General features: G+C 32.8%; 1 pseudogene; it reads left to right on the top strand.

Moving 5' to 3' along the window:
* Positions 1-41914: 41914 nt before the first annotated feature.
* LOC120166458 lies at positions 41915-45337 on the top strand (annotated as a pseudogene).
* Positions 45338-72089: the final 26752 nt, after the last annotated feature.

Raw genomic sequence — 72089 nt, forward strand, 5'->3', positions numbered from 1 at the left:
CTTTATAGTCAAGAGGATACAAGTATGATATCGATCATTTATCTACTATGTCAAAATTGCTTACAGACTGAGGGAAGTAAGGTTGCTAACAAATATTCCCTTTAGGAACAATAAAGATAACTTACTTAACAAGGATCTTATCGGGCAAAGTCGAAGTTTACAGGGTATTGGTGTAACTTCCTTCGCTGCATCAAGAGTCGGCGAGCTCATTAACATGACAAATAGAGATTAAAAAATTCACTAAGATTAATGAACGTAATTGAAAATCAAAACAAATTGAAAATTTTCAAGAAAGCAATTGGCATATTCAAGTTTCGAGACAGATTAGAAGACTTACTCCCTACCACTAAAATCAGAATTATCAAATAAAGAGGTTGATGTCAAATATAATAATAAAAATTTTGTTAGAGTTTGACCTGAGTTCAAAGTAGCACAAATTAATTAATATATAAATATTAGGAAAGTAAGAAACCCAATTTGGTTAAAAGTAGAAAACTTTATTAGAGTAGATTTCTACTTTATTTAGTTTTCCTTTGTAATCATGTATCTATCCATATAAATAGATACTAAGGGTTACGGTTAGAAATCAAGTTCTTTTCTTTCACCAAAATCTTCTTATATTTTCTTCCTTCATATTAGTAAAATTCTTCTCATCTGCCCTTGGTTTTTCCCTATTGGGTTTTCCATGTAAATCTGGTGTTTTTTGTTTTTTTCGTTCGTGTTTATTTGTTTGCTAATAATCATCATTCTGATAATATAACAAATTGGAATCAAAGCTTCGGGTTCAAGATTATGGAAACAATGAAATATGATATTCCGTTGTTGGATCGAAACACCAGGTTGTCACTATGGCAGGTGAAGATTCGAGATGTTCTTGCACAGTTAGATCTCAATGATGCAATAGAAGGATTTGATGAGAAGATGGTAACACAATGGACGAATGAGGAAAAGCATAAAGATGGTGTTGTGCATGATATTTGCTCGTGCTGAAACATTTGTGAGCAAAGTTGGCACTTATGATAACCTTGTCGATGTGAAGACTAAACCCAAACCTATAAAAAGTTTAAACTTGATCGGTGTCCGTTATTGAAGATTACTCCTTTATGGGGTGTTGTGGAAGAGGTGGAGAATTTGTTCGTTGAAGTAAAGAATTGTTTTTTTTGTTAAGTTTTGGTGTCACATCGAATTTGGGTGTTTTGTTTCGAAACCTTTGCACTTTCAGAATTTGTGTCAAAGTGAGAATTTGTTAGAGTTTGACTCGAATTCAAAGTGACACAAATTAATTAATATATAAATATTGGGAAAGTAGGAAACCCATTTTGGTTAAAAGTAGAAAACTTTATTAAAGTAGATTTATATTTTATTTAGTTTTCCTTTGTAATCAAGTATATATCCCTATAAATAGATACTATGGGTCAGGGTTAGAAATCAAGTTCTTTTCTTTCACCAAAATCTTCTTGTATTTTCTTCCTTCATATTAGTAAAATTCTTCTCATCTACCCGTGGTTTTTCTCTTTTGGGTTTTTCTCGTAAATCTTGGTTTAATTTTATTTTCTTTTCGATCGTGTTTATTTGTCTGTCGATAATCATCGTTTCGATATTATAACACAATTCACTTAGTGTCCGAGTGTTTTTAAGAATAACGAATACTCACTTAAGGCCTAAGCAATCTTTAATAATTATCGTATCTAACACAAAGTATTAAAATGATAAGGTATGGTTCAGATATTTATTAACTAACGAGTGGTTAAAGTGATTATTTACCATAAAAAAAGTTTTAAGGTTTCAACAATGAAAATTGTGATTGTGGTTCTCCAGTTATTGTGCACTAGAACACTTTCGTTCAAACATAATGTTGTAAACTTAAAAGATAATCGTAGATTTACCTAAACACGTTGTTAAGCTTAGAATTTGAGTTCTAGAGAAGAGATTAATACATAGATCAACATCGGAGTATCGTGATTTTCAGAAGGCACTTTGAGAAAAAAAATTAAATTTTTGTAGGCTTTATAATTAAAATATATAACTTATATATCGTTTGAGAAATTGACTTTTCAAAAAATATATATATATATAACAGTGAGCTACAAAGTTTGAAAGTTTGAATTTGACTATGATATCACTAAATGTAACACCTTAGACCCAACTTAGATATTACGGTCAAATTCGAGATGTCACAAAGTTTAAAAACAAAGTCTTTTTTCATAAAAAAAAGAAAGAAAGTATAAAGTCCAAAACTGATACATGCACCAGAACCCATAATGATGACAAAGTCCTCATTTGAAATAATGTTTCTACTCGAACCTATTAGAAGAACAAAGACCCGAAGATTCAAAGCACCTCTATTGGATTCGAGGTCGAATCCTTTTGAAGAGAGGGAGGATGATACATGCATCAAAAGGATCACATCAAAGAAAGATTGACAAGCACTTCCAATTGATCCACACAAACAAACATTGGAAAAGAAGAATAATAGAGCAGCATACTAGTGACTATTTTTTTAATGGAATCTTTATCTTATTCGGTCAACCTGTTTTTTGGAGATATGACCGGCTGTCTCTTAGCTTTCCAACGGTTTTTTAACCGCATCAATATGATATTGGGAACTCAAGATATGCCTACTTTACTGAATATAGGGCATGTAGAAATTCATATACGGGATTTTATAAATATTACGAATTTTTAATATTTTTATTGATTATTTGTAATATAATTTAATACATGATTATGTATTATATTTTATGATTAGATTTAGTATTTTATTAGAAATTAAGATTTAGATAAAAAATTCTTCTTAATTTATTATTATTTTATTAGAAATTAAGATAAAATCGAAACATTATCTTTATTCATTAGTCATGTTACAACAATAACTCATTTTCCTATATAAAGGATGCTTCTCCCACCATTGTAATCGATCAAGTTTTATTCTTTTCAATACAACGTGAGTACGTTTATTTCTTTGAGGCTTCTTTTCTTTTAAGTTCTTGAGAGTTCTTGAGAGGGAGATCTTCACACTCCTGTTTGCCTTTTCATTACGGCTAGGAGGGTTGGTTAGAGCTGATTATCTAGTTTGGCTAATCAATTGCGATTAGGAGGGTTCATAAGACAATTATCCATCTATTATTCCACCAATTCATCCTCACCATCACAAAACCTTACCGTCCACCTTAATAAGGGAGATCTTCTTAATTTATTTATTATCATATTTTATCTTTAATTATTTACCTTTTGTTTATCTTGTTCTAACCTCATTTCTTGCCTTGAATCTTGCACCTAAAAAAAACCCTAAAGAACCCTAGTTGTTGCCACCACCTTCCCCCATTCATCCCCTTCATTTCTTCATCGAGTATAGAGCTTTCTAGTTTGATTTTTCAACGAGAGCCACATTCATCAATCCGATACCACATCCATATCAATTGGTAACATATTTGAGCTGATTCTTGGGAAGAATCAAGCAATCTTGCTTATTCTTAAACACAAAACCGCCAAGGTACCCCAATAGAGCTAGTTCACAAAGATTCATCATTTTCAGGTTCTTTTTTGTTTAATTTTAATTTAGATCCAAATATTTCTTGTTAATTTGTTGTTTTTAATCAAAAATAAAATATAAAAAGCAGAAAAATAAAAAACCCAAAAGAATCACAAAAATTCAAAAACTATAAATGGAAAAATTTAGGGTTGATTTTCTCCATATCTCATATTCATCCTAGGAAAAATATTTGGTTCAAAATCCATCCCAATCGGAGTTCATTTGACTCTTCAAATACATCGCACAAGTTTCATCAGCAGATTGAGTCCAGAATCTTGTCGAATTTATTGAGAAATTTTCAGAGGGAATTTCATGCTGAAAAATTCTAGATTGAAACTACATCTACTTAGGATCATTAACAAAAAATCAGAATTTTTGGATGTCAATAAAACCTTCAAAGAAAGTGATCAAGAAAAATAGATTGTTTGAGAACTCACTGTTCAATAGAGTCTACCAGATACTACTGAAGGTATTTGGTTTTGAAAATTTACAGGTGGTTTCTACACACATAGAACGACATTCAATAAATTTTCTAGAATTTTTGGACACCATCAAACCCCCCAAAAGATTTTCTCAATTTGACCCAACGTTTTCTATGTTTATAGTTTGGCTCTTTTTTTCTTTGACTCTTAGCGCTTTAGGTTCTTTTGCTTTACATTTTTATTGTTTTTTAATCTATCTAACACATTATGTTCCTTGTGTTAGTAGGACCAAAAGAGTTTTCATATTCCTTCACTCCTTGCATTCTCGTTCCCTTGGAGTCTAACCTTTGTTTGACCTCTTAGAACTTTAAGATTTCCTATCCATTTTTGTTAGTGATCAAACTCCAATATGAATCTCGAAAGGATTTTGGAAAAGTGGTGTTCTCGCCTCACGTTGTGTTGCTTTCCTTGGAGAGACTTGTGAGGTTTCTCTTTTTCTTTTGATTTTTCACTTTAAATGTTTCATTGAGTGTTGTGATTTTTTAGGGTGTTCTAGCAAAATATCCATAATCAAGTATTCCAAAATTCTATGGCTTGGAAGACCCACACGCCTACTATGAATGGGAAACCAAAATGGAGTTCATATTCCAAGACTACAAGTGTTCCGAAGAAGAAAAAATATCTATAGCTATGTGTGGATTCAATAGTATGGGACTATTTTGGAGCGTACAAGTTATATGCGGAGAACATCCACCCAATTCCTAGGATGAACTCAAATCTAAGATGACAAAATAGTTTATTCCAAGTTACTACACCCAGGAAAACCAAAAAAAAAAACTTTAAACACTATGACAAGATAATAGATATGTGGAGGATTATTATGAAGAGATTGAGTCCTTAGTGTGACGAGCAGGGATTTGTGACAAAAATCACCATTGTTACCTATTTTTGAAAGGTCTCAATCCAGACATCCGAGATGAACTTGATAAACAGTACTATGTATATCTTCAGGATGTACTATAAAATGCAATCACAGTCGAATGTCACCTTCTAAGAAAACTTCGTTTCAAAGAACAATATCAAGTACATCAGTTTCTTACACTTCTTCTACTCTTTCATCAAAATAAAAAAAAAAATTAATGTCCCAAACCTAAAGAGAATGTTGCCATAGATAATGACTTGGATAGTGACAATGATGAATATGATGCTAGCAGCATTGTAATAGAATATATTAATCTTCAGTCACTTAGCCGTACACCATTGGAATCAAAAGATGCATTTGAAATTCATGTGATGGAATTTTATAAGGTGGGTGGGGAAACACAAAAAGAAAAAGATGATGTAAAAACCAAGAACATGACCCATGGGAAGTGAGTGAACCTAATTGTGAGAAGAACATAATGACTCAAAATCTATGTGTGAGAACAAAAGAATTGTGAGAGAACCCTTTTCAAATGCCTTGCATCCTTGTTCGCTTTAGGGAATTAATTGTTTTGATTTCTAACATTAACAAGGGTTTGACTAGTTTGTTTTCATCTATTTTATAGAATTTTTTAGAAGTGTTAAGTGATCCACCTAATATATTACCACCGAAAAAAAACAACACCAAACCAATCTAATTCAAGGTTTTATCATACTTCGTCAAACATACAATCTCAAAGAAATTGAAAGTTAAATTCGTTACAAAAGGCTACATCCAGGAAAGCCTTAGTCGTGACGCCATCTTAATGAAGAAACATGATTTATATAACTCCACATTTTATGTACAGGGAATCCATGTAGATGATGAAAAGGTGAAAGCAACACGAGACTGGCTCACATCATCTTTCATTACCGAGAGTTGTCAAATGGTGTTAGGTGACCCTCCTGATGCATTACCACCTAAAAGCCCTAATCATGGTGCCTTATTAGTGAAGAATCATGATTTACAAGATTCCAAAGATTCATGGATGAATCCTTTTGATGAGAGAGGGAATGATACATGCATCATAGCCCATAATAATGACAAAGCATTCGTCTTTGGAATAATGTTTCTACTAGAACCTATCATTCTGTATATTTTCCCAATTATTCTTTATTTGCTCCATGTACGTTAAATAACAAAGTAATATACATGTATTGCACCAAAGTGCCAAAATGGTCCTTTATCTTTTATAATTATCATGAGCGACACCTTATATCCCGTTAATACATTGTTATGTGTTTTCATTTGTGGCATCATTTCATGCCAATTATGCATTGTTATACATTTTTATTTATGGTATCCTTTCATGTCAACTATGCATTGTTCCTCGTCTAACCTGCATTAGTGGCACCTTTCTGCCAAAAGTGCACCGTTAGACATCTAACTTTCATTAATGGAACCTTTCTACCAAAAATACAAAGCTAGGCATTTAGTCTTTTATCCCAAAGGAATTTAACCTTTCATCTAACTGGCATTATTGGCATTGTTCTGCCAAATGCACAGCTAGGCATTTAGTCTTTTATCCCAAAGGCATCTAACTGGCATTATTGGTACCTTCCTGCCAAATGCACAACTAGACATTTAGTCTTTTATCCCAAAGGTATTTAACCTTTCATCTAACTGACATTATTGGCACCTTTCTGCCAAATGCACAACTAGGCATTTAGACTTTTATCCCAAAGGCATTTAGCCTTTCATCTAACTGGCATTATTGGCACTTTTCTTCCAAATACACAGCTAGGCATTTAGTCTTTTATCCCAAAGGCATTTAACCTTTCAAACTGGCATTATTGGGACCTTTCTGCCAAATGCATAGCTAGGCATTTAGTCTTTTATCCCAAAGGCATTTAACCTTTAATCTAACTAGCATTATTGGCACCTTTCTGCCAAATGCACAGCTAGGCATTTAGTCTATTATCCCAAAGGCATTTAACCTTTCATCTAACTGGCATTATTGGTACATTTCTGCCAAATGCACAGCTAGGCATTTAGTATTTTATTTTAAAACAGTTTTTACTCTAATAATTATTCATAATATCAATTAACTCTTTCAATTCATTATAAGCTCTATAGGTTGCAGATGTAGTACCAATACGGTAATTCACAACTTATTATGAATTACGTGGGTTTGCACAAACAGTGCCAATACAGAAATTCATAAACTTATTATGAATTTCTTAAGTTGCACACACAGTGCCAACATGGTAATTATAATACATACATTAAACAACATGAATCTATGACTATCATAACATATACACACATAATAAATGCACTCACCTGGCCTGCCTCGATATTATATCAAAAAATGCAAATCCAACTACTCATCAACTTTATCTTTTCATTTTTGGTTTGCTTGACTCGGGAGCTTGATTACGATCTACACAAGCATCCGTTAAAGACACATACCATAACCAATGTTAATATATTCCCTAACATTTATACTTTAACAATACTCATAAGTACTATTATTTAATTTTTTTATAACAATTTCAGCCTATCCTATAATTCTTGTCTCAATAGTATCGGTACCCTTACCATGGTATCGATACTTCTATACTATTGGATCGATACTCCCTATCAATATCGATACCATTTCTACATTTTGGATCTATGGTATCGATACATTTCTTCTAGTACCAATACTTCTATACTATGGTATCGATACTCCCTTTCAGTATCGATACCATTCATCTGATTTCCCCAAATTTAAACCTATAGTATCAGTACTGTAAGAACAATATCGATACCCTTACCCAAATTTTTCATTTTTCAGCTCGATTCTTACCCAAATTTGGTCGAATTTCCTTATGTTTACCCCCCAACAATACTATTAAACTCTTCTTTACTTATTCCAACTAACTTCTCTTCATTTAGCTCCTTATAACATCTAAAATCTCCCAAGAACATCTTAAACCAAGAATCATACCACTTTTTATAACATGTTTTTAACCATACCTAAAGCTTCTAATCTCTTATTTACTTCTTTGACATGTCAAATATACTGATAAGCATCAGTAAAAACTCATATTCCAACATATCATTCAAAAACCCATTTTCTTTAATCTCAAATAATTCATCCATCTCTTAGTTTTAATCTTATTTAACCCTTCCTTAAGCCTCTATAATACTCAATGTTTCAAAAACCAACCAAAACAAAAGGAAAAGCTAGACAAATGAAATCTTACCTTTGGCCATGGAGGAGAGCTCTTTCACGGGAAAGAAGAAAAGAAGAAAACTTAGTGTTTTTCACTTCCCCCTTTTTCCTATACTTTAATACCCTAATAAAAATGAATTTTAAATTTATTTCCCCTTTAAAGACCAAAATGCCCTCTTTATTCATCCATTATTATCAACTGATCTTAAACACTATTTGCAATCATTCCTTTTTTATCATTTATTCAAATAAATCCTCAAATTTTAAATCTTTCAAATAAAGTCACTGACATGGTATTTGGGGTATTACAGATTTCATATTTATTATGATTTGGTTCTAACAAGTGATATCAGAGCCTCGTCATGTTGAATCATTGAGAATTTATTGATTTATTTATTTTTGGGTTGATTCGTATAACCCATTGTGTTTCTTAAACTATTGTTACATGTGCCCAAGTGCCTTTTGGTTATATGAAAAATTAATGAACGATTAGGGATAAAGGTTTTGAAATTTCTATTGATATTTTAGATTTCTTTATATGCTTGGATTCAGTGTTAATAGCTTTTAGATGGGAAAGGGTTTAATTTCCTTATTATTCTCTCATGATTTTCACCTTCTTGGAAGCATAGATTTGTCGCGTTACTATTGTTTGTTTGATTATTATGTTTATTTCTGCATTATTTCTATGAATGTTTATGATGCGACAACTTTGAAACATTCAATTTTCTGATTGTGAGAATATGATTTTAAGGAATTTCATTGAATATGGTGTTGCTATATTATTACTATAATCTAGGTAATAATAATAAAGAAAAGGGCTATAAAAGTTTGTTTATGCGTAAATGTTCTTCAATTTCCTATTGCGAGTGTGCCATAACTTTAGACATTTGGTTATATATACTGAAATTTATGAATGTTTACTATCTTTATGGATAGTATTGTATACACACTTCTGTATGTTTAAAATTAAATGTGTGTATGTGTTTTATGAATTTATGTCTTCCTGATGTTATACGTTTATAGTTGAATTTAGTATTTTTTTTAGAAGTAAATTTTGATACAGTTATGTGCCGTTTGTTTTCAATTTTATTGGAAATAAATCTAAGGTTATTAAATTTAAAGAGTATGAACTTATGTTTTGTTCGATTTATGAATATGGAGAATAACATGATGAATGTTACACGTTGGTAATTTGTGACATTATTAAGTGCTTGTTTTTTGTCTGTGATATATATATATATATATATATATCAGTTTAATAGTTGCATAGTTTTTCAAGAAATTTTTTATTTTGAGAAAGAATCGAAGATTTAGATTTTCAATTTCTTATAACGTCATTTAAACAACTTTATTATATGTTACTTCGGAAACCATGACGTGATTAGAAAATTCAGTTTTAGTTTTTTACTATTATGAATTATATAATACATATTTGATATTGATATATTTGATTCAGTTTGCTTAAAGATTTAATTCACTAGTGTGTACTTTGACCTTGACTTTTGGTTAAATATTGATTTTTTTAGTTTGATTTTTCTTTGGTAATTTAATTTAGCTATAAGTAAATGAATGCTTAAGGATTATTTTGGAAACAATCAAAGACTTGAGTTTTCGTGTTTTGATAGCAATATTTATGCAACCTTATTTTGGGTTATTTCGGATATTGTAGTGCAATCAAAAAATTCAGTTTTGACCTTTGATTGTTATATAAATATTGAATTTGGATATTTGACTTTATTTTGAGATAACTTAATTGAAACAATAAGTCATCAAAGTGACCTCAAATATGGAAAATATTTTAGTTTTAAAATATGAAAGTTATATACATATAACTTAATATATGTTAGTATTGATCAGACTAAAGTAAGATTAATAGTTGACATAATTACATGTACAACTTTGGTAATAAGCATGTGATAATTATTTGGTTTAATAGTAAGTAATAAATTGACCCCCAAAGGAGAGTTTTAATTGACATGTTCTTATTATCAGTGTTTGGTTACCGCATCAGATATCACTTAAGGTGAATTATTTATCTATAGATGAAATATTAATGGAGTATATGATATCTTGAGATTAGATTTAAAATTATTCAAATTTAATACTATTTTGGTTATCTTTTACTTAAAATATAAAATTAAGAGAATTTGATTGATTGATAATATTTATATGGTTTTATTTAATGCAACATATGTATATATTCAATTTGGTTTGATCAAAAATATTAGTTTTTATTTTTTGTTATTAGAATATATATATATTGAGACAAATGAACTCATATTTTGGCTATGTCTAATATTTTGGTAGATTAGTTGAAACAAAATGCCGCCAAAGTGACCTCTTTTGTCTAGACTGATTTATTTCAAATATCAAGATGATTATGTGTTTCTTGTAATTCATGATTTTATTAATTAGCCCAAAGGAAAGTTAATAGTTGGCCGAATTTCAAGGACACGTTTGGTAATAATATGTGACAATTATAAGGTATTTTATGTGAGCATTACACTAGTCCGAAGATTAGTCTTTTGTTCGACATAGCTTATTGTCAATGTTCGAATACTACAACAAGAGTACCGTTTACTATTAATATTATTGTCCAAAGACATGATATTGATGTAGTGTTTGGTATCTTGTGATAGGAATTAGCCACTATTTTTTTAATTTATTTGTTTACTTAAGAATATCAATGCGTGCTTAAAGTTTATTTATGTTTTGTTCTATATTCAACTAATTATTTATTTATTGCTATCACAATATCTGCTAATATACATTTTATACACATGCATAGAAAAATAAATCTAAAGGAACAAAAAAAATGCACTTACATAAGGTTTTGGTTGTATGAACGTAGACTTTGCACTAAGGAAAGAAGAATTTTCACCTCTCATGGGGGATAACATCCATAATTGGTATAACAAATTTTGAGAAGTGAAATTTGTTCAAATTTTTTGAGTCTAGTGGTCATGAAGTAACAAAAAAAATTAAGCCTTTAGGGGCACATATCTGAAAAGATTAGTCAAGCCAATGGTTTCCTTGACAAAATTGAGAAATGTTTTTCTAAAAATAATAAGGTTTACATGAAATCACTTTTGACTTCTTTGATGTCTATAAAGTATAAGGATCAAGGAAATGTGAGGGAGTACATTATGGATTTGTTTCATATTTCTTCAAGACTTAAGCACTTAAGATCGAGTTTTTTTGAAGAATTGCTTTTTCTTGTGATTTCAGTATCGTTTCCTATAGAGTTTAATCAACTGAAAAGGAGAAATGAACTCTAAATGAGCTCATTTTTCATTGTGTGCAAAAGGAATAAAGTTTGAAACATAATAAGTTTGAAAGTACTCAATTGAAAAGTGTATGTAAAGATAAGGACAAAAAAATAGAATGTAGCTGTTAAGGGTCCAACTCAAAAGAGACAACAATATGTTACAATGGGTTGTTCTCTTTTTGAGATAAGTTACGATGTATGAGGAGAAATTAAATTTTAAAATAGTAAACAACTCATTTGGTTACTCTGAGCGATTCAGGGGTATAAGTTTTATGATCTCATAATAATGAATATTTTTAAGATGAGATATATACCATTATTTTTTAGGATGTTGAGTTTGGAGGGAGAAAAATGTTTAAGGAATTACTTTTGAAGGGGGAATTGAATTATAACTCAATTCCTATTATCAGTTTTGATGATATCCATGTGTTCATACATGTTGTTAATCAAGAAATGAATCTAGAACCTCAATAAGACAATATTGAGCAACTCTCCATTTAAAAATAGAAATTGTTACAGAAGAACAAGTGTCATTTTGAAGATCCACGAGATGAGAGTAACGTTATTCTAGATTATTATGTTTCTACAAGAAATAAGGATGGCAGTAGAATGATGAAAGATTATCTAATCAACTTTCGCCATGTCATAAAAGTTATGTCTCTAAAAATGGATTAATATCATGTAAGAAGAGTATATGTTTTATACAATATAATAAAGTTTACTTGTCTCATTACCTGAAGGTGCAGAGATGATTGATTGCAAATGGATATTTAAATCCAAGATGGATGCAAAAAGTGATGTTGACAGATATAAAGCATATCTTGTATCTAAAGGATATACTCACAAAGAATGTACTAATTTTGTAGAGACTTTCTATTTGGTTTCATTGAAAGACTCTTTCAGGATAATCATGATACTTGTTACTCATATTTGGTCTTGAGTTACATAAGTTGGATTTAAAATTGTGTTTCTCAATGGTAACATTGATGAGATGGTTTATATGGTGCAATTAGAAAATTGTGTCTAATGATACAAAATTAATGATATGCAAATTAAGGAAATCCATTTATGAATTTAAGTATGACTCTCGTTAATTGAATAAAAAATTTCATCTAGTGATTATCTCGGTTGGTTATGAGATAAATATGGTTAACTATTGTATATATACTACAAGTTCAGTGGGAGTAAACAAAGTGATACCTCTTATTGCTAAAGGAAACAATTTTGGTCTTGATTGGTGCCCTAATAATGATATTAAAACTAAGGAAATGCAAAAACGTTCCTTATACTTCATAAATAAATGATGAGATTAATGTATACTTAGGTTTGTACGCATTCAGTCGTAGCGTATAATTTTGGGATATTAAGCATATAATTAAGCAATTTGGGTATGGATTGTTGAATAGCAGCCAAATTGATTCATATGATACATTTAAGTACAAAAATATTACTTGCTCACATATCAGAGGTCTAGCAAGTAAGAGATTATCAGGTTTATGGACTCTAATTTATTGGAATATGGATGCAAAATTTTGTCACATGAACTGCTAATTAGGAATTGATAAGAAAGACCACTTGAGATATTTTGTGACAATAAAGTTGTAGTCCTTTATTCCATATACAACAGAAACACCTTAAAGTTTAAGCACATTGACATTATGTTTCTGATTGTTAAAGAAAATACATAGTGATTATGTGTTTATAGAGCATATTGGTACAAACTTATTATTGCGTGCTTATTAAGGAATTGTCATCCTATGTCTTTCATGAGCAAACTACTTGTATGGGTGTAATATAATTTAAGGATATTTAGTTTTAGAGAGAGTTTGTAAATTAAATGCTCGTTGGTTATAAACACAATTTCAGTTACTTCAGTTTAAGGGTATTTATTTTAAGGTTATTTTTTTGCAGAAATAAAGTTTGTTTTGGTTTATCCACACTCTGGTTTTGATAAAATTTGATCTCACTAAAGAGGACCATTTGGAAATAGACATGTATGTTCACATTAAATGTAATTTCCATGCTACACTCCATGATTGATCTATGTCATTTGACTGTGTTTGTATACGTGATCGTTGATGGGGTCTAGTCATGTTAAAATGGCAAAGGCTGCTTTGATCCTATATGGATATAGTTGATGGACGAGATTGTTGTAGAATTCCTATTACATGATAGCAAATTTTTAGCTCATAAGGTGATATATTTATCTAGAATCATATGTTGCCCAAGTGGGAGATTGTTGGATTAATCCTTAATTATGGGCACATATTTTAATGTATATTGTTATCATAAAATATGACATAAATTAAGTGACAAATTATGTTATAAAGTCATAAGGTATTAGAAGTGTCATGGAAATAAAAGAGTAGATATTATTTTGTATTTATAATTTGATAAGGGGCAAAGTTATAAATACATACAATAACTGATTCTTAAATCAACTATATAAAGGGGTTAAGATCCCCAAGAAATAGATAATCTTGTATTACTCTTATCCTTGTCAAAGAATTTATACTTAAAAGAATTTTATCTTCTTCGAAGATCACAACCAAAGATATGTTGTAAGATTTCAAACTATCGATTACTTCAAGTATGCTTCCACAAATCTAGTTTATTTTATTCTTTATGGTTTAGCATGATTAGATCCTAGTTTAATTTCATATTTATTATGATTTGATTCTAGTATACTAATAATAGGAACAATAATAGTAAACATAATTTTTAATATATAAAGTAATAGTACTTATACTAGTAATGTTAAAATAATAATAACTCTAATGGTATTGTTAATAATGCCATTAATAATAAAATAAATAAGTCATAAAATATTCCTATATTGAATCCTTGAAAATTTATATCAATATATATATGCAATCAAAAAGTGAATTAAAGTTATAAAAAATAATAAAAAGATATAAAAAACATTACATTTACTTGAAGGAGGTTATTAAAATGTTAAAACTATTGAACCATGAGCTTTTGAAACAGTTGGAACAACTTTATACAGATATATAATTTAAATTTAAAATAGTGGGATCCCGAGCGGAATTGGCAAATAATCCAGACGGGTAGATTATTTAGCCCAATAGGGCAACAAGAAATTTATTTTAAGATCTATGGAAAATACTACAGTGTCCATGGGATATATTTTTTAATGGGTCGTGTCACGTGGGTCCCACATCCTGAATTTATTTAATATATCCTAAGGGACTCGTCATACGCGCATGACGAGTTCCAATAAAAAAAATTTTAAAAAAATTTTAAAAGCATTGTAAAAAATATTATTTTATTACTGAAGAAACTCGTCACGCCGGTGTGAAGAGTTCTAATGGGTATAATTTTGAATTTATTGATCGTTGGATTGACCGTTGTTGGAAGTACAATTTTTTTAAATTCAATGGAACTCGTCACGTCGGTATGACGAGTTACAACAGCTAAAAATTTAACATACATAACACACTCCTTTCATATCTTACACACACAACACACTCATTTCATCTTCAATGTCATACACAACAAACTTCTTTCTTCTAACCAAATACATTTCAAACAATGAGTAACAAATTCTTCACAATTGTCCATTATAATGGTGAAATTCTACAAACTTATGTTGGTGTTGTGTTTAAGTCACACAAGCCCGTCAATATGATGTTCCCTGTAGATGTATCTCATTGTCAAATAAAGCATAAAATTGAGAGAAAAACTTTGGGCTTCTGTTTCATGTTTAAGTTATCGGTACATGATCTCCTCAAATCAAATTACATATGGAAAAGTCCAGTTTGATGATGATGACGATGTTGCTGTTATGGTTGGACTTCATCAATCACCAAATAATAATATAGTGGAGATGTACATCAAAACCACGAATACAACTTATATTCTGACCTCATTAGTACCAGCTCGAATAATAAATGAAGCATGCTCCTCTAAACCACTTTCAAGTGATGGTGATGATAACTTTGTTGGATGGTTTGGTGAAAGTCTTGCTGAATTTAGCAAAGATGATGAAGATATTGTTCTGTTGAGAGACGATGACGACACACCATTAGTTGACGAGTATGATGTTTTTTTGGCTACTTTAGAAGGACAATGTATGGATGTTGAGGTTGATGTATGGGAGACAGCTATTTCAAGATGTTAAGGATTACAGAATGCTCTAAATGTTTGAGCAAAAAATACCCTCAACCTGAAATGTCTCACCATGATTTGCCTTAGTATCATCATACAGTTGCAAAGCATTACATTAACTACGATGCTATGCAGAATCTTGAAATATATGATATGTTAGAGTTATGTGCTACCCACTGGGGTTCTTCAGAGGAGCGGTTATATGAGTTGGCCATTGTGTCTCAGTTTGAAACAAAAAAAGAGACATAACTAGCAATCAAGGGGTACTGCATCAAAGATCATCTTCAATTCTATGTGGTGGAGTCGGATCAAAAGACTTATTTCGTATGGTGTATACACCATGATGTTGGTTATAAATGGAGGGTAAGAGTACTATACCTATAACGGAAGATATTGTGGGAAGTCACAAGGTTCAGTACATAGCACGCATGTACAATGACCTCATTGACACAAGACCACCGATATTTAGATTCGGATGTCATATGCTCTTATGTGAAGCTGTTGGTGGAAAAAAATCCAAGAGTGCTCGTTTCTGTGTTAGTGGTATTCATTTGTAATACATTTGGTTATATTTCGACTTATTACAAGACATGGATGGCTAAACAGAAAGTAATGACCTTGTTGTATAGTGATTGGGATTAGTCTACCACATCTGCTGCAAGCAATGAAAATTTTTTATCCCTGGAACCATTGTTAGGTACTATACTCATCATATAATTTGGGCTCCAGATTTAAAGAAGAGAATGCAAAAGAATCAAGCATTACGACATCAATGTTTGTCCATAATTTTTCCAGACTTCATTCTGATTTCGTTGTCCAAGCACTAGTTCGACCACATGAGGGAGGTAATTCTACAACATACACTGGTAATTTGAATAGAAGATGGTGTGACTGTGGTCGATTTCAAGCTTTTAGGTTCCCATGCACTCACACTGTTATTCATGTATGCACATCAATGTTGACCCATACTTATATGTTGATGACTGTTATAGCTTGCACACTATGCGCAACATTTACAGTTGTGAGTTCAAGTACCTCCCAAATGAAGCAAATTGGCCTACATGCACAATTTCTGAGGAATGGTTGTCAAATCCTCATTTGCGTAGGAAGTTACGGGGTCGACCTAAATCTAGATGAATTCATACCAATATGGATGATCCACAAAGAGAGCCAAGTCTACCCAAACTTTGAGGCCATTGCAAAGTTGAAGGTCATAACAGAAAACCTTGTCCACATCTTCCAAAATATCGAGCTGGACTCTAAAATATGCGTTACAAAATATATGTACTGTAACTATGTTTTTTTAACTTGTATTAAGTTGAACCATGTTTTGTAACATTTTGATATAACAAATTAAGGAAAAATGTTTTTGGAACTATAAATTTCGATACTGTAACATATGCTGGACTTTCTGTATGGTTAAAAACCTTGTCCACATCTTCCAAAATATCAAAATTAAGGAAAAATGTTTTTGGAACCAAAATATCGAGCTGGACTCTAAAATATGCGTTACAAAACATCTTCCAAAGTCTTCAAAAGTTTTCAAAAATAATTCAAAATTTAAAGTGAATTTTAGAACAAAACTTATTTTCACGTATGAAATATCGATATTATTCTTACAGTATTGATACTATATGAATAGTATTGATATTGTTCATGTGGTTCCAATGCCCTAAGTAAGAGAAGTATCAATAATATGTAGGTAGTATCGATACTATTAGCTTGCTCAAATTCTAGAATGCGGAATAGGTACTGATACCCAAAGGGGTATGATACTACTTTACATAGTAGTATTGATATCATGGTCACAATATCGATATTGTCAGGCACAACGGCTAGTAACAGCTAGTTTTAATTAAAAATAATAAAGGAAGTACCGATACCCATAAAAGGAGTATCAATACTCCATGTACTTTTTTAAATTACACTAAATATGAATGAAATTTTATTTTAATTAAAAGTTATTTTTTAATTAAAGATTTTTCATTTTTATTTAAATATTTTATTTGTTTATATATTTTTCAAAGTTCTTTTAATTAAAACTAAAATTATTGACAAATTTTAAACATTTTAACGATGAAAAAGAATAAATAAATTTATTACTTATCAATGATTTTTTATACAATTAAATATTGAGTACAAAAACTTAAATAAACAAATTTATTACTTATATTTGCGCAATTCTGATCGATGTCGAAGAGTGGCCAAATAGTAATGATGTGGTGCTCATCAATTTTGTCGTGGTCATCCACCTTCGTCATTTTCGTCTTCTTACGATTCCGGTGTACTGAACATTACTCCACCTCTTTGATTTACATCTTCGGGTGAAAAGGATGGAGTATTCAAGGTATTTGGCACAATCATTGATGGCATCGCCTCAAATTGAGATTATTCGTATTGAATAAGATGATCCCATGGACCTCTTTCTTTCGGTTCTAAGGAAAATTGTTGTGAAGGTGGAACTTCATCCCACACACTTCCTTCCCACGCCACTCGACTCCCTTTCGATGGTTGATATGCACCATATCCACCATAACTTTCTTGTGATGGATAATAATTGGCAAAAGCATAAGATGAAGATGTTGATGAAGATGATGATTTTTTCCATATTTTGCCTTCATTATTTCCCACTCGGACCGCTCCTCTGGCGTTGTCAAGTATGGTTTCCCATTTGCTTCATAATTTTTGAGGTAGGGAGAAACATTGAAATAAAAATCTTTGGGTTGTACCTTGGAATGGTTAGGCAATCGTAAATGTTTATTTTTCTATTGTTGTATGAATATAGCATGCTTCCTCGGCCAATCTTCGATATGCTTCCTATGCGTATCTATTTTATTTAAATCGTCCATGTTAAATATGGACATTTCTATCAGTTAGTGAAACCTAAATAGTCGCAAAACTTTATCGGCGGCATGGATCTCAACAATTGCAAAATGGAACAATGGTGTTACAGCACACCATGTCTCCGATCCTTCAAAGAACATTGGCAGTAGACACCGTTGGATATCCAACTCACAATAAGACATCTTATTAAACAATTAATATTACAATTTCAAAATTAATGCAAAAAATATTAAAATTTATCACATGTCTACCGGCGATATCAATCCTCATTCGAATATCAACTTTGGTTGCACCCGACAACTTTGTATCGATTATTCGATGTCGCCATCTAAAAATTACATTATTTGTTTTCATTTTCAAAATATTTAAATAAATATTATAAAATATCAAAATTTTAAATATAGGAATTTACCTTGCGGCGAGAGGAAATTCCATAGGAGCGGATGTAATAGACGTTATAAACAGGAGACAATATCACGCCCATGATTGGAGCAAACTAAACAACCTGCAACATCCATTTTTTCCTCTAGCCACTATGGTTGCATTGCAGAGTTCACAATACAAAAAAGCCAAAATTGCAGAACTCCAACTATATTAGCGACATAAAGTGAAATCCTCCATTACAGGAAAATATTGGGTGTGCACCAAATTGACCGATTTATCAGGTAACAAGATCCCTCCGATCAACGTCATAAGTATGCTCGAGTTGCATATATCACCTCTTGCTCCTTTGATTGTTCATCTACTCTAAATTCTCTTTCTAACCACGACATCAGTATCTGTAACCCATCAATGACATCGGTTGGAGCCTTCTTTCCCAATAAATTTGAAATAATAACATTTCACGAATAAGTGTTGCGAAGCACCAATGGCATACCATTAATTGGAATGCCAAGTTGATACGTGACATCTTCCAATGTTTTCATTACTTCACCACAAGGAAAATGAAACGTATGCATTTCGGGGCTCCAATGCTCAATCAACGCTGATATCAGTGCCGACATCACCTTAAACCTGCCATGAAATATTTCTTCATATAATCTGGATTGTGAAAGATATATGACCATCCGCTCATGTGGCTCTTCATTAGTCATTCTTCAAGACGAATGGCTCGTTCTTGAGAGATTAGAATTAAGTTTCCTAGTGACTCCTATCATTCATTCCTATAGTAGCTTGTTGTGTGAGGATTATCAAGTCATTTCATTATATCCATTTTGTATCTTTTGTTTTACTTTTATATTCTCACTTTATTTGACTGTACACAATTTTTTGTCACGAAATTTACATCCATTTTTCCTTGACATCACCATTTGTTGCCACGTCATACCATCATTCCATCCCCACCAATATTTATTTCCTTGACATCTCTCATTAGTGCATACCATTACTAACTATACTTAGATATATTAGTGTTTTACTTTGGTTAAACTCTGTAATTTTGACCAATCCATATGGAGACGATACTCACTCATCACTTTATTATTTGAGCGATTGTATTTACTTTCACATTATTTGCGTATAATTATAGTACCCACAACACACAAAAATTCCTTCAACAAAATCATACAAGTTAGGTATTTCATTCTTTATGTTCTAAATATTTACATGTTTTAAAATGTATTTGCTTTTCTTATAACAGAGGTGGAGAATGTGGTGGACAATCAAGTGTTGAATGAAGAGGATGACATTACAGATGATGATGTTGATGATGATCAAAACAATTATATGGTGTTTACAACACCGTTGGCAAGAAAACCTGTCATTTTTTATGTCAATGGAGTCCTTACCAACTTTTCAAAAAATCCTAGAGGTATTCAAAATGTTTAATTTCTATACATTATTTAACCTATAAAAGTACTATTTTAATGTAATTTTGTTCATGTTGTAGATGTTATAATGAGACCAATTGTATATGAATTTATTCATTTTCTGTTTAGAGAACTTTGTTGTTGCCATTTGGTCTTCGAAGTTGAGGTAAACACTGTTAAGATATTGAATTATTATAGATAAATGGATAATTTACAATTAGATGTTTTTCGTGGTAATTTTTAACAATTTTAGTAACATTGATTGTGCACTTGACAAACTACCTTTATTGTCTGACCAATTTATATTCATTTGGGTAATTGCATGTTTTTTGTGTTGCTTAATTTTATTTATTTATGTTACTTACAAATTTATGTTTGACTATTTCTATAAACATTATCAAGGAAGGTGAAAAAAAAGATGAAGTAACCTACTGTAAAGATCTACAAGATGTTTGGAATGATTTTCCTAAATACCACCCGGGAAATACAGTGTTGATGAATGATTTTCTCTGTAGAAAAAAATGTTTTAAAATCCAGTAAGTTATATGTTTGGCATATGTTCTTTTTGTTAAGATATATGTTGATACATTTGTCCATTCTTAATTTATGTATTTATATAGCAATACAGTTACATATGTTCGCATCCATTTGACAGTTCATCTTTGAACAACAATGCTTTAGGTATGACAGAAATTTATGCCCACTTATGCGAAAAAGGTTTATTACATTATTGAACATGTTTGGTTTGCTAATTTCAATTATTTATATATGTCATCAGAAAAAGGCGGAAACACCAGGCAATATTTGGAAAATTTGGCGTAGGTGCCTAATGTTCCAGACTTTGTCAAAAATAATCATTTTTCTTCGGTTTAATTTCTTTGTGGGAGGACAATTAGAACATGCTTAATTTATTTATTGATGACATGATTGTTATGTATAACATTGTTTTGTATGTTTGGTTTAGTTATATAGTGTGTATATTTTTTTATCTATACGCATAATGCATTGTTTTAAATTTTAATGTACTCAAACATATCAAACAATAAAATGTATATCAAACATTTTAATATAAAAAGTTCATGATTATATTACTCCTTTTCCTCTATACCAAACATTTTAATAAAATTTAGTAGTTCAATGTCTTTTTCAAACGAAATTTTGAAAGATTTCGCCTCAAAATTCACAATCGCTGAGATTCTTTCCATTGACAATGTCTTTTTTTGTGGCCTCACAATACAATTCAATTTTATTATTTCTCTCCACAATACAACATGTGACTCACACAGTAAAGATTACATTTTAATGGGGCACTGTAAAGATTCCATTATAAGATGTGACTTTCTTGAGTTTTCTTTCATTCCTGTGACTTAACTCACCTTTGAATTTTATTACATGTGACTCGTTTCCTTCTTTTTGGTTAATAATACATGTTACTTGAAAAGTAGGAAACAATCATGCACCTCGACCTGCATACATATACATATTTAACAATCGAACTAAAGTATTATTTCTGTTCATAAAAGTATCAGTATTTTAAATTTAAGGATTGTTGAAAAATCGATACTAATTCATAAATTATTAATACTTTTTCAACAGTAAGTTATATCCAAATATTGTCCTGAAAAGGTATCCATACCTATATTGTATGTATCGATAACTATATTTACAACTTAACCTATTAAAATAAAATAGGCTCTACCTATTACGTTAAATACCTATCGATTTGTTTAATGGTATAATATTAATGTAAACGGTAAAATATTTACAACTTAGCCCGTTAAAATAAAATAGGTGATACATATTACGTTAAACTACCTATCGATTTGTTTAAAGGTTAATAATAATGTAAATGGTAAAATAAAATAGGCGCTACCTATTACGTTAAACTCCCTACCGATTTGTTTAAAGGTAATATTATTGTAAACGATCATATATTTACAACTTAACCGGTTAAAATAAAATAGGAACTACCTATTACGTTAAACTACCTATTGATTTGTTTAAAGATATATTTTTTATTCAAACACATAATGCATTATTTTCAATTTTAATGTACTCAAACATGTCTCAATACTAACCAGTGTGGGCTTTAGACGAACTTATGTCTTTGAATGAAGATGGTTCTTTGATTTCCAAATTAAAGTTAAAATCGATGTTGTTGGATCGTGTAAAAGAGCTGAAAGGGTGAGATAAGAAATGTTTGATGAGATTTGCGCAGGTTGAAAAAGAAGAGATTAAAGATTTTAAAATAAGGGATGATGGATGTTTATATTACCGTGGAAGGCTTTGAATTGCCGATGATGATGATCTGAGGAGGGACATTCTTTGTGAAGCCCATTATAGCCCTTTAGCTATGCACCCAGGTGGGAATAAGATGTATCAAGACTTGAAGAGCCGTTATTGGTGGTCTGGCATGAAAAGAGCTGTAATAGAGTTTGTTGCTAAATGTTTTACTTGTCAGCAAGTGAAAGCTGAACATCAAGTGTCATCCGGGTTACTGCAGCCTATATCCATTTCTAAGTGGAAGTAGGAGCGGGTCACAATGAATTTTGTTTCGGGTTTACCGTTGTCACCAGTTAAAAATGACTGGATATGGATAACAGTGGACAGATTGACCAAGACAGCTCATTTTATTCTGGTTCGAGTAGACTACTCAATGAATAAGTTTGTGGACTTGCATATAAAAGAAATTGTGAGACTGCATGGAGTACCGATATCGATAGTGTCTGATCGAGACCCAAGGTTTACATTTAGATTCTAGAAGTCTTTACATGAGTCATTGGGTACTTAATTAAACTTCAGTACAACTTTTCAACCTCAAATAGATGGACAATCAGAACGAACTATTGAGATATTGGAAGATATGTTAAGGGCATGTGTGATTGAATTTAAAGGATCATGGGATAAGTATTTTTCGTTAGGAGAATTCGCGTATAATAATAGTTATCAATCAAGTATTAAGATGGCCTTGTATGAAGCTTTTTATGGGAGAAAATGTATAACACCATTAAATTGGTTTGAACTGAAAGATCGAGACCTAGTCGAGCCGGATTTGATGAAAGATATGGAGGATAAAGTGAAAATCATCCAAAGCAATCTAAAGATTGCCTCAAATTGCCAAAAGTCCTATGCAAATTTGAAAAGAAAAGAAATAGAATATCAAGTGGGAGACAAAGTATTTTTGAAAGTATGCGATATTGGGCGATAAGGAAAGCTGAGTCCGAGATTTATTGGACCATATGAGATATTGAAAAAGGTTGGACCCGTGGCTTATCAGTTAGCATTGCCTCCGGATATGGACAAGATCCATAATGTTTTTCACGTATCCTTGCTTAGAAGATACAGATCAGACCCATCTCATGTTATCACGCTTGAGGAAATAGAGATCCGAACATATTTATCTTATGAGGAGGAACCAGTGGGGATCTTAGCTAAAGAAACCAAGGAATTACGTAACAAGAGGAGTCTGTTGGTTAAAGTGCTTTGGCGGAATCATAAGGTTGAAGAGGCTACCTGGGAAAGCGATGAGGATATGAAAAAGTAGTTTCCACATCTCTTTGATTCAGGTACTTCTTTAAATTCGAGGATGAATTTTATTAAGGGTGAATTGTAATGCCCCAAATATTGAATTAAGGACTTTATAAAAAGGATTTAAAAATAGGAGGATTTATTTGATTTAATGATAAAAGATGAGAATGATTAGGATTAATGGTTTAGACTAAATTGTGACAATGGATTATTAAGAGGGCATTTTAGTCCTTTAAATGAAAGAGAAATTAAAATGCATTTTAATTTGGTATTAAAGAAAAGGGGGAAAAGGAATTAAGTTACACAAAGTCTTCTTCATTTTTCTTCCTCTTTCCCCCGTAACAAAGCCCCTCTATAGCTCAAAGGTGAGTTTTTAATTTACTAGTTTAATCAATTGTTTTGGTTGGTTATTGGAGCCTTGTATATGATGGAAACTTAAGGAAGGTTTAGATGAGATTAAAACATTGAGATAAGGGAAATAAAGGAGATTTTAGAAAATGAGTTTTATAATGATATGTTAATTTATGAGTGTTTATTGAGATTTATTGGTAAAATTTACTTGTCAAAGAGGTAAATGAAAGATTAGAAGCATGAGAAGAGTGTAAAAACAAGTTAGAAATTTTGGTGTGATTCTTAGAATCAAATGCTATTGAGGGATACTAGATGTTTTAATTATCTAAACAAAGAAAGTTAGTATGGTTAACTATAGAAGAGTTACATAGTATTGTTAGGAGTAAATGTGAGGAAAATTGGCTAAAATTGGGTAAGTCTCGAGTTGAAAACTAGAAAATCTTGGCACGAGTATCAGTATTGATAGAACAGTACCGATACTATAGGCTAATATGGGATGAATTAGCTGTGTAGTATCGATATTGATTCAATAAGTATCGATACCGACGAGGTAGTATTGATACCATGGTAAGGGTATCGATACCATGGTATCGATACAAGGCCACAATGAATCTAAAATTGGTATCGATACCGGAAGGGGGTATCGGTACCATAGTATGGTAGTATCAATACCATGGTAACGGTATCGATACCAGGCCACATCGAATCTAAAATTGGTATTGATACCGAAATGAGGTATTGGTACCATAGTATGGTAGTATCGATACCATGGTAGAGGTATCGATACGGAAGAGCCAGAAATTCTAAGACATGGTCATATTGTTGTAGAAAGGTTAATAATAGGTACTTTTGATTCATGTTTAAGTATAATTATTAGGAAATATACTAACAATTGATATTATACATGTATTTAATGAATATGGAGTAGATCGAAATCAAGCTCCCAAATCGAGTAAAGCAAAAGGAAAAGGGCAAGTTCCGGAGTAATCATCATTCCATTTTGGATATCTAAGCAATGCGAGCCAGGTGAGTGCATTTAATTATGTACATACATGCTACAATAGTCATAGTTGTAGGAATTATTAATGTATGTATGGTGATTAGCAAATGGCATTAAGTGTGCAAAAATGTTAAGAAATTCACACTAAGTGTATGAATTTCCGTATTGGGCACTTCGTGTGCAAAAATGTTAAGAAATTCATACTAAGTGTATGAATTTCTGTATTGGACACTTCGTGTACAAAAATGTTAAGAAATTCATATTAAGTGTATGAATTTCCGTATTGGGCACTTCGTGTGCAAAATTAAAAAAATTCATACTAAGTGTATCAATTTCCGTACTGGGCACTTTGTGTACAAACTGTTGAGAGATTCATACTAAGTTTATCAATTTTCGTACTGGGCACTTTGTGTACAAACCGTTGAGAGATTCATACTAAGTGTATGAATTTCCATATGGGAAACGTGTGTATAAACATAAGAACTTTATAATAAGGAAATGGATCTTTATATTGTTAATGAGTATTCAAAACACATAGATTATAGAAATGGTTGAGAAATGACGATATTAGCACTACATATGTCAACCATAGAGTATTTATTGAATTGAAATCATCTCTTGAAATGTGAATTGTAATTAAATAAATTGAGTTTAGAATTTTACTTATGATTAAGTATGCCTCACTAAGTAATGTTTAACGTGTGTTTATTTCATCCGTAGGTAGAATACCTACTGAATAAGGAGATCAATAGAAATCCAAGCCGGAATCACCTTGTCAGTAACAGTACGACTTACATGACTACTTTTGATGTATTTTAGTTGGCATGTAATAGGTTTAGAGAAAGAAATGCTTTGAAAATCTTTTGAATTAAACTTCTGTAAACTGTGGAACGTTGAACCTCTCTTTTTGTTGTTTATCTTATTAAATGTATGTTTTATTTTAAGTAAATTAAAATGTTTTATAAACAAAACAAAATAGTATTGGTTTTCAAATGAGGAACTGTTTAAAAAAATATGATATGACATATGTAGCTCGTATACGGAAAAGTATACGGGAGATGGGTGTTACAAACGACATTTTCATAATTTATCCATGGTGCTCTTTTTAAAAATTTCATATCTAAATATTTCCAACATTTAACCTTTAACAAGATTAAACAGAACTTACATGTTCTGATATTTATTGATTTACTGATTAAATCATTGAACTGAGGTTTATTCTCGGTCATTTTACATATTTCTTTTTTGAGTCATCAGAGGCTTTTACCATTTTCTGTCCTTAATCCAATTTACGTCTGAGTCCAATGATAATTAATTACATCTAATGGACTAATTATTTTCATTCATGCGTACCAATTATCAATGGGTTCTGAAAAGCATACAAAGGATAGTAGAGTATTACCTCAATTTTCATGTCATATCGATCAACCCTTTAAACTCCATTCAAACACTCCCAAACATGAATTCATCGTCCAATAATCCATTGGATACAAAGAAACCAAATTTACGTCAGAAACTAAACTTAATTTAGAAACCAACTTGAAGTTGGAGATAAAACATTGAAAAATGACTTATTGGGTGAGAATTTGGCAAAACAGACTTTGGACTCGAACTTAGACTCAGGACGTCGAAAAATATAAAATAGGGTTTTCAGAAAATTTAACTTTTTGATCAAAGTCAATCAATTGGGTTAACAGACAGAGTTGACTCAGATCAATTTGACTTAGTGACTGGACCAGACCAGATGGGTAGGGTCGGGTCGGACAGGCTGGTTGACCCGGTTCTGCAAATTTTCTTGGACCCAAAACAAGCCCCACGCGCACCCAGCGGTGCATGGGGGCACATACGGTGGCGACAAGGGCTATTTCAGCCGACAGTTCACTCTATAAGCATTCTAGTAGCATTACCAACTCAACCAAGCCAAAATAATCAAGCATAACGGGGAAAATATATATCAGAAAGCAAAACGTACCTTACCCAAACGGCAATCGGAGACAGAACCGCTTCGAACGAAGAAATTGGTCGGGTTTGGAGCACACGATGATGTGAGTGTAGTGGAGGCGGAAGTGAGGCGAAACAACGTCGGACGTGGCTGAAATCGGTGAAGATACACTCAGTGATGAATGGTTTTTGACAGGACTTTCTGGTGAGTTTCACGGCGAACGACGACATTACTTAATAGGCTGGAGGTCAGGTTATGATCATCGTCAATGGTGAGTCGATAGGTAGCGGTGACTTGAATTGGGGTGGCCAGACGACGACAGAATGTGGCGGTAAATGGGGATCGGGGAAAGAAATTGGGGGTAAACTTTTGGAGAAAACTAAATTGCTCGGGGGAGGGGTTTTAATTTTCAACATCCAATAAAAATGGGAAAATTCAGGACTGAGTCCTTGAATTTCCTATACATTCTAAAACTGACTATAAGTTTCAGAAACTTATAATTTGACCCCTAAAATTGGGGTGTACAATTCTCCCCTCCTTAAAAGAAATTTTGTCCTCGAAATTTACTCAAGTGACAGAAATGCAGAATAAGCTTCCATCTATTCCTCCATATCTTCAAGGAGCTTTACAGAAGTACGGGTCTTTTACTAATCCTTAAGCAGCTAAGTATACATTCTCGTCTGAACTCTCCCTCATTCCAATAAAAGAATCACAACGGAATTATCCTTGTGCAAACAATTCAACCTTGCCTACGAGAATATGTTTATAGAGTGGTAACATATTCCAATTTATTTCTGGAGTCATGTTAAACTTTCTCAAAAAGTAACTCTCACATTACTCATGAGGCACTTTACAGAATTTCAACAAACGTTACTGGAGTTGTAATACCCTAAATATCAGGTCAGTAACTATATTGAAAAGATTTGAAAATTTGGAGTATTAAATTGAATAAATGGCAAAGTATAAGAAAACAATTTAGAAATTGTTATTAAGACCAATTAGTAAGAATGAAATGGTATTTTGGTCTTTTAGAAGGAAATGGATTTAAAATCCATTTTAATTAGGCTATTTAAAAAGGGAAAAGGGGAAAAGGGAGAACAAGCTAAGTTCTCTTCTTCTTCTTCTTAGTTACGTGCCCTCCAAAGCCAAGGTAAGGGTTCTTCAACGTTGGTTTTCCTTTCATTTTAGGTTTGTTCTTAAAACCTTAAGTGATGTGTAAGCTTATGGAAGTGTTAAAGAGGATTAAAACTAAGAAATGGATGTTTTATTTTAGATTGAAGAAAATGGGTTTTTGAGTGATTTATTGAAATATGATTTTTTATTGATGTTTACAAGTATATTTGACTTGTCAAAGAAGTAAATAAGAGATTACAAGCCTTGGATGTGATTAAAAAATGTTAGAAAAAATAGTATGATTCATAGTTTGAGATGTTCTTTGGATAATTTAGATGCTATAAGAAGTTAAATGGAGGAATGTTAGTTGGGTTAAGTGATGTTAAGTTTAAGGGAATTTTCTGAGGTAAAAGTAAGAGTTTTAAACAAAAATTTAGTAAAAATTAAGCTGAAAAAATAGAAAATTTAGGTAAGGGTATCGGTACTGGAAGAACAGTACCGATACTATAGGTTTAAATTTGAAGAATTATGATGAACAGTATCGATACTGATGCAATTAGTATCGATACTAAAAGGAAGGTATCGATACAATGGATTACAGAATGAAGAAATGGGATAGATACTGAAAGGTAGTATCGGTACCATAGTATATAAGTATCGATACTATGATAGGGGTACCGATACTACTGAATCTGGAAACTTTAGGATAGGATGAATTTTGATAGAAATTGAATATAATAGTACTTTTAAGTATTATTAAAAGTATAAATCTTACAGAAGTATACTAACATTTAGTATGGTATGTGTACTTAATGGATGCTTGTGTAGATCCTAACCAAGCTCTCGAGTCAAGCAAGAAAAAGGGCAAAGATAAAGTTGTCGAATAGTTGGACATCCTTAAGGCATATTAACGAGGCATACCAGGTGAATGCATTTATTATATTTATATGAGACGAGGAAGACTAACAATGAGTCAACTTAGAATATTTTGATTAAATGTATGTTTTACAGTATTTAATATATTTTCATTATGTGTATGGAAATGATATTATGAATAAGTTTTAGAGTATGAACTGCTCTAAAATTAAGTAATAAGTGAAAATGTATAATGGTGCATTATCGGCATGAAAGGATTCCATAAATGAAAATTCATAATGGTGCATTATCGGCATAAAAGGATGCCATAAATGAAAATGCATAACGGTGCATTATCGACATGAAAGGATGCCATAAAAGAAAATGCATAACGGTGCATTATCGGCATGAAAGGATGCCATAAATGAAAATGAATAATGGTGCATTATCGGCATAAAAAGATGCCATAAATGAAAATGCATAACGGTGCATTATCGTCATGAAAGGATGCCATAAATGAAATTACATAACGGTGCATTATCGGCATGAAAGGATACCATAAATGAAAATGCATAACGGTGCATTATCGGCATGAAAGGATACCATAAATGAAAATGCATAACAGTGCATTATCGGCATAAAAGGATACAATAAATGAAAATGCATAACGGTGCATTATCGGCATGAAAGGATACCATAAATGAAAATGCATAACGGTGCACTATCGGCATGAAATGATGCCATAAATGAAAATACATAACTGTATATTAACGACATATAAGGTATCACTCATGGTAATTGTAAAAGATAAATGATCATTTGATACTTTGGTGCAATACATGTACATTACTTTCTCATTTAATGTACATAGAACAAACAAAGAATAATTGGGAAAATATATAGAATGATAGGTATGTTGGGCATACTAAGAATAATTTTGATGATTGTATGAAAGAAATATGGTTTAACTAAGAAAGAATTATTTGATCCTTATAGAGTATGCGATTTAATTCTTTATTAAATAGCCATGATACTTATGTATAAATTGTAGTTTCTTTACAATATTATGTCCCACTAAGTAAATACTTAACGTGCGTTGATTTCACGCGTAGGTAAAAGCAAATACTAGCCGGGTAAGGGGTGCAGTAGCAACTATCATCAATCTAAGGTTTACTTTCATCAGTAATAGTAGGACAATTATGTTTATTTTGAAAATTTGTTGGCATGTAATCGAAATTAAGAAAAATGCTCTGGAATGCATTTAAAGTGATAATTTTGGTAATATGTTTCAACTACTATTTTATTGTTGTCTAAAATGTTTGGTTTTAAATTTGGAAACAAAATTTTATGGGTTTTAAAAATGGGTGAATGTTTTTCAAAGTCATGTGACACATATGACTTGTGTACGGAAACGTATACTGGAAATAGGTATTACATTATTTGGTATCAGAGCTACAGGTTTAGTCAATTTTAGGCCGAAACCGGGTTTAATTGAATTGAGAAAAAATATTACATGTCATTAAGAATGTCGAAGTTACTGATATGGTGTTAATTAGAGTGTGATTGATGTCACTCCTTATTAACTTGAGTGTTATTATTATGTATGTCCTAATAGATGTCGAAAAATAAGGACAAAGGTAAGAAAGTTGATAATATTGAAAAGAATGTCAAGATCAAAATCAACCCAAGAGAATCCAACATGACTTCAGTATCATGCCCTAGAAGGGTAGAAGATGCTAGGGATTTTCCTCCATTCTGTGGAAGAAATGCCCCATCGGTTAACGACGTTTCTGCATTTGAGGAATCCATTAAAAAGTTTGAATGGTTTACAAGAGAAGTTGAATCAGATGCGGATCCAGAGGAGATTTCTGAATCTAGTGACGATTTTGAACTTTCTTCAGGTAAGCTTAAGTGAGTGAGAAATGTTTAAGTGAAGCATTAAATTGTTTAAAGTATTGTTAATTTGAGTAAGAAGAAATGAGTAAGCGCTAAACACATTGACCGCTAAAAGCTTATAGAAAGATGAATTATTAGTGGATCAAATGATTATGAGTTTGTTTGAGAATAAATATTAAGTTTTATGGACTTAATAGAGTTACTTTTAGAAGGTACTTTGTGAAAATGGATTTTCTACCCATTTCATGCTTCAATGAATTATTATTTAGAATCGAGATTAATTCTCGAGAACTTGGAAAAGTGTAAAGTTCGTAATGATAAGAAAAAGAGTAATTTTTGTTACTAGTGTAATTTTAGCATTAACTGCTATGAAATTATTGCTACAAAGTTGTCAAGTCTTCTTATTAAATGATATGGATAATTAGACTTTCATAGTTGAGATAAAAAATGTTTCAATTGCTTGACAATATTTTCAATGCTCAAGAAGGAAATAAGAGATTTTAAAATAAAAGTATTCTATTCAACTTAATCTCGATTGAGACGATAGCGGTAAACCCTAGTGGGTCATTGTGTAAGTGTGAGTTTGACTGGTAGTAAACATTTGATAAAGATCCAGGGGCTATGTTCCCGGTGAACCTGATGGAATTATCATTTGATGAGTCAAGATCATATTGGGTATATGTTGTTTGTCTCTAGAGACGATTAATTTAGAAATATGTATATGATATGGAAATTATAGTTTTTAGAAAGAAAGTAAAATCATCGCTCAGTGTGATATCAACAATGATTGTAAAGAAAATGATGTCAGAAAGATATATATAGATTTTCTAGCTAATGTAATAGATACTCAAATAGTTAAAGTAGAATTGTATGATAATTTCACGAACTTGGGAATTTATAGATGTCTTTTCAGATGAATTTCTTGGATTACCTCCAGATTGAGAGGTGGAATTCAAGGTTAATGGTTATTAAGGTATTGGACATGTTTCTATGATTTGGTATCAAATGACTTAAGAGTCAAGAGAATTAGAGGCTCAATTACAAGAGTTGATTGATCAAGGTTTTATCAACCCGAGTATTTCATCTTGGGGAGTATTTGTGTTATTAGTTAAAAGAAAGATAAATCTATGTGGTTATGAATAGATTTTTTAAAGTTAAATAAGACCCTTCAAGAGAAGAAGTTGTATGCCAAACTATCCAAATGTGAAATTTTGGTTAGCAGAGATGGCTTTCTTTAGCCAGGTTGTTTCAGCATAAGGTATAAGAGTAGATCCTAAGAAAAACTCATGTTGTAGTAGATTGGAAACTCCCAAATAATGATCTTGAAGTTCATATTTTTTGGGGTTTACTGGTTACTATCGAAGGTTAGTGAAGAACTTTTCAACGTTAGCTTTACTGCTAACCAAATTTTTAAAGAAATACGTATCTTTTGTTGGACAGAGAAGGGTCAAGAGAGTTTCGAAATGCTAAAGAGGATTTTAATAGAGGTACTAGTGTTTATACAACTTGAGTTGGGTAAGGATTATGTGGTCTTTACTGATACATCTCCTAACGACTTAGGAAGTGTGCTTATGCAAAAAGGTAAGGTTGTGGCATATGGCTCGATATAGTTAAAGACTCATAAGAGGAATTACCCTACGCATGATTTAGAGTTGGCAGTTTAAAAGATTTGACGCCATTATCTGTACGGTGAGCGGTGCTATAGTTGTGCTGATTACAAAAGCCTAAAGTACTTGTGGACTTAAAAAGAGTTAAACCTAAGATAGAAAATATGGATATAACATTTAAAGGATTATGATGTTATCATTGATTATCTTCCAGGAAAGGTCAATGTTGATGTAGAGGTACTTAGTTAGAAACCTTTTGCAGTTTTGCGAACTATAGATGTGCGATTAGTGTTGAATGAAAATGGCACTGTGAGCTGAATTAAAATGAACTCGGTGTTTTTAGTAGATCGGATAAGATAATTACAAAGGAAAGATGAAAATTTCTTGATAAGAATTGTATAAGTAGAAAATAAAAAGATTAAGGACTTTTGAGGTCAAGTTTGATAGATGTTCGTATTATCATGGAAGACTTTGTACTCTCGACGTTTAAGAATTTAGAAAGATATTCATTTTGAGGCATTAAGTTCGTTGACTGTGCATTCATAAGGAAACAAGAGGTACCAAGATTTAAAGAGTCAGTTTGGTGGCATGGTTTGAAATGAGTCATCATGGAAATTGTAGCAAAGTGTTTGACGTACTACTAAGGAAAAGTTGAACATCAAGTATCTTCTGGATTATTTCAATCAATCTCGATTCATGAATGGAAAGGGGAAACGATTCATTGTGGGCTTTGTTACAAGGCTACCTTTAACACTTATCAAGAAAGACTCAATATGGGTGATTATTGATAGATTTACCAAGACAACTCACTTCATTTTGGTACGAGCATAGTAGTTGATGGATAAATATGATGAGATATACATGTAAGAGATAGTTTGGCTACATGGATTGCCAGTATCAACCATATCTGATAGAGATTCAAAATTCACTTTAAGGTTTTAGAATTCTTGCATAAAGCTTTAGGTACTCAATTGAAATTCAGTACGGCCTTTCATCAGTAGACGGATGGTCAGTAGAACGTACTATTCTGATATTTTAAGGTATGTTAAGGGCATGTGTAATTGATTTCAAGGGATCATGAGATAAATATTTACTTTTAGCATAATTTTCTTACAATTATAGTTATTAATCGAACATCAAGATGGCTATATACGAAACTTTATATGGGAGAAAAGGTTAAACACCATTAAATTGGTTTGCGTTAAAATATCGAAATCTAGTTGGCCCTTATTTAATGAAAGAAATGAAATATAAAATGAAAGTTAACCAAGATAATCGTAAGATAGCTTCTGATTGACAAAAGTCTTATGTTGATCTAAAAAGAAAAGAGATTAAATAGCAAGAAGGTGATAAAGTTTTTCTGAAAGTATCGCCTTGGAAGGAAGTATTGCGGTTTACAATGAGTCCGAGAATTATTGGACCTTATGAGATTTTATCAGTTAGTTTTTCCTCCTGAAATGGACAAGACCTATACTTTTTTTCATGTGTTGTTTCTTAGTAATTACCGATCATATTCATCGCATGTTCTTACATTAAGGGGAATAAAGATTCGATCAGATTTGAATTATGAAAAAAGAACCAATACGGATCTGGACTCGACAAATCAAGAAACAACGTAACAAGACGATTCCTCTAGTTGAAGTGTTGTTGTAAAAGCATAAAGTCTTTAAAGTCGAGGACGAATTTTTCTTTAGGGGGAGAACTGTAATATCCCAAATATTAGGTCAGTGACTATATTGAAAAGATTTAAAAATTTGAAAGATTAAATTGAATAAATGGTAAAGTATTAGAAAATGATTTAGAAATTGTGATTAAGACCAATTAGTAAGAATAGAAGAATGAAAGTGTATTTTGGTCTTTTAGAGGGAAATGGATTTAAAATCCATTTTAATTAGGGTATTTAAAAAGGGAAAAAAGGAAAAGGGAGAACAAACTAAGTTCTCTTCTTCTTCCTCCTAGTCCCGTGCCCTCCATAGCCTAAGTAAAGGTTCTTCAACGTTGGTTTTCCTTTCAATTTAGGTTTGTTCTTAAAACCTTAAGTGATGTGTAAGCTTAAGGAAGGGTTAAAGAGGATTAAAACTAAGAAATGGTTGTTTTATTTTAGATTGAAGAAAATGGGTTTTTGAGTGATTTGTTGAAATATGAGTTTTTATTGATGTTTACAAGTATATTTGACTTGTCAAAAAAGTAAATAAGATATTAGAAGCCTTGGATGTGATTAAAAACATGTTAGAAAAAGTTGTATAATTCTTAGTTTAAGATGTTCCTTGGAGATGTTATAACAAGCTAAATAGAGGAAAGTTAGTTTGGTTAAGTGATGTTAGTTTAAGGGTATCGTTTGAGGTAAAAGTAAGAGTTTTAGCTGAAAAATGTAAAATCTGGGTAAGGGTATCAGTATTGGAATAACTGTACCGATAGTATATGTTTAAATTTGAAGAATTATGATGAACAATATCGATATTGATGCAATTAGTATCGATACTAATGTGGGTATCGATACTAAAAGGAAGATATCATTACCATGGATTACAGATTGCAGAAATGGTACCGATACAGAAAGGGAGTATCGGTACCATAGTATACAAGTATCGATAATATGATAGGGGTACCGATACTATTAAATCTGGAAACTTTAAGATAGGATCAATTTTGATAAAAATTGAATATAGTAGTACTTTTAAGTATTATTAAAAGTATAAATGTTAGAGAAGTATACTAACATTTAGTATGGTATGTGTACGTAGTGGATGCTTGTGTAGGTCGTAATCAAGCTCTTGAGTCAAGCAAGAATAGGGCAAAGATAAAGTTTCCAAATAGCTGGACATCCTTAAAGCATACTAACGAGACATACTAGGTGAGTGCATTTATTATATTTATATGAGATGAGGAAGACTCACAATGAGTCAGCTTAGAATATTTTGATTAAATGTATGTTTTATAGTATTTAATATACTTTCATTATGTGTATGGAAATGATATTATAAATACGTTTTAGAGTATGAACTGCTCTAAAATGAAGGAATCAATGAAAATGCATAATGGTGCATTATCGGCATGAAAGGATGTCGTAAATAAAAATGCATAACATTGCATTATCGGCATGAAATGATGCCATAAATGAAAATGCATAACGATGCATTATCGGCATGAAAGGATGCCATAAATGAAAATGAATAACGATGCATTATCAACATGAAAGGATGCCATAAATGAATATGCATAACGGTGCATTATTGGCATGAAATGATGCCATAAATGAAAATGCATAACGGTACATTATCGACATGAAAGGATGCCATAAATCAAAATGCATAACGGTGCATTATCGGCATGAAAGGATGCCATAAATGAAAATGCATAACGGTGCATAATCGACATGAAAGGATTCCACAAATGAAAATACATAAATGTATATTAACGACATATAATGTGTCACTCATGGTAATTATAAAAGATAAATGACCATTTGGCACTTTAGTGCTATACATGTACATTACTTTCTCATTTAACGTACATATAACAAACAAAGAATAATTGGTAAAAATATATAGAATGATAGGTATGTTGGGCATACTAAGAATAATTTCGATGATTGTATGAAAGAAATCTGGTTTAACTAAGAAGATTTGTCTAATCCTTATGGAGTATGCGATGTAATTCGTCATTAAATAGTCATGATATACTTATGAATAAATTGCAGTTTCATTACAATATTATGTCTCACTAAGTAAATACTTAACGTGTATTGATTTCACGCGTAGGTAAAAGCAAAGACTAGCCGGGTAAGGGGTGCAGTAGCAACTACCATCAATCTAAGGTTGACTCTCATCAGTAACAGTAGGACAATCATGTTTATTTTGAAAATTTGTTGGCATGTAACCGAAATTAATAAAAATGCTCTGGAATGCATTTAAAGTGGATAAATTTGGTAATATGTTTCAACGACTATTTTATTGTTTTATTAAAATGTTTTGTTTTAAATTTCAAAACAAAATTTTATGGGTTTTACAAATGGGTGAATGTTTTTAAAAGTCATGTGATACCTATGACTTGTGTACAAAAACGTATATGGGAAATTGGTGTTACAGGTGTTCTTATATGCATAGGTCAAGTTCTAACGGATAGAAAACTTAGGTTAACTCGTTATAGGGAGGGATTCGACCTTGGAGCTCCGGCTTAGAGAAGTACGGTTGTAGTCTAGGGGCATGTACTGACCAAACATCTTTTGACTATCGATCGGTCGATCTATCTAGAAATATTCGACTCAACCTAGGCTCTGATACTACTAAATGTAACCCCCACGAACCGATGCGGGTGGCCCGATCCGATCTGGGGTGTCACATTAGGGCCACCAGAGCGGCCCACCGTAAAAATCTCAAAAAAAATTAAAAAAACATTAAAACATGTAAAATCATAAAAATAATTATAAACATAATAGTAAAATTTAACATTATTAAAAAATAAACAGATTACAGACTCAGTTATAAAAACAAAATATAAGTTACTTGCCCCCTAATCACATACAGCGTACTCCACAAGCAATGACGGTGGAACTTCCTTACTGATGCCTATATTTGCACTAGTTCAATCCTTTTAACCTGAATATGTGAGTAATAGAGTGAGTTTTAGAAAGCTCAATAATATATAACTACCAGATGATGTTGTAGAACATGCAAATAATAGGTAAGCATAATTTTCTTATTGATTCAAACATCTTCTGATTTTTATACTGAGCATAGGTCCTACCGATATCTCAAGTTGTAAAAGACAAGAAACTTCCAGTTCAGAGTAAATGTTCAAAGGACTAGGTTCAGAAGATCAGAAAAGAGTGTCTAGTGTGTTCCCGCAAAACCGATGAAAATGTAAAGATCCTTTTTAAAATAGTAGCAGTTTAAAACGTATTTTTCAAAAACCATAGTAATCCCTCCAACCGAACGCCATATGCAGTTCCTCAGAATTGCATAACCTAAGGAAGCACCTTGGGGGCCTGAGAGCATACCTAAGAATGATTCTCGGTGTTGCAGAGCCTACTCAAGGGTCTATTTAGGCCCACAAGGAATTACCAGTCGATGTTGAACCTATAAAAGAAATTACCAACAGCGACTGAACTTGCCAGAGATAGGAATTACTAGTCGGTACAAAACCTATACAATGAATTACCAGCAGCGACTGAACCTGCTAGAGTCTTCATACAGATCCCAGAGTACCCCAAATAACACATTTTCATTTAGTAAACAGAGATATCAAAAATTGGAGCAGAGATCATAACAGAAATAAAAAAAGCATCCATGTGATTAGGGAACACACTATATGTTCCAGATATTGTTTGGAGATACTGGATAATTTTATCGGGCAAAGAAACACAGATCTTCAGTATATCGATAGAATGCCAGGAATTAAAATCACTATTGAAAGAGTTCATTAGTTGACATGATCATCAATTATTCAGAATGAGATTTATCAGGTTCATAAAGTATTAAGACATTTTTTGGAGGCACTAAATAATTAGAAGGTATTCAGAATCCTTTGCATCTGAGTTACTTGTGTTTTCAGATATAACCAGAGTGATTCTATTATTTAAGAAAATTAGAAGCATTTGGGCATTAGATTCTTTGAGGATTCAATTGATTTGAGCTGATAAGGGAGAAATAAAGATTCAGGGCATTTATAATTTGTATCGGTCTATCGGAATATCGAGTTAACTCAGGTTGAAGAAGTGATGTAAGGCACTCCTACCTTAAATTGATTGTGAATTTAGGAAGGAAGCAAAATAACCTGCATAAGTGAATGACACAAATAGATGGCTTGGTAGTTGATGTAAAGGTGAAATGAAGGTCTATTTATGTTATGAGATTGGTAGCAAAAGTATGTTGATATGGCTATGGTATGGATGATGAAACAAATGATGGTTGGTGAGGATAGTATCTTACAAAAACCAATGAAGAACTAGTGCTACAATGAGCAAAGACCTAGCCTTACAAATTTTTCTAAGGGGTGGTAACAAAGGACTTGGACCCACTATCTATAAGGATATTGGAATCACAAGTATCAAGGAATAGGGGTTGACACCACAAGTAATTAACTTACTTAATAAGTCGATAAAAGTCACAAGAACTTGAGAAAAGAAAATAATCACTTAAATTATATGAAATGTGTGTTTACAAAATGAATAGGACTAGCCTATTTATAAGAATTGAAGGGACATGGCCGAATGGAAACATAATGGTTCATCCAGCCCTTATGTCTCCATCAAAATACATAATTAATTGAAGAATTAAGATGAATGCATAGGTGATGATTCCACTGGTTGGAGGGGGCATGTCTCATGGTCGAATAGTGCTTGAGTCTTTTCAAGTTGGCACCAATTTGAAGGGTAAGGGATGCTTGGTCGAATGGTTATGTAACCATTTATCTTTGGCGTCTAAAGGAGGCACACACATAGCACATGGCTTGGATGGTCATAAGGCGTAAACATGATTCTTTAGGAGTCTTATGGTGTAGCCTTATGCATATGATGAAGACCAAACATGTGCAATAGCCTTGGGCGTGAGTTGAGCTATCTTCAAGCTTGCATGTGTATAGCTAGCTAGCAATGCAAGGGCTGGTGGTGAAGTATCTTCTTAGTCGTGATCTCCCAAGCTCCCTAGCATCTCCTTTAGATATGTTCAGCTACATTTGTTGTTACTTTTAGCAACTTGTCTTCAAATAGTCCAACTAGCTGAGATGAGCTAGCCTTGAGCTCCTCCAGTTGAGTTGAGCTTCCCATTGTGTTCCACGAGCTGCCATGATGTTTGTGAGCTAATTGTGAGCTGCATATGGTTCCCAAATACTCCAACAAGCTGCCCCAATGTGTGACATGCTCCCATGTACCTACATGTGCAAAGAAAACAAGGTAAATCAAAGGTATTGAGCTTATATGATTCAATTACCTTACTGTCGTGCATGAATATGATCTTGTGAGCTATGCATGCATGTCATGAGCTAAGTACATAATGATATAACATATGTAAGATAAGGTATAAGACTTAGGAGCTAAAATGAATGCACGTGAGCTAACAAATGAATAATTAAACATGTTGCCATTTTATGAATGTAATAAATCATGCTTAAACGAATGCAAGACTAATCTAACATACTTATAACATACTTGCAATAACAATGTGCATTAATTATAAAGATGTGGATATATTAAGTAACTTTACTCATTAAATCACATAACTAACAACCTTAACATGATATGTATGATTATTTCATAGGTGATCATAATGATATAAAGTAAGTAAAATATTAAGATGTTCAAGAATACCCCCTTTGTATGTGGTGAAAACATGCTTGCATCAACAAGTCCCCTCAATGATACATATCAACCAGTCAAATCATTGCACTTTCAGAGTATTCACTTTTTAATACTGACAGTTCTTGTCAAATTGATCGTCTTCAGAATCATCGCGGAAAGGATCTTAGGGATGATACATCATGTATGTTCGTCAGCGATTATAGGCTTATCCAATTCACTCATTTAACCCTAGGTCATTAAGGGTTATTACGTAATATAATATAGTCATTTTAGTATTCAAAGTTGATTTGTTCAATTCAGATTTGAGGGTATTAGTTATTCCAGGGCTTAGATGTGCTTTGAATCATATTATACTTCAAAGGCATTCCAAATAAATCAGAAGTTTAATTGGTGATTCCAAGATTCTAATGGATCATGATATAAATTCTCAAGTCATCTTCATTATCATTGTTATCATATTAATTTTTACTCTTTGAAGGTATTATCGTCCTTTCATTCAATTCTGTCAGTGGCATTACTTCGGGTAACTTAGGCTCAAAAGTATTTCAGTTCCAATAAAGTTCAAAGTATTTTGATCATTTGCTCAATGGAGGTTAATTTCACCACTAGGGGAAGTCTTGGTCCTTTCTCAATACAAGGGCATTTTCATAATTTATCCATGGCGCTTCTTTCGGTAATTTCATATCTAAATATTTCCAACATTTAACCTTTAACGAGATTAATTAGAATTTACGTGTTCTTACATTTATTGATTTACTGATTAAATCATTGAACTGAGGTTTATTCTCGATCATTCTACCTATTTCTTTTTCAAGTCATCTAAGGCTTTTATAGTGTTCTGTCCTTAATCCAATTTATGTCTGAGTCCAATGATAATTAATTACATCTAATGGACTAATTATTTCCATTCATGCATGTACCAATTATTAATGGGTTCCGAAAATCATACAAAGAGTATTAGAGTATTACCTCAATTTTCGTGTCATATCGATTGACCCTTTAAAATCAATTCAAACACTCTTGAACATGAATTCAACGTCCAATAATCCCTTGGATACAAAGCAACCAAATTTACGTCAAAAACTGAATGGACTTTGGATTTGGACTCAGAACGTCAAAAAAACATAAAATAAGGTTTTTCAGAAAATTTGACTTTTCGGTCAAAATCAACGTGTCAAAGCCAACGGTCAAAGTCAACGGGTTGACTCGGACGAGTTGAGTTAGAAGGGTTGACTCAGATCGAGTTGACTCGGTGATTGGACCAGACCAGGTGGCTCAGGTCGGACTGGCGGGTCGACCCGGTTCTGGAAAATTCCTTTAACCCAAAACAAGCCCCAAGCGCACCCGACGACGCTTGGGGAAAATAATCATGCAAAATGGGGAAAATATATATCGAAAAACAAATCGCACCTTACCCAAATGGCAATCGACGACAAAATCGCTTCAGATGATAAAATCGGTCAGGTTTGGAGCGCACGACAATGGTGAGTGCAATGGAGGTGGCGGTGAGGCGAAACAACGCCTGACGTGGCCAGAATGGGTGAAGATACACTCGGCGACGAATGGTTTTTGATAGGACTTTCCGGTGAGTTTCACGGCGAACGGCGATGTTACTCGACGGGCTGGAGGTCGGGTTATGATCACCGTTCGATGGTGAGTTGATAAGTGGCGGTGGCTCGAGCTTGGGTGGCTAGACGGCGATAGAATGTGGCGGTAAATAGGGGTCGACGGGGAAGGAAATTGGGGGTAAACTTTTGGGGAAAACCAAATTGCTCGGCGAAGAGGTTTTAATTTTGAACATCCAATAAAAATGGGCAAATTCATGACTGAGTCCCTGAATTTCCTGTACATTCTAAAACTGACTATAAGTTTTGAAAACTTATAATTTGATCCATTGGGGTGTTACAGGTATATTCCTTCAAATTTACATAATTATTTTTAACACTCGCAAACTTTGTTAAATGTTATCAGTCAATGACTTGATTAATAATACTTAAATAGTTATATAATCTAAATGATAAAATAAAAAAATTAGTATGCGAAATAAAAAATAATAATAGTTAAATTGTCATGAGTATAGTTTATCCTAATAATTAATACACCCGAATATCCATTTGTATACCATACTTACCGTCCACAGTCGTTTAAAATGATAAAACCCCCCAAATTTCCCTTTTTCTAATGTATTAAAGCCTTCACGGCTCACTCCACTCTCTTCTGATTCTAAACCCTAGGATTCTTCTTCTAAATTTGAAATTTGAAAATGGAGTGGAATGCCGAAACCCTTCAATACCTCTCCCAATGTTTCCTCCACACACTCTCTCCCCAACCGGAACCCCGCCGCCGCGCCGAGTCTTCCCTTTCCGAAGCCGCCGGTCGTCCTAACTACGGTCTTACCGTTCTCCGTCTCGTGGCGGAGCCTTCCGTCGACGAGCAGATCCGTCAGGCTGCCGCTGTTAACTTCAAGAACCACCTCAAGACCCGTTGGGTTCCCTCTAACGATCCCAACGCCGGCCCCGCATTTTCCCCGATCCTCGACCCTGAGAAGGACCAGATCAAAACCCTAATAGTCTCCCTCATGCTATCTTCTACTCCTCGCATTCAGAGCCAGCTCAGCGAAGCCCTTGCAGTTATCGGTAAGCACGACTTCCCCAAATCGTGGCCGACTTTGCTTCCCGAGCTCATCTCCAATCTCCAAAAGGCTGCAAAATCCTATGATTATGCTTCAATTAACGGTATTCTCGGAACTGCCAATTCAATTTTCAAAAAATTTAGGTATCAGTATAAAACGAACGACCTCTTGCTTCATTTAAAGTACTGTCTGGATAATTTCGCGGCTCCATTATTAGAAATCTTTCTTAAAACTGCTTCATTAATTGACTCGACCTCTGCTGCTTCTGGCGGTGTCTCTCCTGCGACCCTCTGGCCTCTCTTTGAATCCCAGAGGTTATGTTGTAGGATATTCTTTTCATTGAACTTTCAAGAACTGCCTGAATTCTTTGAGGATCATATGAGAGAGTGGATGGGCGAGTTTAGGAAGTATTTGACCACGAATTACCCTTCACTTGAAAGTAACGGTGATGGGCTAGCATTGGTAGATGAACTTAGGGCTGCAGTATGTGAAAATATTAGTCTTTACATGGAAAAGAACGAGGAGGAGTTTCAAAGTTATTTAAATGAATTTGCATCAGCAGTTTGGAGTTTGCTTACAAATGTTTCTCAATCTTCAAGCCGTGATAAGCTGGCTGTTACTGCAATGAAGTTTTTGACCACAGTTAGCACAAGTGTGCATCATACTTTGCTTGCTAATGAAGGAGTGTTACAACAGATTTGTCAGAGTATTGTAATTCCAAATGTGCGGTTGAGGGATGAGGATGAGGAGCTTTTCGAGATGAACTATATTGAGTTTATCAGGAGGGATATGGAAGGGAGTGATCTTGATACAAGGAGAAGGATCGCTTGTGAATTGCTTAAAGGGATCGCAACTAATTACAAGAAACAAGTGATTGATATCGTTTCTGTTCAAATTCAAAATTTGTTGAGCTCCTTTGCAACAAACCCTTCTGCCAATTGGAAGGACAAGGACTGTGCCGTATATTTGGTTGTCTCTCTTGCAACTAAGAAGGCTGGGGGCACTTCTGTTTCAACTGATCTTGTGGATGTTCAGTCCTTCTTCTTTTCAGTTATAGTCCCTGAGTTACAAAGTCAAGATATTAATGGGTTTCCAATGCTCAAGGCAGGTTCACTTAAATTTTTCACAACGTTTCGCGGACTGATTCAAAAGACTGTAGCATTACAAGTTTTCCCGGATTTGGTTCGATTTTTGGGTGCAGAATCAAATGTAGTTCATTCTTATGCAGCAAGCTGTATAGAAAAACTCTTGCTTGTCAAGGATGAAGGGGGAAAAGCTATATATACTTCAGCCGATATAACTCCTCTTGTGCCAGTGCTAATGAACAACCTTTTTAATGCATTGAAGTTTCCAGAGTCTGAGGAGAATCAGTATATAATGAAGTGTATCTTGCGTGTGCTAGCAGTTGCAGACATTTCCAGTGAGATTGCTGGACTTTGCATTGTTGGGTTAACCTCTATTCTCAATGAAGTTTGCAAAAATCCAAAAAATCCGATTTTTAACCATTATCTTTTTGAGTCTGTGGCTATTCTTGTCAGACGGGCATGTGAGAGGGATGCTTCCCTTATTTCAGCTTTTGAAGCAAGCCTCTTTCCCAGTCTCCAAACCATCTTGGCCAATTATGTGACTGAGTTTTTGCCTTATGCATTCCAGCTGTTGGCCCAGCTTGTTGAACTGAACAAACCACCCATCTCTCCAAGCTACATGCAGATTTTTGTGCTTCTCCTCTCCCATGATTCATGGAGGAGATCTTCAAATGTTCCAGCTCTTGTGCGTCTGCTTCAGGCATTCCTACAGAAGGCACCTGATGAGGTCAATCAAGAGGGGAGACTGAATCAGGTGCTTGGTATTTTCAACATGCTTGTCTCATCTGCCAGCACAGACGAACAGGGCTTCTATGTCCTTAATACTGTGATTGAGTATCTTGAGTACAGTGTCATATCACCATACATGGGTAATATTTGGAATGTCCTTTTGGTGCGCCTCCAAAACAATCGTACTTTAAAGTTCCAGAAGTCTGTTGATTTTCATGTCACTCTGTTTAGTCAAGCATGGAACTCAAAATCTAGTGGACACAATAAATGTAGTTCAGGCCAACAAATTCATGGTTATTTTGGAGCAGTTCTGGATTCCCAATCTTAAGCTGATTACTGGAGCGATTGAGCTTAAATTAACGGCATTTGCTTCTACAAGACTCATATGTGAATCTCCTGTGCTTCTGGATGCTGCATCTGCAAGAGTCTGGGGCAAAATGCTGGATAGCATTGTGACCCTTCTTTCACGGCCTGAGCAGGACAGAGTGGAGGAAGAACCTGAAATGCCTGATATTGCAGAAAATGTAGGATATACAGCCACTTTTGACAAACTTTACAATGCTGGGAAGAAAGAGGATGATCCTTTGACTGATGTGAAGGATCCAAAGCAATTCTTAGTAGCTTCATTGGCAAAACTTTCTGCAGCTTCCCCAGGGAGATACCCCCAGATCATCACTGAAAATCTTGAGCCAGCGAATCAAACAGCATTACTTCAGCTTTTCACCACTTATAAATGCAAAATAGTTTGAGTAAGTTTCTTTCTGCACTTATAATTACTTTACTTCAGATTTTGTTTTAGCGAGTTGAATTGTATGCATGTGGTAGTGTAGTGTGTGAGCTACTCTTTACCTGAACATCGAATTACTGGGTGTTTTGACCTTGTGCTCATTTACCCAATAAAGCTCATGATTCTCTCGTTTTATTTCTTTTGCTCTCTCTCTATTGAACCACAGATCTGCCCGTTTCCGAACTCCAAAGAAATGAATTCCTTGTCATTTTATGCTTAAATTTCAATAGCAATAAGTTGCTTGGGTTGTACATTCTCACCAGTTGGTTTATTGCTAGATTGCAGGGTTATTGATTCATTATTTTGGTGCCTTACCTTGAGCATGCATTTGTCAGCAAATGATGCTTTTTTGACACATGTAAGTTGAAGGATGATAATATGTGCTGGTGTGGTTCAACTGGTTGGCATTTTGGTCTGGTTTTGGTTTATGAATTTAATTTGGCATGCATCTGTCTAAAGTTTTAAGACCCTGTTGTGTCGTGGTGAAAAGAGTTGCCTTTAATTTTCCTACATTTTCAATGCCAAAAATTGTTTGTGGTGGTCATGTTTTCTTAATGGTTTTTCTTTTTGACCCTGGGTCTAGCATTTTTTTCAAAAAATTTCTTACAAAGGGAAAATAAAAATTCTCAGATTTTGTTGTGATTAATTTTTAAAAATTCTCAATATCTATATATATTTGATAAATACAACATAATTACATTTTCCGTCATGTTTGATTATATACATTGTAAACAAACATTTGAATTTAAATTTTAAATAATATTAATTATTATAAAAACAATTTTAAATTCTATAAATATTTAGATAAGTATTTGATAATAAAATGACTAATAAAAATAAAATTATTAGGATTAAAAATGTTATATACATACAATATGATGGATATTATAAAATCTTGGTGTGTGTAAATAAAAGTGATATCTAAAGTTAAAATAAAAAAGTAATAAAGTGAAGTATACTTTTGTTAATGGTAGAATTTGGTGATAAGGTTTAGGGGTCAATTTAAAATTTGGTGATAAAATTTGAGAATTTTAAATTAAATTTTTTGAAAAGTATTATTTTTTTTTAAAATTAGGTCTAATTAAATTTTTAAAAATTTTGAGAAGTTTAATGAGAATTTTTAAAAATTATAAGAGTCGTTTAATTAAAAATATAAAAAAATGTTGCAAACCTAAATTGTCACCTCTAGTGCCTCTGGTTCGTTTTTTTGTTCTCTCTTTCTGCTGTAGTTTTCGAAATATGAACAACTTATGTTTATGGGTTTACAATTTAAAGGCAAAATTTCAGTTAGTATGGAGCAAAAATTCTTACAGAGGGATAATACAAAATCTCAGATTTGGTTGTGATTAACTGTTAAAATTTTTCATTATCTAGATATATTTGATAAATACAACATAATTAAATTTTCCGTTATGTTTGATTATATATATATATTTGTAATCAAACAATGATATGAATTTAAATTTTAAATAATATTAATTATTATAAAAAAACAATTTTAAATTCTATAAATATTTATAAAAAAAGTATTTATAACAAAATGACTAATAAAAATAAAATTATTAGGATTAAAAATGTTATAAACATATAATATGATGTATGTTAGAAAATCTTAGTGTGTATATAAATAAAGAAAAAATAGAAGTGGTATCTAAAGTTGATACTAAAAGTAAAAAAGTGGAGTATATAACTTGGTGATAGAGCTTGTCAACTTAAAATTTTAAAAATTTTAGAGGTTTAAATTATTATTTTTTTTAATTTTGAGGAGTTTATTTTATAGTTTTTTTAAAAAGGGTCTAATTAAATTTTTAAAAAGTTTAAAAGGCTTAACAAGAATTTTTAAAAATTATTGGAGAAGTTTAATTAAGAACATCAAAAACTTTTAAAGCTTAATATGAATTTTTAAAAATTATGTGAGGTTCAAATTATTTTTAAAAAAAATTTAAGAGTCTAAAATTAAATTTTTAAAATTTTTTAGGCCATGATCCCCACATATCCTCACTTAATTCCGTCATTGACTTTTACTATAAAATAACAACAACAATAATAATAAATGTGTGAACTATTGATAATATCTATAAAACTTAAGTTTAGATATCGTGTAATTATATCAATTTCTCTCTCTCTAGTAGGAGTATGCAAAAAATATTGGATTTGAACAATTCGTTCCGTTTTTCTAATGATCTGATCCGAAATTTTGAATATCCAATTTGATTTTTTTCTGGATAATTCACATCGATATCCGATAAATATTCAAATAATCAGATCGATCAGAGAAATTTTAAATTTAGATTATTTGAATGTCCAAAAATAAATGAGCCTCTGGCCCTTAGCCCAGTAGCCATATGTTTCACATAATAATCAGAGGCCCAGATGAACCTCAGGCCTGTAGCCGGCTTCTCCAAAATTGATAACCATTTTACTTCTTTTAAAAGGCATTTTACTTTTTTTGTGGGGATACTTTGGGGGATTAAAAAATGGAGTTTTAACGGATAATTAGTTAATGTAGTGGGATGAGACACTAGATTCTTTAAGCAATGTCAAGGATTTAAACCTTGACGTTTGCGAATGAAACAAACTGGGTTAGGTGAGTCATCCTTATCTCTGTAGTATCCAATTTAGATTAGTCGATCAAAAAGTCGAATATCAATAATTAATTAAAAAAAGTGTTTGAACCAAGTCTCGTTAAGTTTCCAAAGCTCATTAATCTACAAATGAAGGATTTTATCATCTTGCAAAGAACTCCTACGATCCATATGATTGAAGATGTAAAATGTTATCGAATTAGAGAAAATTGTGATAATAGAAGCAAAGGGTGATGATAGAAGCAAGGAACTTATCTTTAAACGCTCGTCCTTTTGCTATTCAGTTGGTTCACAGGATCAACATTTTTGTTTTAAAGTTTAAATTCAAACTGAAAACCCTTTCGCTGCTTTTTTGAACATTTTTGTTCATAGATTTTTCTCTAAATATGTATAAGTTTAGGTGAAATAAGTGACATATTTCGAATCATATATTCAAATATCTGATATGAGAATTCGAATATTTAAATTTGAATCAATATTTTAATTATCCAAAATTTTAAATATCTAAATTTTTAGATCGGCTCAGATCCGATGTCTGAGTTTGTATACCCGTATCTAATAGAAAGTGTTAAATGAGACGTTTAATTATATTTAAAATAATAATGTTCATATATTATATTATGATAATTATCTAAATATACATCAAATACACTTACGAGATAATTTTCCAAATAAAGTATGTGAATTTGAGATTGTTGAATTGAAAAGGCGTCATATATCATAAACTAGAAAAAAATCGCAGATAATTGAAACTTATCGTCATATATCACGAGCATATTATTTATGAGGTTAGGAAGTTTGGTTTATGAAATAGGAAATTATTTCTAAGAATAAGATTATTCAATTGTAAGATTATTTTGAGAATGTTGCATTATTTCTTTTGGTTTGTTTAGTAGAATCGTAAGATTACATTGTTTGATTTTAGGAATATAAGATTACTTGAAATACATATTTTATTAAATTATCCCTGTGATATATGTTTTTTTTAAGAAATTAAATTTTAATATTAGATTATAAAGCATGAACTAATTTGTCTCATTGGTTAAAAGAGTCGTTATTATTCCTAGAGGTCATAGGTTCAAGCACCAACAATTGCAAGTCGTTACACTAACTTTTGAATAAATATATTTAACATAAAATTAATATAATTAGTGTTTCAAACTTATATTTTTAAACAATTTTTATAAGAGTCATAATTATTTATATAAAATATAATATAATATGAAAAATTAATATTATGGTCTCGAGTGGATAAAAATATTGACTTTCAATGTATAAGATATATTTTTAATAACTCAAAGTTAGAAAGTTAGATATTGTTTTAAATAAATTAGATTATAAATATCTGAATAAAAATTCATATAAATATTTTAATCGATACACTATTTAACTTTTGAATAAATTATATTTAACATAAAATTAATATAATTAGTGTATCAAACTTATATTTTTAAACAAATTTTATAAGTATCATATTTATTTATATAAAATATAATATAATATGGAAAAGAATTAATAGTATGGTCTCGAGTAGATAAAAATATTGTCTTTCAATGTATAAAATCTATTTTTTTAATAATTCAAAGTTAGATATTATTTTAAATAATTACTTATTTTTATAATAATGTCATTTTTTCACCTCATAAAATTATAAATGATGAAATATAAAAAATATAAAATAATTTTAATTACTTAAATTTATTAATATCTTAATAAATTAAACTATTTTTTATTTTTATTTTTTTGGATGCCGTAATTCATCTTAATTTTCCAAGAAGCATACAAAAAAATGCTGCTACTAATCAATACAAGGCACAAAACATCCCTTAGGAAGATTGAATTCCCCGTGCTATACAAAGTTTGTGATTAACGGCATCACTTCTATTGATTTTCCTGTAAACTTTTACCCTTACAATCCCTTTAATGCTTTCAACAATATCATCAACATTCCTACTTGTACCCTGAATTGCCTATAATTTCTCTCTTCCCATAAATAATATATACAAGCACACCAAGCTATTTTAAGTATGTAAACAACCAAATACTTACTCTTAGGGTACGTTTGGTTCACGGAATGTAAGATTACCAGTGGTAATAAAAGATTACCAGTGAATAGAATTAATGGGAATGTTATATTACTGTGTTTGGTTGATTTGTCAGGAATGTAAGATTACCGTGTTTGGTTGAAGGAATAAAATATTATTGGAATGTATATTTTACCAAATTGTCATTGTTCTATATTTTTAACAAGTAAAATTATAAATATTTAAATAAAAATTATTTATATAAAAATTATATTTGTTGATAATATATTACTTGAGTATTTAAATATATCATTTATTATTTTAATTTTAATTAATATTAAATTTTACATAATTTATGTAAAAATATATTAAAATTTTAAATCAACATTTAACTAATGTTTACATTGTGGAAACTAGCTTCAGTTCATACGTGACGCATTCACTGGGAGGTTTCTTGTATTTTTCAATCGACAAGGTTTACATTCTTCTATATACAATAATTTATCATAGATATTCATAATAATAAAAAGATGTAAATTATTTTTATTATCTAAGATATAATATTTATTATATCTTCTATATACAATAATTTATTTATTTATCTTTTATATTTATACTTAATTCTACATACTTTATCATTATTATTTATCTCATGAATTTATATTACAAAAACAATAATTCAAATAAGTAAGAAAATAATAGTCTTGTGATATAAGGCACATGTTTGATTGATTATACTATGCATCTACTGCCCTAAGATACATGCATTACTCTATAACATTGCCCTTTATCTAGATGGCATTGGAATAATATATGTATTTATTGCATCAGTAACTTAATAATAGACATACTGGTCATAGCATTATCATTTTCAATAGCGTATACACACAATAACCATAAAAGGAGTAGGTGGTTTTCCTTGTTTTCTATTTCAGTTTTGTTTTGCTTTTTTTTCCTTCCATTTTCTCATACCTATTTTTGGTTAATGAATGTTCTCAGCTAATTTTTCCCTTCTTGGAGTTGGATATAAAGTATTTTGACCTTGGTCTTCTTAATCGTGATGCCACGAATGATGAAGTTACAGTCGCAAGTGCTGAAGCTACTCTTAAGTATGGCTTTGAAATCAGTGTTCGTATATTTGTATTTGTATGCAACATTTGATGCCTTCTCTTTGGTATTAATTGCTTTTGATATGTAATAGTAGGTATAATGTAGCACTTAAGTGTGCTACTATAACTCCAGGTATGGATTTCCTAAATGTTGAGTTAATCGATTGATGGAATCGGCCAAGAGGGGGTGAATTGGCAATAAAATTTTTGGTGGAAGCTTTTGCAGAAAATTGAAAGAAATTGCGCAGCGATTTAGAGTGGTTCGACTTTATCAACCAAAGTCTACGTCCACTACCTTAGCTATCCACACTAAGGATTTTCCAACAAATTCACTAATTTGTTCTTTCTTTTGAGGCCAAAGAGATAACCTTACAACTCCCTCAAGAATATACCCAATTCTTGAGAACACTCTTTTCTCAAAGAGAAATACAAATTTGCAAACTTACAAGAAAAACCTCAAAAGGAAAATATGTTTGCACAATTCTAGAACAAAGAAAGAACACTCAAGAATAAATACAATTGAGCACAATAAGTGTTCTTGAAAGCAAAATGAATATTGAATGAATAACAGGCTTGAAATGCTCAAACTTGAAGTTTGATGCTTTCTCTTTGATTCTCTCTTGATTCTAGTTGCTTGATGTTTCTTGTTATTAATCAATGGCTTCTAAGCTTGCTTAAATACACCTTGAATCACTTCTGAACGTTGGGGATGATTAGAGAAGATAATATAGCCGTTTTAGTGTGAAAACAATTAATAAATCATCTTGGAGCGTGGGGGGGAATCGGTACTCCCTATGGGGAATCAGTTCCCTAAGTGTAAAATTCAAATATTTTGACCGTTATACAAGGGGGGAATCGGTACCCCCTAGGGGGGAATCGGTTCCCTCCAAGCATACTGGAATTCTCGGAGCCAAACCATTCAGGGGGGAATCGGTTCCCTCTGAGCAATCTAGAATTTTTGGCTTTGAAATGGTTCTAAATACTTTGTAAAATTATTTTGAGATTGTTTTAAGATTAAAACTTAATTTTACACTTGAGTAAGGATTAAAATTGATCTTTGAAAGATTTGAAGTAATGTTTTGATATTCGAATAGTTATATCGAATATACTTAGCAAATCATTTGGAAAATCTTAAAATTCATTTAACTTAATTTGTTATATCGAAATATCAAAATGTTTTCAACAATCTCCCCCTTTTTGATATAACAAAACATTTTAGTAATTTTTAAGATTTTGAAATCAAGTTTTGAAATTACTCCCCCTTACTTTAACACTTCTCTCATTTATCATTTACAAACACATTTAACACTTATCCCCCTTTTTGTTAAATCAAAAAGACATTTTAAAGAATCTAAACAAGGTTTTGAAATAATTTAGCCAATTGATTATATTTTAAGCTGCTAAGATCACAAGCAAGAGAAACGTTAGCCATTAGTTTCATAATCAATATTCATAATTAATGTGACATGGCAAAATTGGTCATATTGCTATAATGATGTAAATGATGCAATAAATTTAACTAAGCCATCAAAAGAAAATATTTAAATTCAAACAAACAAATCCAAAGTCACAAAAATCAAACAATCCAAAAAGTTGAAGCAATAATTGTTTAGTTCAAAGTTTTAAATTTAAGCACAGAATCACATATCCGGATCAGGAGGAGGAAAACGAGCTCGCATAGCGGCCATTTCGTGAGTGAGGTCATTAATACGCGCATTGGTTGCTTCATTGTTTGCACGCATCTCCCGAAGAATTTCTAATTGTTGAGCTCCCATTGTGGATAAATGAGACTCTATGGAAGTAAAGCGCGAATCCATGGTAGCATATCGGAAATCGAATGTCTCCATAAAGGATTGAAAATATGGAGGCATTTGATGCGTTTGTTGTGCTTGCTCCACGGGCTGCTCAGGCTCATCTCTGGCTTCATCGATGTCTCGCATTAATTGCTCAAGCTCGAGATCTTCGTCAGCTACTGGTGGAGCATGTGAAGAACTAGCTCCCGGAGTATTTGCAGAATATCGAACCCATTCACCGGTTTCCTTATCCTTAATCCATCCCGCCCTCGTTAAGGAAAGAAGATTAATTTGTTTCTTAAGGGGGAAAACGACATCTAGACCGACTCTAAGCCTTGCTTTGGAAAACATATTACTCAAAATGCAACCGTAAACAAGAGATGAACAGAGTTTCTTGTTAGGAACAAGATTTACGGTTTCAACAATTTCAGCAAAAATAATATGAGGTAGGTTAATTTTAATATTGTTTTCGAAACAATGTAACCACCAAAATCTAAGGCTCTAAGAGTATAATAACGACCTCCGGATGGTCAAAACCACCAAGAAATCATTAGATGAAGAAAACGTTCATTAAGGTCTAAGACACTTGCACTATCTCTTCTTTTATAACGAGATCCTAAAACCTATTTTTCATTTGAAATACCATCATTATCTAATCCGAATGTATTGGATATGTAAGCCGAGTCAATATATAAGAATTGTCCTAGAAGGTAGGAACGAATTCCTATGGTTTCGGTTTCAGTTTGGTTTTTAACACAAACGGCATTAGAATAGAAAATACGAACAAGTTGATGGTAAACAATGGGTTCAAGATCAAAGAGTTTATCAAATTTACACTCTTGTAAAAGAGGAAGATATTTAAAATTAATAGCTAACATAGCTTGACGAGAAGGAATACGTTCTTCCCAGATTTTGTAAGAGTCGAAATATTGATAACACCAAAAACGATGATTTCTAGGACCAAGATGATTGGAGCACGAATTTTGGATAGTCAAATTAGGATCAATGGGATTAGGATTAGGAATTGGATTTTGAGGATTTGGAGGTGGATTTGGTTAACGGTGTGAGCGACTAGATGATGACCTAGCACGTTTAGGAAATCAGAATAGAATGGATAACTTGCAATTTAGAAAACACATGTATGCAATTCAATCAATCCCAAAACTCAATTGAGTCCTCAATATTTCAAGGTTCTCTAAATCAATCCTAATGGGCAAAGTTTTTGAAAACTTTTGAAAAATACGGTTTTGAAAAACAATATAGTTTTCATAACAACAACATAATTCAATCAAAACACAATAATTTGAAAATCAACATTTTTTTTCTCAAAAATTTAAAAATTTTTGGAAAAATTCTTGTGTTTTTGATGAAATTAGTTGTGATATCTAGTTTCTAATCACTAAACAATCAATGCTCGATCTAAAGTTCATCCTAGAACTAATTAAAACTAGTTCTATGTTCATAAATTGATGAAATAAAAATTTTGGAAAAATACCTTGAAGGATTTCGGATTTGAGTGAGATTAGATGAAGTTTGCACGGTTTTGATGATTCCAACAGGTTTAGAAGATGATATTTAAAGTGAATTCCAATTAAGAACGTTGATTTGAGGCAAGAATGGAGATAGGGAGAGAGTTTAGAGGAAACGGCGGCAAGGAAGAGAAGGGTTTTGAACAAAAGTAAGGGTTCTGCCCATGTATAACCAGAACCCCAGGGGGGTATCGATTCCCCTGTGGGGGGAATCAGTTCCCCTTCAAAGGGGGAATCGGTTGCCTCATGGGGGGATCGATTCCCTCTGCACCAAAATACTAAAATCCGATTTTAAACACCCAAAATGCTAAATTAATTTCCTCTAGTGGTATTGGCAACTCATATATTGAAAATTAATCATGTTCAAACAATTAAATTAATCTTTAAACGATATTTGAACATAAAATTATTTTTTAATCAAGAATCATAAACTCCCCCTAACTAATAGCAATGAATGCAATCAAAAATTACTATTATAAGCATTTTTCATTTATTATTAAAAGTGGTAATATTATTTTAAACACTAAGTGAAGATAGGTTGGTCAAACCTAATTCTCTCCTAAGTGTCCAAAATTGTTCGTTGTCTAAAGGTTTTGTAAAGATATCTGCTAATTGGTGCAAAGTATCCACAAATTCTAAAACTACATCTTCCTTAGTGACATGGTCTCTAATGAAGTGATGTCTTATTTCAATGTGCTTAGTTCTAGAGTGTTGGATGAGATTTTTAGTGAGACAAATAGCACTAGTATTGTCACACTTGATAGGAATGGTACCAACTTCAATTCCATAATCAAAAAGTTATTGTTTCATCCATAAAACTTGTGCACAACAACTACCAGCTGAAATGTATTCGGCTTCAGTAGTAGATAATGCAACACAATTTTGTTTCTTTGAAAACCAAGAAATCAACATATTTCCAAGGAATTGGCAAGTACCGGAGGTGCTTTTCCTATCTAATTTACATCCTCCATAATCCGCATCAGAAAAAGCATGCAAGCTAAAGCTAGAGTCTCTAGGATACCAAAGTCCTAAACTAGGAGTGTCTTTAAGGTATCTAAAGATTCTCTTAACAGCTAGTAAATGTGATTCCTTAGGGCATGATTGAAATCTAGAACATAAGCAAACACTAAACATAATGTCCGGTCTACTTGCAGTTAGATAAAGTAGAGATCCAATCATTGACCTATATAATTTAATATCTACACATTTACCTCCTTCATCTAAGTCAAGTTTTGTTGAAGAGCTTATTAGAGTGTCATGAGGTTTTCCATTTTCCAGTCCAAACTTCTTGAGTATATATTTGACGTACTTACCTTGATTGATGAAGATGCCATCTTTTCTTTGCTTGATTTGGAGTCCCAAGAAATATGAGAGCTCCCCCATCATGCTCATCTCGAACTCACTTTTCATTAGCTTAGAAAATTCTTGGCAAAGAACATCATTAGTAGAACCAAATATTATATCATCAACATAAATTTGAACTACTAATAAATATTTACCTTTTCTCTTTAAAAACAATATAGTGTCAACCTTTCCTTTTGAAAAACCTTTTTCAATTAAAAAATTTGACAATCTTTCATACCAAGCTCTAGGAGCTTGCTTTAAACCATAAAGAGCTTTTGTCAATTTTAAAACATGATCCGAAAAATTTGAATCTTCAAAACCTAGAGGTTGTTCCACATACACTTCTTCTTTTATAAAACCATTTAAAATGCACTTTTAACATCCATTTGATATAATTTAAATTCATTGAAACATGCAAATGCTAATAACATTCTAATTGCTTCCATCCTAGCTACGGGAGCGTATGTTTCATCATAGTCTATGCCTTCTTCATGAGTATAGCCTTGAGTAACAAGTCTAGCCTTGTTTCTCACTATATTACCACTCCCATCAAGCTTATTCCTAAATACACATCTAGTACCTACAGTAGATTTATTACTAGGCCTTTCAACTAATGTCTATACTTTACTTCTCTCAAATTGATTTAATTCTTCTTGCATAGCCATAATCCAATGTTCATCTTTTAATGCTTCTTTGATGTTCTTAGGCTCTATGCATGAAATAAATGCAACATAATTACAAATATTTCTAAGAGAAGATCGAGTAGTTACCCCTTTAGATGGATCACCTATAATTTCACCATCCTTGACATATTTGTACTCTCTTGGATAAGATACTTCCCTTTCTTCAATGGTTGGATTCTCGAGGGGATCATGAGTTTTCTCATCCTTTGTTTCTTCATTTGATGATGATTCTCCAACGTTATTTGTATTTACAATGCCTACATCATCATTAACACAAGAATCCTTCCTCGGAAGGAAATTATCATCGAAAACAACATGTATAGACTCTTCTACAACTAAAGTTCTTTTATTAAATACACGATAAGCTTTAGAATTTAAGGAATAACCCAGAAAAATTCCTTCATCACTTTTAGCATCAAATTTGCCAAGGTTCTCTTTACCGTTGTTTAAAACAAAACATTTACATCCAAAAGGATGAAAATAACTAATGTTAGGCTTTTTAATTTAGAAAATTTCATATGGAGTTTTCTTTAAAATTGGCCTAATCATTACTCGATTTACAATATAACAAGCGGTATTTGTGGCTTTTGCGCAAAAATATTTTGGCAAATTATTTTCACAAAGCATGGTTCTAGCCATTTCTTCTAAAGTTCGATTTTTCCTCTCAACAACTCCATTTTGTTGAGGGGTTCTAGGTGCTGAAAAATTATGGCTAATACCATTAGAATTACAAAATTCAATAAATCCAAGATTTTCAAATTCAGTTCCATGATCACTTCTAACACTAGTGATAGAGTAACCTTTTTCGTTTCGGATAATTTTTGAAAATGTGATGAAATGTTCTAATGCTTCATCTTTTGTGCTTAAGAATAAAACCCAAGTATATCTAGAATAGTCATCTACCAAGACAAATGCATATTGTTTTCCACCCAAGCTAGTAGTTCTAGTTGGCCCAAAAAGATCTAAATGGATCAATTGTAAAACTCTACTAGTTGATACATCATTAATGGATTTAAAAGAAGCTCGCTTTTGTTTTCCTTTAGCACAAGCATCACAGATTTTATCATTATCAAATTTAAGCTTAGGCAACCCTCTTACTAGGTCTCCTTGAATTAACTGGTGCAAAGCACTCATACTAGCATGTCCTAGTCTCCTATGCCATAACCAACTATCATGCTCATCCTTAGCAACTAGGCATAAATTAGTCATATCAAAAGAATCTAAATGCACCATGTATATGTTTCCTATTCTATGACCAACAAGCATAATCCAATTAGATGCAATGTCAATGACTTTACAACCATTAATTTCAAATAAGACATTGAATCCTTTATCGCATAATTGACTAATACTCAATAGATTATGCTTTAATCCATTCACATATAAAACATTTTTAATTTGTATGGAAGAGGTATTACCTATTGTACCAATACCTTCAATGTGATCTTTTGAATTGTCTCCAAAAGTCACTTCTCCTCCATTTTTGGCGTTAAGCTCAATGAACCGACTTTTGTCTCTGGTCATGTGTCTTAAGCATCCACTATCAAGGTACCATGAATTTGAATTTGTTTCCCGTGCCTTGTAGCAACGCTCCTTTTCCTACAAACATAGATTAATTTTTGATTTTTGGTACCCAAATTCTTTTGGGTCCATATTCATTAGTTTCCAAAATCCTAGTCCCCTTAGGTATCCATTTGTGTAGGATATCCTTATCTTTAGTAGTAATGAGCTCCTTAGGAACCCATATACTTCTAACGCTTTTTCTATTAGAGGTTCTTTGGGGACCTCTATGATTGTAGTTTTTAAAACTTTTTCTAAAAAAATTGGATTTTGAATTTTCTCCACTTTCAAAACGTTTTGTTCCAACTTTATCAAAAGAAGCTTTAAGATCATCAATTTTCTTTGGTGATCATCATTGACCTTTGAAAGTAAATTTTACAAATCTAAATTTTTCTTTTCAAACTCTTCGAGTTTGATTTGCAAATCTTTGATTTTACTTTCAAGATCGTTGTTGGTTTTGGATATGAGTTTATTTTCATTTTTCAAATTTGAAACATCATTTTTATATTTTAAAAAAAATTTCTCATAATCCGAAGCCAACCCATTATATTCATCTAATAGCTCATCATAGGATAAATCATCAAAATCAGATGAGTTAGATGTTACCTTAGAATCTTCCCCGAATGCCATCAAGCACAAGTTTGCTACTTCTTGTTCCTCTTCATCGGAACCTTCTTCATCGCTCCATATAGCCTCATGAGCCTTGTGCTTATTCTTTGATTGACCCTTCCTTTTTAATTGTGGGCAATCATATTTGACATGCCCTGGCCTTTTGCATTCATAGCAAATAATCGGGTCCTTTTCTTTTGGTTCATTTTTGAGGCCTTCATTTTGTTTGAATTTTCTTCCTTGGTAACGTCTCATCATTTTTCTGAACTGTTTGGCAAACAATGCCATTTCCTCGTCATCGTCATCTTCATCCGAATCACTCTCATCTTTTGTGGATTTGAGAATAACTCCAATGTTTTTCTTCTTCTCATTCTCCTTCTCCTTTGGTGTCTTTTCAATCTTATCAAGGTCCACCTTGTCTTCAAGCATCATTTCATGAGTGAGGAGTGACCCAATTAGCTCTTCAAGAGTTAAGGACGTTAAGTCTTTAGACTCGATGATTGCCATCTTCTTTGATTGCCACGATTTTGGGAGGGAGTAGACTAACTTCCTCACAAGCTTTTCATTTGAAATGATCTCTCCATATGATTTGAGAACATTGACAATCGTTGAAAATCTATCCGTCATAGCTTTGATATCTTCATTTGGTTTCATCATGAAATTCTCATAGCTATGCGTTAGAATACTAATTTTAGATTTCTTTACCTCATCGGTACCTTCATGAGTGACTTGAAGTTTGTCCCATATTTCTTTGGTGGTTGTACACGATAAAACTCTTCCGTAGTCATCTGGTCCAAGAGCACAAAAAATGATATGGATGGCTTTGGAGTTGAGCTGGAACATTTTTGTCTCTCATTCACTCCACAATCTTGGATGAGTGAGAGGCTTGATGTATCCTTCTACTACGACATTCCATGCTCCCATGTCACTTTCTTGAATGAAGTACATCATTCTATTCTTCCAATAGGCATAGTTAGCTCCATTGAAGAAAGGAGGCTTGTTGGCGGGCATCGAATCGAGATCGGAGTCGAAGTTTGAAGCGAAGGCCATTGATGACTTTGATTATCGATATAACTCTTCCCGAATCGACTCAAGAGGCGATTAAACCTTCAAATGAGTTAGACTCTGATACTAATTGTTGAGTTAATCGATTGAAGGAATCGGCCAAGAGGGGGTGAATTGGCAATAAAAAGTTTGGTGGAAGCTTTTGTAGAAAATTGAAAGAAATTGCACATCGATTTAGAGTGGTTCGACTTTATCAACCAAAGTCTACGTCCACTACCTTAGCTATCCACACTAAGGATTTTCTAACAAATTCACTAAATTGTTCTTTCTTTTGAGGCCAAAGAGATAACCTTACAACTCCCTCAAGAATATACCCCAATTCTTGAGAACACTCTTTTCTCAAAGAGAAATACAAATTTGCAAACTTACAAGAAAAACCTCACAAGGCAAATATGTTTGCACAATTCTAGAACAAAGAAAGAACACTCAAGAATAAATACAATTGAGCACAATAAGTGTTCTTGAAAGCAAAATGAATATTGAATGAAAAATTGACTTGAAATGCTCAAACTTGAAGTTTGATGCTTTCTCTTTGATTCTCTCTTGATTCTAGTTGCTTGATGTTTCTTGTTATTGATCAATGGCTTCTAAGCTTGCTTAAATACACCTTGAATCACTTATGAACATTGGGGATGATTAGAGAAGATAATATAGCCGCTTTAGTGTGAAAATAATTAATAAATTAGCTTGGAGCGTGGGGGGGAATCGGTACCCCCTATGGGGAATCGGTTCCCTAAGTGTAAAATTCAAATATTTTGACCGTTATACAAGGGGGAATCGGTACCCCCTGGGGGGGAATCGTTTCCCTCCGAGTATACTGGAATTCTTGGAGCCAAACCATTCATGGGGGAATCGGTACCCCCTTGGGGGGGAATCAGTTCCCTCTGAGCAATCTGGAATTTTTGGCTTTGAAATGGTTCGAAATACTTTGTAAAATTATTTTGAGATTGTTTTAAGATTAAAACTTAATTTTACACTTGAGTAAGGATTAAAAATGATCTTTGAAAGATTTGAAGTAATGTTTTGATATTCGAATAGTTATATCGAATATACTTAGCAAATCATTTGGAAAATCTTAAAATTCATTTAACTTAATTTGTTATATCGAAATATCAAAATGTTTTCAACACTAAACCTTTGACTTATTACTATAGAGAGGATTGAGAGGAAGAAATGAGAGATTATGTAATGGAAAAAAGTCATAAGAAAAACCAAAATAGTAAATTCAATACATGTCTGTGTATAATTTTTCTAAGAAATAGCATAGGATAACCATGAAAGTGTTTTCATTTCTCATGCCATTAACCACAATAGTAATATTCATATCCATGTCTTTTCGTCTTCAAGAATTCAACTACCTTTAATCAGATCACTAGAAACCATCACAGAGTTCATAACAGTAATCGACTATCTAGACTAGAAATAGGTGGCATGTTAAACCCTATATCAACAATGCTTACACTAAAATACCATTTTAGCTAATATGTCTGTGCATCAATGTCATCATCCAGTGTTCAGAAGCATACAAAAATATATAACAATGTTGATTCCCTCCATAAATTACAATGTTGACACATATATAAAAACTTCAATCACACTTAACAATTTCCCATATAACAAAATATAAACATTAATGTCAGGATACTAAACAAGACAGTGAAGCTCACATGAGTTTTTTATGCCAACTCTAAGCCATACCATCAACAGCCAAATTATATATATATATATATATATATATATTCATATCCATGTTCTTGGATGAAGCTCATGCAACAGCAGCGATCAAGCAGCATGCTGCAGCAGTTGAAAGCAGCCTTAACCAAAATATCTTTTCCTTTGGGTGACTTGGGTTCCTCAACATCTGCTTCTTCTTTATGTTTAAGTCAATATTATAATTAATATGCAACTATATATTAGAGACATCAAAATTCAAAATCAAGTATCAGGACACGGGAATCTCTAAAAAGATCATGATATAACAATAAGAAAATGTAAAAATGATACTAATCAATAAAATATTAACAAGCAAATGATCTTTAAAATTTTCTAAAATCATTTTTTATTTAAAACTTTGGAATTTGAAGGAAAAAGAAAAGCTCATACAATCCAAGGCTCGAAATCTGAAATCAACATATGATTCATATCCAAGATTAATCAAGGAGAATTCTTTATGTGCTTAAGATACAAAGTACAATTAAGGGTCCATTTGAATCTCAAGAAGAAGGCAACTCTGGAGAGATGGTGGAGGTTTCTTCCAAAAGTCAATTCAAATCAGGATTGAATACCTTTATATGAAATGAGAAAAAAGCTCATTAATTTCTCTATAATTAAAGTATTAAACTGTGCAATGTTGGAGTTACTTAGCTTTCACATTTATGCAATTCAAAGTTGCATCTTTGAAGCCAAGATAACAACTCCTTCTCCAAGTCTATATATTTATACCAACGTTAATATTAACATAAAAATGCATCATGGAGTCAACAATCAATGTCCCCTTCTGCGCCAACCAATCGAAGCCGAATCACACTGATCAAAACACTAGGATGCTCTTCTTGTTCATGAAATCACATCATTAAAACTAATGTAATGCCTATTAATCTTTTACAATCCCAGACACAGTACATAGCCAGAGATGGACCAAGTGGGGCTGGCAAAGTGGTCGACCCCTAAAAATTTCAAATTCTAATATAATTTAGATATTTTCTTTGTATTTTCTATTGATAATCTATTTTTCCCCTAAAATTATATAAATTCCTCCCTTTTAACATAAAATCTTTCGGCCGTCCCTGTTCATATCCACTCCAAAAACTCCTACAGCTTGAATATTCACAAAAATTTAAACACTATAGCTAACCTACCAAGGAAGATTCAAACCATGAACATACCTCCTCATACTACCATTCTCACTGGTGCGGACCACACCAACCATTTTCGTGAGCCTCTCTACATTCATCTAAACAGTAAATCAATAAAAGGGTTTAAGGTTAAAAAGTACAATAAATCGAGGACCAAGATACACACAAAACAAAGAGATAATTGATATAACAACCTTATCAAAATCATAAAAATAAAAAAATTAAACACACCACAGATGAAGCAAATGAAACAATCATGCACTAAAAGTGAGGGTATTTAAAGATTTAATAGTTTCCCCTAAAAGAAAAAAATAATTTGATTGAAATTAGAACGACAGAAACAAAAGAAAGCACATGCAAAATGATAGAGAGAAACGGAGAAGGAAGATAATGTACCTTTACAATGTGTTTGAATGGAGGTAAGCTGAGAGAAAGCAAATGATGAATCTCACTGGGAAACGATAAATTTTTCTCAGCACGGGGGAAAAGAAGATATCGAGTAGAGGCAAGCTGGAAAAGAGGGGTATTTTAGCCCTTAGCACGGGAATAAAATAAAACCTAACACACATGTGGGAATAACATTCCCAGGAATAAAACACCAAAATTTACTATTGGTATTATAACATTACTCTCACTTGGGAATCATACCCCAACCAAACATGGGTATCCTTCATTAGGAAACAAATATGCAAGCTGGGAATGCTAAATTCCTTGATCCAAACAGGCTGTTAAGGTAAGCAACATCCCAATTAAGCTCAACTTCTCGGCACCCTACACCCCTATCAATCCTACACATACAAAGAATGACTTTCCAAATTGCTCGAGAAAAGCATCATTCAAAAATATATGGAACCTAGTCTTAAACATCACACCACAAATCTTGCAGCTCCCACAAACCACCATCCCCATTTTGATAAGCCTATCAATAGTCGACAACCTATTCAAAATAATAAACCAAGCAACTATGGAATGCTCAAGAACATGCAAGGAAAACCAAAAAAGCTTATGCCACACAACCTTTTCACGCTTCACTCTGATCTCTTCCCAAAACCATCTAGCAGAAATCTTAGCCCCATCCAAACTTCTATTAAACAAGGCATGGATCTCACCTCTCATCTTCAGCATTTTCCTTAGGCACCAACTGAAGCAAGGTTTATTTTCATCAAGCTAGAAGTCTTCACCCCTAAAAACATAAGATCTGACCCAAGCAACCCAAAGGGAGCCTTCCCCAGCAAGCAAGCTTGTCACATAATCTTAAATACAAGCTTTCTTGTAACATTTTAAAATTTTCATTCCTAAACCCCTTAGATTTAGGGGTACAAATACTATTCCAACTCACCCTTGCACCTCTAGTTGGGACATCACCCCTTTCCACAGGAATCTAAGACAAAGCTGGTTAATCCTATTTATCACATCAACAGGTAAAATCAATTGCCTACACCAGAAGTTCACTATGCTAAACAACACAACCCTTACTAGTTGCAATCTATCTGCATAACTCAACCTTTTGTTGGACCAAAGCACAAGCCTAGATTTAATTTTGTCTACCAATCTAGCACAATCCTTCTGATTGTTTTCTAGGAACAAAAGGCACTTCAAGGTACCTAACTGGGATCCTTTCCACTCTAAACCAATAGATGCCTGCGCCAAGGCTACTAAATCAATATTCATGCCAGAGGTAAAAATTTCTAACTTTGCAACATTAAGCTTCAAACCAGAAAGCTCATAGAACTTCTCCAATTCACATTTCACCCCCAAGATGGAATCTAGAGTTCATTAGCAGAAAATCAAAAGATCATTTGCAAAACACAAATGAGTGAGCTTCAGCTTGCTGCACTTTGGGTGATAATGAAAAACTTTCTCCCCTGAAGTAACATCCAACAATGTTGACAAGATATTAATTGCTAAAACAAAGAAGTAAGGGGACAAAGGATCCCTTTGCCTCACCCCTCTCATTTCTTCAAAACAATCCAACCAAATTTCCATTAAAAATAATAGAGAACTTAGACTTTGTGACACAAGCTTCATTCTAGTTTTTCAACTTAGTAGGCAACCCCATACCCTCCAAAACAACCAACATAAAGCCCCAATGCAAGGAATCAAATGCTTTTTGGAAATCAAATTTTATAGCATATTTAGGAGAAATTGAACCCCTACCATACCCTTTGACTAACTCCTTTGCAAAGAGAGTGTTATCTTCAATATTTTTACCCTTTACAAAGGTAGACTTGTTTGGTGAAATTATCCCAGGGAAGTAGTTTGACAATTACCAAAATCTTAATGATGGCCTTATAGATAACAGAACAACAAGATATGAGCCTGAAGTCCTTGGCCATACTTGCCTTGGGCATTTTAGGCACAAGTGGAATAGTTGTGGCATTTAAATCATGAAATAACTCACAGGAGTCAAAAAATGCTTCACAACAACATACACATCATCACTAAAAATGTTCGAAAAAGATTGAAAGAAGGTTGCAGTAAAACCATCACGCCCAGGGGCCTTATTCTTCTTATGGATGGGGATAACAACCTTTACTTCCTCCCTAGAAACTTCCTTAGATAAGTCAACCCTCCATTCCTCAGGGAAGGAATAACCAAGCAAGCATTTAAAAAAAGTATCATCACACCCTTGATATGATCTCGATTATGTGTTTGAAGTCATATATGAGTGTGCCTAATCGTGATTCTAGTAAGAACTTTGTAGTGCTTTGATTGAAGACTAAAAATGCACAAAAACATTACAAGAAGGGAAATATGTATATGAAAGTAATGGAAATGATATAATGAAGTTTAAGTGGATTGTAAATGAAAGAAGTGTGGTGGTCTTTAAAGAATGGTTGAATGGATGTAACGAAAATGGTGAAAGATATTTATGGTTGGTGTGGAGAATGATAGTAATTCAAATGATATATTATGACTCTCTAACTATATATGAGTTAGGAACAAACAATATAATAAGGTGAAAAGGTAGAAGTGGTAGGATATGGAACGTGACCCACTAGCTATTGATGAGCTAGGAACCAACGCTATAACAAAAGGGAATGGATGAAGACTATAAGACTATCTTCAATCTGATAAAGTTCTACAGGAGAAAAAGAATGAAAACAACATCTCAAAGATGTTTTATAAAATATAATGTGTTTAGAAATGATCCCAAAGGTGCCTATTTATAGTATTTCTAAGTAGCATATGAAAAGACTCAAAAGATGAAAACATTCTCATCAATTTAGCAATAAAATGCACTTGAATGCTTTGTCTTCTTATCTTCAAGGTTGGTTTAATATTCTAGATCATTTTGGAGATGAATCTAGTAAATTTGAAGCTGAATTTGGCCTTAAATTCATCCAAGGGGTGGAAGACTCTTGCTATTCAATGCTGAAAATTGTCTTAATAAGTGAATTAAATCAACCTTCATTGCATCCCTTGAAGAATATGAACAACCCTTGAATTTAGATGATAAAAATCAGCTTTGAATGCCTTGAATGTGTGAATTAAGATTCCTTCAATGGCTTGTCACTTGGCTGAAGTTGAAAAGACTCTCCCTTGGCTCAAACTCATCCAAATCATCAATGCATAAAATTCCCGTAACAAAATTCCAACCTGCATTGTTTTCAATAAATCGATCATATCTCAATCTCCCGATATCAGATTGAGGTGATTCAAAAGGCGTTGGAAATATACGAGATAGAGGAATAATGTCCAATTGATTTCTAGAACCATACACGTTTTTATCATATCCAGAATTGGAAGACATTCTGACCGACATTTTTGCATCTGGTGAAACCATTCAACTTCTCTCATGCACCTAGACACGAAGGTGAACTTTATTCAATCTTTCATTGAAAGAGTTAGTTTAATAAATGTAATAATTTGATGAATGAACTAGTTTAATTAATGAACTAACTTTATTAAATGAACTAGATGCATGAATGAAGTAGCTTACTAAATGATCTAAAGGCATAAATGAACTACTTCCCTAAATGAACTAGATAATTTAAATGAAATGAATTCTTAAATGAACAACACACTTATTAAATACAATTAATGTTAAGAGAACTTCAAATTGTCATGCAAATTCATGCATAAGGAACGTAAAGTATTCCTCCCTTATTATTTCTCATTCTTCACATCTCAAACTTGATGTAAACATACTCTCCATGGCTGCTTGAAACTCCTTATCCCTTGATCATGTGATGGGGCCACTTAGGTACTTCTCTGGGTCTTTACTATTGGTGATCATATCAGTCCCTCCCTCTTTAAGGTGATTTGTCCCGAAATCGTTAGTTATATCATAGGAAGACAAGTTAGCACCATTAAAGGTTGCACTGACATTAAACTCACCTGGAAGATCTAATTGATAGGCATTGTCATTAATATTCTTGACTGTTTGGAATGGTTCATTTCCCCGAGGCTTTAATTGGACTTTCGTTGAGCTGTAAACATTTCTTAATTCATGTGCAGCCATACCCAATCCCCGGCTCAAAAGTCATTCAATTACAACCCTTATTTGCTCGCTTCTAATATTTCTTAGTTCACTTTTCAATGTTCTCTCTCACATGTTGATGAAGCTTCTTAACAAACTCAACTTTGTCAAGTGCATCTTTAATCACAATTTGATCAGCGGGTAATGGTAACAAGTTTATCAATGTTAATGGATTGAACACATACACCACTTCGAAAGGTGTGCGCCCCACAGTAGTATGGATTGAACGGTTGTATGCAAACTCCACATGTGGTAAACTCTCATCCCATGTTCTCAAATTTATTCGAATAGTGGATCGAAGTAACATGAAAAGTACTCAGTTCACCACTTCAGTTTGACCATCCGTTTGAGGGTGGCAAGTGGTAGAGAATAGTAGCTTAGTACAAATCTTACTCTATAGGGCTCTCCAAAAGCGATTTAAGAACTTTGCATCTCGATTAGATACAATAGTTATGGGTATGCCATGTAGCCTTAAAATTTCCCTGAAAAACAAAGTAGCAATATGTGAGGAGTCATTAGTTTTGTTACAGGGAATGAAATGATCCATTTTGGAAAATCTATCAACAACTACAAAGATGGAGTCTTTGTTGTTCTTTGTACGTGGAAGCTCTAGTACAAAATCCATTGAAATATCCATCCATGGTGCTTCCGGTATGGGTAGTGGTGTATAAAGTCCATATGGCATGACTTTAGATTTGGCCTTCCTTTAAGTAATGCAACGCTCACATAACCTTTCCACATCTCATTTCATTTTGGGCCAATATAGGTTTTCTTTAAGTATAGCCAAAGTCTTTGCTATCCTAAAATGTCCCATTAATCCTCCTTCATGGCATTCCTTAGTGAGAAATTCTCGCATGGAACCTTGAGGGACGCATAGTCTCCATTAATTTAATAGGAAACCATTATGCTTAAAGTATTTATCAATCATCCCTTTCTCCAAGGTTTATAAATTTCTCCAAAATCAGAGTTAGAAACATATAAGTCTTTAATAAAAGTAAAACCTAACAACTTAGATTTCAAAGTGTTTAAAAGAACATACCTTTGTGACAATGCATCGACAAGTATATTCTCTTTACCTTTCTTGCACTTGATAGCATATGGAAAGGTTTCAAGAAACTCTACCCATTTGGCATGCCTTTTTTTGAGTTTATGCTTCCCCCGAATATGTTTAAACGCCTCATGATCGGTGTGAATGATGAAATCCTTAGGCCAAAGGTAGTGTTGTTATGTTTCTAGGTCCCTCACAAGAGCATACATCTCCTTGTCGTAGGTAGGATTGTTAAGCATAGCTCCACTTAATTTCTCACTAAAATAGGCTATAGGACATCCACCTTGAGACAAAACTTATTTAATTCCTACACTTGATAAATCACATTCAATTTCAAAAGTTAAATTAAAATCAGGTATAACATGTAAACGAGCATGAATTAGACAATCTTTAATGCTATTAAAGAACTTCTCTTGATCTTCCACCCAAAAGAATCTAGAATTCTTCTTAATAACATTTGTTAGTGGGGCAACTATGGTGCTGAATTTGGGGACGGATCTCCAATAAAAACTTGCAAGTCCATAGAAGATCCTAACTTGAGAAAAGCTTGCTGGTCATGGCCACTCTTCAATGGCTTTAACCTTTTCTTTTTCAACCTCCAAGCATTTAGAACTCACAACGAAACCTAGGAAAATAACCCTGTCAGTACAAAACGTACAATTTTGTAAATTAGCAAACAATTTTTCCTTCCTCAAAACTAGTAAAACTGACCTAAAATATTGAACATGTTATTCAATGGTTTTACTATAGATTAGAATGTCATCAAAGTAAACCATGCAAAATTTACCTAAGAATGGCCCAAGAACATGATTTATTAACCTTATAAATTTGCTTGGTGTATTAGTTAAGCCAAAAGGCATAAACAACCACTCATAAAGGCCTTGCTTCATTTTTAATGTTGTTTTCCACTCATCACCTTCCCACATTTGTATTTGGTGGTAACCACTCTTAAGATTAATCTTGGAAAAGAGGTTAGAACCACTAAGCTCATATAACATGCCATCTAAGTGAGGAATAGGGTGACAATACTTTACCGTAATTTTGTTTATCACTCGATAATCCACACACATGTGCCAAATTCCATCATTCTTTGGCACAAGTAAAACTGACATGACACATGGTCTAAGGTTTCCCTCACGTAGCCTTTTTCCATCAACTCAGATACTTGTCTTTGAAATTCTATAATTTCTTCGGGGTTGCTTCGGTAAGCTAGTCGATTTGGAATGATGGCTCCAAGAACAAAGTCTATTTGATGTTCTATGCCATGAATAGGCGGTAACCCACTTGGTATTTCTTCCGAAAATAGGTCGTCAAATTCCTACAATAAAGATACAACAAAAGAAGACAAATTTTTATCAAGGTAGTTAGTGCTCAAAAAAAAATTCTTCTACATGAGCACAAGTTCTTCCTTTGCCATAATTAAACGCCTTTTTCTACTCTCTCTATAGAAAGAATGATGATTTTCCTTCTCTAGATCACACTCCTTTTCTTTTACCTCCATTTTGGTCTCTCTCTCTCTTTGGCTCTTTCGAATTTTCCTCTCAATTGAATTTGGTCTTCATATATTTGCTTTGGTGAAAGTGGAGCTAAAGTGATCTTCCTTGCCCCATGTGTGAATGTATACCGGTTGGTATACCCATCATGGATCACTCACCTATCAAATTGCCAAGGCCTTTTATGTAGAAAATGACTTGCGTGCATTGGAACGGCATCACATAACACCTCGTCTTTGTACTTACCAATGGAGAAAACAATTCAAACTTGCTTGGTCACCTTGAGTTATCCTTCATCGTTGATCCATTACAATTTATAAGGTTGTGGATGCTTTGTTGTTGCCAAGCCAATTGTATCTACTATTAAGGTACTAGCAACATTAGTGCAACTACCTCCATCAATAATAACAAAGCATATATTTCCTCCAACATGGCAGTGAGTATGAAAGATATTTTCACGTTGTTAATCTCCTCCAATGGATTGCATGTTTAGGCTTATTTTGACAACAAGAACCTCTCATTTCATAGAATGCTCTAATTCTTCTTCATCAATGGTAACATCTTCATTCTCATCATCTTCTTGTTCCGATTCAACTTCTTCATCATCTAGAAAAAAGCATGGTGTTACGATTTGGACACTGGCTTGCAATGTGTCCACTCCCCAAACACTTAAAACATTGTATGTCACGGGAACAATTTGGAGTGGCAGCAGTCTTACCCTTGCTGGTTTTGAAAATGGGCTTACATCCTTTGGGTAGTCCTCCTCTTTTATAGGATGACATCTTCTTGTATGAACTTTAACCCCATTTTGATGTTGCACTCCTATAAGATCGTGTGGTACCCTTCCTTTTGAGTTGATTTTCCACCTTCATGGCCATATGCACCATGTCTTCCATCTCCACATAATGTTGTAACTCGACCGCGTTCGCAATATCTGGATTAAGTCCCACTAGGAATATTTCCATTATGGTTTCTCGATCCTCATCGATGTTGGCTTGAATCATGGCCACCTTCATCTCTTTGTAATAATCTTCAACACTTTGGTTATCTTGTGAAAGGTTTTACAGATGGTTGAATAACTTCTGATGGTAGTGGGTTGGAATGAATCGTCTTCGCATCATTGCTTTCATTTCATCCCCTGTAGTGATAGGATGTTCCTACTTGATTTCAATTGATCCCACCGTATTAGTGCATAATCCCTAAACTTAAGGGCATCGAGTTTTACCTTCTTGAGTTAGAAATAATCATGGCACCCTAAGATATGCTCTACCTTTTTTTCCCATTCTAGGTAAGCCTCAGAATCCATCTTGCCTTGGAATGGTGGAAAGGAAATCTTGATATTAACAAGATTATCATCTATTAATGGATGAAACCTTTGGGGCCTTATACCTCAATTTCCCATTCTTTTTTGTGATGCACTATATTCTTCTGGTCTTTCCACTTCTTCATTTCCTCCTTGATTTGCATATTATTTTGCTCGAAATCATTGAATACGTTCCTCTTCAATGTGGTCTATACATTCATGAAGGGGTTCCAACTCTTCCCTCAAATTCCTGGTCAATTCACGCACCATGGCTTGCATTTGTCGATTTGGTTCAACATTACCTGTAACTTGAGAATTGCCTCCCGAATAATGAGACATAATTAGCAATAAAAAATAACCTCACAAATAAAAGGAAAAACCTCACCAAAACACTCTAAGAAAAGTCACCCACACTCGTGTCCCACTCGGGATGGCTTTTTTCCCTTGATGATCACTCTTGCCTTTTATCACTCGTGCTTTGATTTCAAGTCCTTTTGGGAACTTCCTCAAGGCTTACAAGTGTCTAGTGAACTTCGGCTGAAACAACTGTGGCTTGATAGCAAGGATAGTGAAAGAAATTGGCTATAAGGAAAAGATTGTAAGTAAAGGTAACGAAATTGAATAATGGAATATAAAGATGAAATAAATATTATTTTGTTTTTCTTTAAAGCTGAAAAGAATTACTCACTTCCTCTTTAAACTTTTTCTTATTTTTTTAATTTTTTTTTAATTTTTTACTAACCTGGAGGGAGAAAATGATACGCTTACTAATTCTTCTCGCTCTGATACCAAATGATATGATATTGATTATGTGTTCCGAATCATATATGAGTGTGTCCGATTGTGATTTTAGTAATAACTTCGTAGTGCTTTGATTAAACACTGAAAATGCACAAACAACGTTACAAGAAGGGAAATATAATATGAAAGTAATGGAAATGATAGAATGAAGTTGAACTGAATCGTAAATGAAAGAAGTGTGGTGGTGTTTAAAGAATGGTTGAATGGATGTAACGAAAATGGTGAAGGATGTTTGTGGTTGGCGTGAAGAATGGTAGTAATTCAAAGGATATATTGTGAACCTCTAACTTTATATGAGTTAGGTACCAACAATATAATAAGGTGGAAAGGTAGAAGTCGTAGGGTATGGAATGTGGCCCACTAGCTATAGATGAGCTTGGAACCAACGCTATAACAAAAGGGAATGGATGAAGACTACAAGACTATCTTGAATCCGATAAAGTTCTACAAGAGAACAAGAATGAAAACAACCTCTCAAAGATGTTTCATATAATCAAATGTGTAGAAATTATCCCAAAGGTGCATATTTATAGTATTTCTAAGCAGCATATGAAAAGACTCAAAAGATGAAAACATTCTTATCAATTTAGCAATAAAATGCACTTGAATGCTTTGTCTTCTTATCTTCAAGGTTGGTTTAATACTCTAGATCATTTTGGGGATGAATCTAGAAAATTTGAAACTGAATTTGGCCCTAATTTTGTCCAAGGGGTGGAAGACTCTTGCTATTCCATGCTGAAAATTGTCTTAATAAGTGAATTAAATCAATCTTCATTCCATGCTCCCTTGAAGAATATGAACAACCTTTGAATTTAGATGATAACAATCAACTTTGAATGCCTTGAATGTGTGAATTAAGA

Source organism: Hibiscus syriacus, unplaced genomic scaffold (assembly GCF_006381635.1).
Source record: "Hibiscus syriacus cultivar Baekdansim isolate YM2019G1 unplaced genomic scaffold, ASM638163v2 tig00002982_pilon, whole genome shotgun sequence".
Classification (NCBI taxonomy): domain Eukaryota; kingdom Viridiplantae; phylum Streptophyta; class Magnoliopsida; order Malvales; family Malvaceae; genus Hibiscus; species Hibiscus syriacus.